This window comes from Bos indicus x Bos taurus, chromosome 29 (assembly GCF_003369695.1).
Source record: "Bos indicus x Bos taurus breed Angus x Brahman F1 hybrid chromosome 29, Bos_hybrid_MaternalHap_v2.0, whole genome shotgun sequence".
NCBI classification, from domain to species: Eukaryota; Metazoa; Chordata; class Mammalia; order Artiodactyla; family Bovidae; genus Bos; species Bos indicus x Bos taurus.
In genome coordinates, this window is record NC_040104.1 from 24,121,141 (window position 1) to 24,193,229 (window position 72,089).

Below are 72,089 nucleotides of genomic sequence, written 5' to 3' on the forward strand. Positions count from 1 at the left end.
TCATCTTTTCTCTTTATCTAGAAATTAAATTTACATATGGTAAAATTCTACATACTAAGAATTTTCTCAGTGTCAATATAGGTGATGTTCTTTTCTGGTCTGCTTATGGGAAACCATGGTAATCTAGACTGGAGTATTCGAGTTCCAGATACCACTGTATCTCCAGATTTGCTATGTTGCCCCATCAGATAACAAATATACATATTATTTTTTAACACATATATGCTACATGCTTGAAAACCAAGAGTTTTGTTTCAAGGACTTGGGGTAGTTGACTTCATTTAATGGCTTAAAAAATCATGTCTTCATGAGTTATCTTAACTGTACTGGGGTTTGATACAGAAGTTACTCAATTTCATTCTTCTAAATTTTTTATAGAAATAATTTAGGATGTCATCAATTTTATTGCAGATCTTTGAAGAACTCTTCAAACATAAGTTCAATTGATTTTAACTTTTAAAAGTCATATGTAGCTAACTGGATAAAGTAATGGATAAAGATAGCATGAGATGTTTATAGCTTCCCATAAATATTTTTTAAAAAGGAAATAAGAAAATTATCAAAGTCTTTCTAGTGCCAGGAACTATCTTAGGTCCTGCAGATATGGCAGTGAAATACATGCACGAGGATAACCTTCATGAACATTACAGTACAATAAGCAGGCAAGTACACACCCAAAACAATAAATGACATAGTAGGAGCATACAGGTTTGAGCAATGGTACAAATCAAAATTGCTGGGAGAAATATCAATAACCTCAGATATGCGGATAATACCACCCTTATGGCAGAAAGGAAGAGGAACTAAAAAGCCTCTTGATGAAAGTGAAAAAGGAGAGTGAAAAAGTTGACGTAAAGCTCAACATTCAGAAAACTAAAATCATGGCATCTGGTCCCATCACTTCATGGGAAACAGATGGGGAAACAATGGAAACAGTGACCGACTTTATTTTTTTAGGAGGGGGGGGCCTCCAAAATCACTGCAGATGGTGATTGCAGCCATGAAATTAAAAGACGCTTATTCCTTGGAAAGAAAGTTATGAGCAACCTAGATAGCTATTCAAAAGCAGAGACATTACTTTGCCAACAAAGGTCCATCTAATCAAGGCTATGGTTTTTCCAGTGGTCATGTATGGATGTGAGAGTAGGACTGTGAAGAAAAGCTGAGCACTGAAGAATTGATGCTTTTGAACTGTGGTGTTGGAGAAGACTCTTGAGAGTCCCTTGGACTACAGGGAGATCCAACCAGTCCATTCTAAAGGAGATCAGTCCTGGGTGTTCTTTGGAAGAAATGACGCTAAAGCTGAAACTCCAATATTTTGGCCACCTCATGCGAAGAGTTGACTCATTGGAAAAGACTCTGATGCTGGGAGGAGCTGGGAGCAGGAGGAGAAGGGGACGACAGAGGATGAGATGGCTAGATGGCATCACCGACTCGATGGAGGTGAGTTTGTGTGAACTCCGGGAGTTGGTGATGGACAGGGAGGCCTGGCGTGCTGCAATTCATGGGGTCGCAAAAAGTCGGACACGACTGAGCAACTGAACTGAACTGAACTGAACAAAGCATGAAGGGGTCCTTAACTCAGATTTTAAGCTCTGATAAGGATTTTGAAGTAAGAGAACCAAACACCCAACAATGTAATAAGCAAAGACTATATCTAAAATAGCATGCTTATGTTATGTCTGGTCACAAAAACATTCTCTCAATCATTTTCATCACGACAACATTGACATCTTTATTCCTGAGGCTGGAGAACAGGGGATTCAGCATGGGCACAGCAATAGGATAAAACACAGAGGACACTTTCCCTTAGTCCATGGAGCTCACAGATGATGCATGCAGGTACATGAATGTTAGAGATTCATAGAAAATAGCAACAGCTGAGATGTGGGAGCTGCATGTGTTGAAAGCTTTGGACCTGCCCTCTGTGGACCAAATGTGGATGATGCTGGAAATGATGAAGATGTTGGAGCTGAGGATGGTCAGGATGGGGACAGAGATGTTAGGTGCACCAAAACATAAAACCAGGAATTCACTTAGATAGGTGCTAGAGCAGGAGAGCTTGAGGAGGGGCAGAAGATCACAGAAATAATGGTTCAGTGCAGTTCAGTTCCATTCAGTCATTGAGTCGTGTACAACTCTTTGTGACACCATGGATGGCAGAACTCCAGTCTTCCCTGTCCATGACAAACTCCTGGAGCTTACTCAAACTCATGTCCATCTAGTTGGTGATGCCATCCAGCCATCTCATCCTCTGTGGTCCCATTCTCATCTGCCTTCAATCTTTCCCACCTTCAGGGACTTTTGCAATGAGTTTGTTCTTCAGATCAGGTGACCAAAGTATTGGAGTTTCAGCTTCAGCATCAGTCCTTCCAGTGAATATTCAGGACTGGTTTGCTTTAGTATTGACTGACTGGATCACCTTGCAGTGCAAGGGACTCTCAAGTGTGTTCTCCAATACCATAGTTCAAAAGCATCAGTTCTTCAGCTCTCAGCTTTCTTTATAGTCCAACTCTCACATCCATAAATGACTACTAGAAAAATCATACCTTTGACTGCTGCTGCTAAGTCACTTCAGTCGTGTCCGACTCTGTGCGACCCCATAGACGGCAGCCCACAAGGCTCCCCCGTCCCTGGGATTCTCCAGGCAAGAACACTGGAGTGGGTTGCCATTTCCTTTTCCAATGTATGAAAGTGAAAAGTGAAAGTGAAGTCGCTCAGTCGGGTCCAACTCTTCACGACTCCATGGACTGCAGCCCACCAGGCTCCTCTGTCCATGGGATTTTCCAGGCAAGAGTACTGGAGTGGGGTGCCATTGCCTTCTCCGACTAGACAGACATTTGTTGGCAAAGTAATATCTCTGCTTTTTAATATGCTCTCTAGGCTGGTCATAGCTTTTCTTCCAAGGAGCAAGCTTCTTTTAATTTCACAGCTGCAGTCACCATCTCCAGTGATTTTGTAGACCGCCCCCCACCGCCAAAAAAAAAAAAAAAAGTCTCTCACTGTTTCCATTGTTTCCCCATCTATTTGCCATGAAGTGATGGGACCGGATGCCATGATCTTAGTTTTCTGAATGTTGAGCTTTAAGCCAATTTTTTCACTATCCTCTTTCACTTACATCAAGAGGCTCTTTAGCTCTTCTTCACTTTCTGCCATAAGCATGGTGTCATTTGCATATCTGCTGCTGCTAAGTCACTTTAGTCGTGTCCAACTCTGTGCGACCCCACAGATGGCAGCCCACCAGGCTCCCCCATCTCTGGGATTCTCCAGGCAGGAACACTGGAGTGGGTTGCCATTTCCTTCTCCAATGCATGAAAGTGAAAAGTGAAAGTGAAGTCGCTCAGTCATGTCCGACTCTTAACGACCCCATGGACTGCAGCCTAAGAAGCTCCTCCCACGGGATTTTCCAGGCAAGAGTACTGGAGTGGGTTGCCATTGCCTTCTCCTCTGCATATCTGAGATTACTGATATTTCTCCTAGCAGTCTTGACTCCAGCTTGTGCTTCCTCCAGCCCAGCGTTTCTCATGATGTACTCTGCATAGAAGTTAAATAAGCAGTTTTGCTGGAGCAGCCGTGAAGAGATATCCCACATGCAAGGTAAGAGAAACCCAAGGAAGATGGTAGGCACTGAGAGAAGGTATCAGGGGGCAGACAGACTGAAACCACAATCACAGACAACTAGCCAACCTGATCACATGGACCACAGCCTTATCTAAGTCAATAAAACTAAGCCACGCCATGTGGAGCTGCCCAAGATGGACAGGTCATGGTGGAGAGGTCTGACAGAATGTGGTCCACTAGAGAAGGGGATGGAAAACCACTTCAGTATTCTTGCCTTGAGAACCCCATGAATAGTATGAAAAGGCAAAAAAGACAGGACACTGAAAGATGAGCTCCCCAGGTCAGTAGGTGCCCAATACGGTACTGGAGATCAGTGGAGAAATAACTCCAGAAAGAATGAAGGGATGGAGCCAAAGCAAAAAACAACACCCAGTTGTGGATGGGACTGGTGATAGAAGCAAAGGAAAGAAGAAATGATTCTAAGATGAAACTGACACGAAGTGGTAATTGTTTGTAAATTATGGTTTTTTGGCTACTATAAGTAACTGTTCCATAAATAATACAGCATTACTAGTATAAAGATAAAAAATGTTTTGGGCCACTTTTATAAAAATTGTTGGTGTTGAGCATAGAAATTTGAATCTCTTTAGTAAGACTCTATTATAAGATTCTGCAGTAACTCTCCAACTGATTTTTTTTTTTCCCTTTGATCAGGACAGGTTTGAAATATTTCAATTATTTCATTATATCAAATGAAACAAAAGTGATACTAGGATTGGATAGAGAGAAGAAAGCAGCACAGTCTTATAAGGAACTGTATATTAAAGTGTAGAAGAAAATTACTGGTAAGGCCTTAGACTTACCCACATTTACTTGGGGCCAAGTATTTATATTTTGAGTAAAATCACAGGTCCTGGAGCCAGACATTCTAGATTCTTGTCATTTATTATGTTTGGGAACATGGACATTTACTGAAACTAAATAAGTGTCAGTTTATTCAGCTTTCAGAATAAAATAGCACCAGGGCTTGCCCTGAAAGAAAACTGTAAATGCTAAATGAAGTCATCTACTTTAAATTGCTGGGCTTTCTGCTTGATATTTTATACTATTTTAATCGTGTATGCTATTATTTTATGATGATCATCATAGTTGTGGTTGTTTGTATCAAACTGGAGCTTCTTTAATTATTAGGAATCTGTGAGTTTATTCTTGTTATTTCTCCATACATAGTCACTGTAAAACAGTTTCAATGGAAGTGTCCCAGAGAGAATTTGGGAAAGGTATTATATGAGAAAATGATTCTGAATTTCCAAAAATTTTAACAATAAAACTAAAACATTGCCTATCTCAGCAAACCAAAGGCATATTTCTGATATGACACTATGACATTGAGTCTATTCATCTACATTTTCCACTCTCTAGAATTTTCTTCAGAGCAAATTTGACATCCTTATTCCGCAGACTGTAGATCAGAGGGTTTAGCATGCTTACAATGCAGGTATAAAACACAGAGGACACTTTCCCTTGGTCCATAGAGCTCACAGATGAAGGCTTCAGGTACATGAATGCTGCAGATCCATAGAAAACAGCAACAGCTGAGATGTGGGAGCTGCATGTGCTGAAGGCTTTGGACCTGCCTTCAGTGGAGTGAATGTGAAGGATGGTAGAGAGAATGAAAATGTAGGAAGCAAGGATGGTTAAAACAGGAATCAGGACATTAAAAGCACTAAAGACTAGAGCCAATAATTCATTCATGGAGATGCTAGAACAGGATAGCTCCAAGAGTGGGAAGACATCACAAAAATAATGGTTAATCACATTGGCCTTGCAGAAATGGAGTCTCAACATAAAGCCTGTATGGATTGCAGATTCAATGATGCACAAAATATAAACTGTCACTGTGAGCTGGAAGCACCTATAACAAGACATGATGACATTGTAAAGCAAAGGGTTACAGATGGCAACATAGCGGTCATACGCCATTACAGCCAACATATAACATTCTGCAATAATAAAAACAATAAAGAAATAGAGCTGAGTCATACATTCAGGGTAAGAGATGACACTTTTCTCTGTCATAAAGTTCACCAGCATTTTAGGGGTAACAACAGTGGAATGACAGAAATCAATAAAGGACAAATTGGTGAGGAAATAGTACATGGGGGTGTGCAGGTGAGAACTGAGCCCTATCAGTGTGATCATGCCCAGGTTCCCCACCACTGTGACTGAGTAGATCCCTAGGAAGAAGACCAGAAGGGGAATCTGGAGCTCTGGTTTCTCTGTGAGCCCAGCGAGGATGAACTCAGCCACTGAGGAGTGATTTCCAGGGTCCATTTTCTTCTCAGCAGGTTCTAGGTTTAAAAATGAGAAAATGAGTGTACTTTTCTGTTAAGGTGTGTGAGAGACAGAGAGATTTTTGGACATATGTATGTGCATGTGTGTGCTGCAGAGAGTAATCCTGCTGAGATCATTGTTTATTGGTCATCAGAGGACATAGTGTGGGGATTTCTTTAGCATTTATTGCCATTCTAGGACGACTATGATTCTGGTTGAATTAGAATGCTATGCTAAGTCACTTCAGTCATGTCTGACTCTGTGCGACCCCATAGACAGCAGCCCACCAAGCTCCCCCGTCCCTGGGATTCCCCAGGCAAGAACACTGGAGTGGGTTGCCATTTCCTTCTCCAATGCATGAAAAGTGAAAAGTGAAAGTGAAGTAGCTCAGTCATGCCCAACTCTTAGCGACCCCATGTATTGCAGCCTAACAGGCTCCTCCATCCATGGGATTTTCCAGGCAAGAGTACTGGAGTGGGGTGCCATTGCCTTCTCCTGAATTAGAATAGAATTTATAAACTTCAAGAATTTTATAATTGAGATATTTCATAAAGTTTAAGAGAAACACTGATTTCTGGACTTTTAAAGTCAAACAAATTGAACATTTCTACTATTCATTTGAGCACTCTTCTTTACTCCAAATTTCTGGATTCCAACCTATTTCAAGTCAGCAGAATTTTACATCGAGGCCAAGATTTTAAGTTTTATAAGCATGAGCATGATATAGACACAACTTATCATCACTTCATATAGTCAAGTGGAACTGGATCTCATGATATGCTTGTGGGTAAGATGGAATTCCATGGGCTGGTCACTTTATGTCTAAGTCACTTCAGTCGTGTCTGACTCTGTGTGATCCCATAGATGGCAGCCCACCAGGCTCCCCTGTCCCTGGGATTCTCCAGGCAAGAACACTAGAGTGGTTTGCATTTTCCTTCTCCAATGCAGGTGTAAAAGAACATATCTGAACACAAAGGATATCTGTTGATTCAGGGATTCACCAATATGGTTGAGCATCACAGTCACATAGACAGAATACAATATTTATAAAAATAATGAGTGTAAAAATGTAAATATATTATAATTAAAACCACAAGTCCTGAATCATCATCATTAACATTCTTTACTTCAGGGATATATTAATCTCTGTAGAACAGCTCTGAAATGATTTTTGTTTCTGTCTATTCTTTCACTTTCATGCATTGGAGGAGGAAATGGCAACCCACTCCAGTGTTCTTGCCTGGAGAATTCCAGGGACGGCGGAGCCTGGTGGGCTGCCGTCTATGGGGTCGCACAGAATTGGACACGACTGAAGCGACTTAGCAGTAGCAGCTGTTCTTCAAAAGATTGCCTCTACAGCTTTAAATAATTCATAAATCTTGGTACTTCCAGAATTATCAACCATGAGCATTTTATCAAATTTCTATTTTATTATCTATGTTGTTACTTTAGTTAACTTGCTGGCATATTGAGTGCAGCAATTTCACAGCATCATCTTTCAGGATTTGAAATAGCTCAACTGGAACTCCATCACTTCCACTAGCTGTGTTTGTAGTGATGCTTCCTAAGGCCCACTTGACTTCGCATTCCAGGATGTCTGGCTCTAGGTGAGTGATCATACCATTGTGATTATCTGGGTCATGAAGATCTTTTTTGCATAGTTCTTCTGTGTATTGTTGCCACCTCTTGTTAATATCTTCTGCTTCTGTTAGGTCCATACAATTTCTGTCCTTTATTGTGCCCATCTTTGCATGAAATGTTCCCTTGGTATCTCTAATTTTCTTAAAGAGATCTCTAGTCTTTCTCATTCTATTGTTTTCCTCTATATCTTTGCATTGATCGCTGAGGAAGGCTTTCTTATCTCTCCTTGCTATTCTTTGGAACTCTACATTCAAATGGCTATATCTTTCCTTTTCTCCTTTGCCTTTCACTTCTCATCTATTCACAGCTATTTGTAAGGCCTTCTCAGACAGCCATTTTGCCTTTTTGCATTTCTTTTTCTGGGAGATGGTCTTGATCACTGCCTCCTGTACAATGTCATGAACCTCCATCCATAGTTCTCAGGCACACTAAAAAATTTAATCCTTTGAATCTATTTGTCACTTCCACTGTATAATCATAAAGGATTTGATTTAGATCATACTTGAATGGTCTAGGGTTTTCCCTACTTTCTTCAATTTAAGTCTGAATTTGTCAATAAGGAGTTCATGATTTGAGCCACTGGAGTCAGCTCCCAGTCTTGTTTTTGCTGACTGTATACAGCCTCTCCATCTTTGGCTCCATCAGTCTGATTTTGTTATTGACATCAATGTCAGTTTTTGTTCCAATCCCAAAGAAAGGCAATATCAAAGACTGCTCAAACTACAACACAATTGAACTCAACTCAGATGCTACCAAAGTAATGCTCAAAATTCTCCAGGCCAGGCTTCAACAGTACATGAATCGTGAACTTCCAGATGTTCAAGCTGGATTTAGAAAAGGCAAAGGAACCAGAGATTAAACTGCCAACATCCACTGGATTGTTGAAAAAGCAAGAGAGTTCAAGAAAAACATCTACTTCTGCTTTATTGACTATGTCAATGCCTTTGACTGTGTGGATCACAATAAACTGTGGAAAATTCTGAAAGAGATGGGAATAGCAGACCACCTGACCTGCCTCTTGAAAAAATTACATGCAGGTCAGGAAACAACAGTTAGAACTGGACATGGAACAACAGAATGGTTCTAAATTGGGAAAGGAGTATGTCAAGGCTGTATATTATCACCCTGCTTATTTAACTTATATGCAGAGTACATCATGAGAAAAATTGGGCTGGATGAAGCACAAGCTGGAATCAAGATTTCCAGAGAAATATTAATAACCTCTGATTCCCTGGTAGCTCAGATGGCAAAGCATCTGCCTGCAATGCAGGGGACCCTGGTTCGATCCCTGGGTAGGGAAGATCCCTTGGAGAAGGAAATGGCAACCCACTCCAGTATTCTTGCCTGGAAAATCCCATGGACTGAGGAGCCTGGTAGGCTACAGTCCATGCATTCACAAAGAGTTGGACACAATTGAGCTACTTCACTTTCACTTTCAGATATGCAGATGTCACCACCCTTATGGCAGAAAGCGAAGAAGAACTAAAGAGTTTCTTGATGAAAGTGAAAAAGGAAGTGAAAAAGTGACTTAAAACTCAACATTCAGAAAACCAAGATCAGGATATCTGGTCCATCATGTCATGGCAAATACATGGGGAAACAGGGGAAACAGTGACAGACTTTATTTCAGGGGGGGCTCCAAGATCACTGCAGATAGTGACTGCAGCCATGAAATTAAAAGACACTTGCTCCTTGGAAAAAAAGTTATGGCCAACCTAGACAGCATATTAAAAAGCAGAGACATGTCTTTGCTAACAAAGGTCCATCCATTCAAAGCTATGGTTTTTCCAGTAGTCATGTATGAATGTGAGACTTGGACTATAAAGAAAGCTGAGTGCTGAAGAATGCTTTTGAACTGTGGTGTTGGAGAAGACTCTTGAGAGTCCCTTGGACTGCAAGAAGATCCAACCAGTCCATCCTAAAGGAAATCAGTCCTGAATATTCATTGGAAAGACTGATGCTGAAGCTGAAACTCCAATACTTTGGCTACCTGATGCAAATAACTGTCTTATTGGAAAAGACCCTGATGCTGGGAAATATTGAAGGCAGGAAGACAAGGGGACAACAGAGGATGAAATGGCTGGATGGCATTACTGACTCAATGGACATGAGTGTGAGTAAACTCCAGGAGTTGGTGATGGACAGGGAGGCCTGGCATGCTGCAGTTCATGGGGTCACAAAGAGTTGGACATGACTGAGCACCTGAACTGAACTGAACTGAACTTTAGTTAAATCATTAACACTGCCTCCTTTTTAGTCTAATATTTGATGCTTATATTTTTAAAAAATGTTTTTCTTAGTTGATCTTTATCTTTAAAAATGTTCTTAAAAGTTTTTAGAATCTTGGAATATTTTAAAGATATTAATATCTATTAATCAAAATAATAAAAAACAAATAAACCAACAAAGCCTCCAATGTAATTCTGATGATTAGCCAGCTTGGGGTACTAGTGAGTGACACAAAGTTCATGTAACAGCATGTTTTAGGTGGAGAACTTGAGAAAATTTTTTCTCCTTTCTTTTCCTTTAATGTTTTTATTTGTTTTACTCCTTTCTTCCCTTTCCTTGTTTTCATCCTTCTTTCTCTACCTCCTTCCTTCATTCTTTCTTCAATAATTTAGCAAAAAGTGCTGAAACAGCACTTTACTACAAAATGAAGTTTAGTCAAGAGTATAAAAATTGAAAAAAACACAGTTACGAACCTGTGTGAAAAAGAAGAGTGAAAAAGTTGGCTTAAAGCTCAACATTCAGAAAACTAAGATCATGGCATCTGGTCCCATCACTTCATGGGAAATAGATGAGGAAACAGTGGAAACAGTATAAGACTTTATTTTGGGGGGCTCCAAGATCACTGCAGATGGTAATTGCAGCCATGAAATTAAAAGACACTTACTCCTTGGAAGGAAAGTTATGACCAACCTAGATAGCATATTCAAAAGCAGAAACATTACTTTGCCAACAAAGTTCCATCTAGTCAACGTTACTGTGTTTCCAGTGGTCATATATGGATGTGAGAATTGGACTGTGAAGAAAGCTGAGCGCTGAAGAATTGATGCTTTTGAACTGTGGTGTTGGAGAAGACTCTTGAGAGTCCCTTGGACTGCAAGAAGTTCCAACCAGTCCATTCTGAAGGAGATCAGCCCTGGGATTTCTTTGGAAGGAATGATGCTAAAGCTGAAACTCCAATACTTTGGCCACCTCATGCGAAGAGTTGACTCATTGGAAAAGACTCTGATGCTAGGAGGGATTAGGAACAGGAGGAGAAGGGAATGACAGAGGATGAGATGGCTGGATGGCATCACCGACTTGATGGACCTGAGTTTGGATGAACTCCGGGAGTTGGTGATAGACAGGGAGGCCTGGCATGCTGCAATTCATGGGGTTGTAAAGAATCGGACACGATTGAGCGACTGAACTGAACTGAACTGAACTGAATATTCTTTATAAAGAAGCATAATATGAAAATAAAATTGGAGTGAAGACTCAGAGGGGCATGCAAATTTGAGCAGGTCTCCTAATGGATTCAGAGCAAGGTAGCTAAATGTTTTGTAACTTTTGTTTCAAAATGTCTTCTGTTATTTATTAGTCCTGATCCAAGTTCCATTTATAAACCTAATGTAAGAATTAGGTGTATATCTCATCCTCTGTCATTCCCTTCTCCTCCTGACCCCAATCCCTCCCAGCATCAGGGTTTATTCCAATGAGTCAACTCTTCACATGAGTTGGCCAAAATACTGGAATTTCAGCTTTAGCATCATTCCTTCCAAAGAACACCCCAGGACTGATCTCATTTAGAATGGATTGGTTGGATCTCCTTGCAGTCCAAGGGACTCACAAGAGTCTTCTCCAACACCACAGTTCAAAAGCATCAATTCTTTGGTGCTCAGCTTTCTTCACAGTCCAACTCTCACATCCATACATGACCACTGGAAAAACCATAGCCTTGACTAGATGGACCTTTGTTGGCAATGTAATGTCTCTGCTTTTGAATATGCTATCTAGATGTATATAACAATGACATATATGTTGGATTTAAGTCATTTATCAGAATATAAGATGAAATCACTGAACATTAAAAATGACAAAGATACTTCTTACTGGCCTTTAGCTTATTTGACTTTTAATGGGGATAGGAAGGAGTACAATTAGAAAAGAGCAGTTGGGACTCCTCTCTTTCTCTCAAATTTTTCTTTTCTCAGTGAAGCTTGAGCTTTAATTTTGCCAATGCTCCCTGATTAGTGCACACTCTGTGATCAGCAAAACCTTCCAAGTTTGTACAACCTAGACCCTGATGGTGACGGCAACTGGAAAAATGAGTAGAAACACTGAAAACAGTTGAAACAAACAAATTGAAATTTAGCAAAGCAAAGAGTATTTATGTTTAAAATTTAGATTTTAAAAAACCTAATTCTTTGTATACTGGACATAGCTTTGGGTGCCATTCACTTGAAAAGAATAAGGGATCAATTCTTTTTTAACTCAATAAAACTCACAAAGTAAGTGACTGGTTAATAATGATATTAGTTTCAGATTGCACTTGAAGAAACACAATGTCTAGAGTATGATCAATAAAAAATCCAATAACATTATTTTCTAATACTAGTTCCATGGAACTACAAAGCCACAAATATGAGGAAGTGTGAATGAACCAATACTTCATCATATGTTAAACTGATCACCATAGTCACATGCAGCCTGATTCACTTAATCTGTCAATTCACACAAATATTACCATTTTCTATGTGTGCAATTAGGTTAAGAAGCACTGTGCTACACTTTAATTATTTCTGGAGTTTGGAGTTTAGTTGTGGATATTCTTTTTAAGGAGAGATATTGACAAGATAAAAAGCAAATAAAGACTGTGTAAAACTTGAAATATATTTGAGGGTGTTGGGATAATTAACAGATTTCATCATATTCTCAAGGGACTCTAAAGAGACAAATGTCATTTTATATATGGCATTTGAAAGATCTAAGAATACAAGGAAAATATTCTAAACCTTTGAGTTCTTTTTTTAATATAAATTTATTTATTTTAACTGGAGGCTAATTACTTTACAATATTGTATTGGTTTTGCCATACATCAACATGAATCTACCATGGGTGTACACATGTTCCCCATCCTGAGCCCCCCTCTCACCTCCCTCCCCATACCATCCCTCTGGGTCATCCCAGTGCAACATGTCTATTCTTAATCACTAAATACTCTCAAACAGACTCAGTTCACATCTGATTCCTTCCAGTTTCAGAAATTACATTCAAATTCAGAAAATGTTCATTTTCTGGAGTAAGTCAAATTCTCTCAACTTGTCTAGATTTTTACTTGCTCATGTTTTCACATGAAATAAGTCTCACCACCTCATTCATCTCTATTATCTGCTAAACAGTTTTTCTTTACTAATCTCATTTACAACTAATGTCATCATAGTAGTAGTAGTGATAGCTGCTCAGTCATGTCTGACTCTTTGCGACCCCATAAACTCTAGCCCACCAGCCTTCTCTGTCCATGGGGTTCTCCAGGCAAGAATACTGGAGTGGGTTGCCATTTTCTTCTCCAGGGCATCTTCCCAACCCAAGTATTAATCCCAGGTCTTCTGCATTGTACAGCAGATTCTTTACCACCTGAGCCACAAGAAAAGCAGAAATCCTTAGACTCCTTCTAATCGATTAGATTTTCTTACTATATGCTCAAGAATCTTTCATTTCTAAACAGCACATTTTCAGACTCCAGCTGCACTATAAGTCAAATGATGAACAAATCTGACTTAGTCTCCTCTATATCCAAGAAAATAGCCCACATCTGGCACATCATAGCAAGTTTAAAAACATGGGTTATGAATAAGTTGATAATTATATGAATGAAGAAGTTGTGGAATATTTGCCTGAATGCCAATGAGTATTACTTTCATAATTGAAGTCTCAAATATCAAGTACAAAATTAACACACTCACCTTTCTTTGTTCCTAGAAATCAATGCCAAATCTATTTCACAGTGTGTTCTCAGGGAAGTATAGCACTAGTGTTAGTGTGGGGAGTGATAGGTTCCCAGCATTCTGCTGTCTTTACTGCTGGGAGAGCAGGTCTGACAGCCTTGGTCTTAAGAGTCAATTTTGAAGCTGTTCTGCATCACACATCAGCATCTCCAGTTCTAAGTCTTCAGTGTTGTTTCTTCAGGGTAGCAAACATCCTGACCTTTCTCAGTTCTCCCCTGAGTTCTTGTGATCACCATACTATGAGGTTTGTACTGGATTTAGATATACCAGACAATAAATAACATGGAGTCAAATACTCCCCAAGGATTTTCATTTCTCAAGAGACTGGTTCTTGAGAAAAGAGGCAATTGCAGGTGACGGGTCCCCAGTTACCAACATTTTCTTTCAAAAGGTATTATTTGTCAATCCTGAACTTACCAATTAGTGATAAAGATTTGTTCACAGAATCTCCTGAAGATTTTGTTAAAATGCAGATCCTGATCCAGCCAGTCTAAGTTGGATCTGAAATTCTGCATTTCTTACAAGCTCCTACCAGTGCTGTGGATTCATGGTCCAGACTGCGAATAGCAGATTTAGAGTATCAGGACATATTCCGACAATTTATCTTACTGTTAATAAAGCCAGAAAGCTTTAATAATGAATTAATATCATTTTTCATGTAGTAAATATATTTAATTTTTATAGAAATAGGTGATATAGATAATTGATTTAAAAATGAAATCTATATATAATTGAGTTTTATAATTATGGGGCAAGAATTCAGAATATTGATGTAGTATTTGGGGTTTTTTAATAAAAAGTAATAATTTTTATTATTATAATAATTTCACTAATAATAATAATTAATATCACTAATAATTTTACTTGTTAAATTGTATATTTAATGAAATAATTTCTTATTAGGCAATTATATTTCATAAAATCTTTTTTTTTTATATACTTTTGCTTTTTTTCCAAAGCTGGAATAACTGGAAGCAATCTTAGATTTTAGCATGATGTAAGATAAATTGGAAACTTACATTAGGGAGCACTTATAAAATATGATTAAATATATTAGGTTCAATTATTTTTAAAAGATTTACAGTTGGGTGACACAGTGCTTCTCAATCATTTTTCCACATTGAAACTGTCAAAAAACTCAATCATTTACTCAAATGAAATAAGCTTCAATTATACTAGAGCTTGCCATGAGAGAATATGGTAAACAGTTACCCATTCAAAGATAGGGCATAGTGTTTATATTTCATAAATCATTCATTATTTGTTATTTTTATTGAAATATAATTTCTTTACAATGTTAGTTTTTCCTTTATAACAAATGATATTTGTTTTTCTGTTTCTGCTTTACTTCACTCTATAGGACAGATTCTAGGTCCTTCCACATCTCTACAAATAATAGCATAATAAAATATATTACTATAATTTTCTTCATCATCATCATTGCTGTAGTTTTGCTTTATTGTAGTTCATTAAAAATAAAACAAAGGCTCTGTTAATCCTCAAGAACATTTTATTTTATTCTTCCATTTCTCCATTCATAATCTTTGTAATATACCTTTGAAGAAGTGTCCAGGAAGAGAATGTTAGAGATGAGTTATATGGGGAAGTGTCACTGAAGCTATAAATATTTAAATAACAAACCTAACTCACGGCAAATTATTACTATGACATCATGATACAGATTCAATTCATGAATGTTTTCTACTGTCCAGAATTTTCCTCAGAGCAAACTTGACATCTTTATTCCGCAGACTATAGATCAAGGGATTCAGCATGGGCACAAGGATGGTATAAAACACAGAGGACACTTTCCCTTGGTCCATGGAGCTCACAGATGATGGCTGCAGGTACATGAATGCTGCAGATCCATAGAAAACAGCAACACCTAAGAGGTGGGAACTGCAGGTGCTGAAGGCTTTAGACCTGCCCTTGTTGGAGTGGATTTGGAGGATGTTGGAGAGGATAAAAATATAGGAGGCAAGGATAGTTAAGGCAGGAGTCAGGAGGTTAAATGCACTCAAGAATATGACCAATAATTCATTGATATAGATGCTGGAACAGGATAGCTCAAAGAGTGGGAAAAGATCACAGAAATAATGGTTAACCACATTGTTCTTGCAGAAAAAGAGTCTCAACATAAATCCTGTATGGACTGTGGATCCAGTGATGGCCAAAATATAAACTCCCACTGTGAGGCGGAAGCAGATGTGATAAGACATGGTGACATTGTAAAGCAAGGGGTTGCAGATGGCAACATAGCGGTCATATGCCATTGCAGCCAGCATGTGACACTCTGCAATAATAAAAACAATGAAGAAATACAACTGAGTCATGCATTCAGGATAGGAGATGATGTTCTGCTTTGTCACAAAGTTCACAAGCATTTTGGGGGTGACAACAGTGGAATGACAGAGATCGATATAGGATAAATTGGTAAGGAAATAGTACATTGGGGTGTGCAGGTGAGAACTGAGCCCTATCAGTGTGATCATGCCCAGGTTCCCCACCACCGTGACCACATAGATTCCTAGGAAGAGGAGAAAAAGGGGCAGCTGGAGTCCTGGATGCTCTGTGAGCCCAGCAAGGATGAACTCAGTCACTGAGGAGTGATTTCCTGCAGCCATTTCTCTCTGGGTAGTTTCTGAAGGGGAGAGAGTAAGGGACAGTTTTTGGACTCATGACTTTGCTATGCCCCCTATTAATGGCAAATTACATAGAAAATTAATCATTTGAATTTTCTCTTGCTTTCTGTGAATAATTTTAACTCTGGATAAGTTTACCTAAGTAATACTTTCTTAATTACATGTTTTTGCACCTTTATATTAAAGGTATTAAATTATCTAATTTAAAAGTATTTCAGGGCTCTGGCTGATTATCAGTTTAGGTTTTTGAGTGATTACTCTCTAGTTTGGACATTTCATTTATCTTTAAATGTTTTTTTTCTAAAGTGTGGTTTGCAGACTTGAAAACTTAGAAGACCTATTAAAAATGACAGAAGCTGATTGAGCATCAACCTAGGAAGAGCAAATCCCATATAAGTGCAAAATCTTTTATTCATCAACAACTGATTTCTGCCAGGGGTGAAAAGAGACACATCATTACTAGATTTTGGAATTACTTTTCTGAAAATCAAAAATTTGGGTTTCTACATAAAAATCATCAGATTTTTTAATATTGTTCTTGAATTAAAATAACACAGACAACATTTATTGTGCAGACGTAATACCGAATTGTCTCACCTTTAGCCTGCTTGTGGTCCAAATGCCTCTGTCTTTACTTGAGAGAAGAAATATAGTGCTTAAGCACTATATTTAAGTGCTTAAATTAAATAAGCACTTTAAAGTCCAAGTGTATGTGTTCTTCTACTGACCCATCATTTACAGTGATAAACCTGGAAAAGTAAAATAACTTCATTATTTAATTAGCAAGGTTTAACACTCTGAAAATGGTAATAATTGTTGTTATAATATGTTATCAATTGAAAATAAGAGATAATCATACACTTCAAAATACATAGAAAAATCAGTTATTATGTTTAAGCCATTTTTATCTTTCATTAACTAAGAGGGTATAAAAAGAGTCATAAAAATAGAGGATATAGAATAATAGATGCAGTTCCCTATTCTATTAAATAATAAACAGATTATTTTATCTGTTTATGGATCAAAGTATATTAAAATAATTTCTACTTGAATAAAAATTAAAAAGAAGAAACAAACTCTAAAATGTTCTACCTCACAGCTAAATAAAAATATAATTGAAATGAATCTTAATTCTAAGCAAAAAACTAAACTATTAAACTTCTGGGAAAAAACACTAAAGTATCATTTAAACTATAGTTTAAACACTAAACTATAATATTGTATAGTTAGTATGTATTAGAACACATGCTAACTGTACAATATTGATCAATTCTGTTATATCCAAATTAAAAATTGTTCTTCAAGTGTATTATTAGAATATTAAAAGCAAGCCACTGACTACAGACTGTTACTGAAAATATAAATTAATATTGAAAAGACAATAATATGAAGACAAGCAAATTAAAAAATAAGAAAACTATTTGAACAGATATTATCACAGAAGATAAAAGAATAATTAATAAGCATATGGAAAGATACTAAAATTACTATTCATCAGGGAAATGAAAACTAAACTAAAACATGAACAATAAAACACTGCTGCTGCTGCTGCTGCTGCTAAGTCGCTTCAGTCGTGTCCGACTCTATGAGACCCCATAGACAGCAGCCCACCAGGCTCCCCCGTCCCTGGGATTCTCCAGGCAAGAATGCTGGAGTGGGTTGTCATTTCCTTCTCCAATGCATGAAAGTGGAAAGTGAAAAGTGAAAGTGAAGTCGCTCAGTTGTGTCCGACTCTTAGTGACCCCATGGACTGCAGCCTACCAGGCTCCTCCGTCCTTGGGATTTTCCAGGCAAGAGTACTGGAGTGGGGTGCCATTGCCTTCTCCAGAAAAAACACCACACATCTACAAAGAAAAGAGAGAAGAAAGGAAACAGAAGTGAAAACTTACAACCCAAAGTTTTGAAACAATGTGAGGCAACCAGAGGTCTCAAATACAGATAGCTAAAAAAGGTATAAAATTGTCCAACGAATTTGGAAAACTGACAATTTTTATGAAGTCAAGATAACAAGCCAGAAAGAAAAACACCAATACAGTATACTAACGCATATATATGGAATTTAGAAAGATGGTAATGATAACCCTGTATGCGAGACAGCAAAAGAGACACAGATGTATAGAACAGTCTTTTGGACTCTGTGGGAGAGGGAGAGGGTGGGATTATTTGGGAGAATGGCATTGAAACATGTATACTATCATATATGAAATGAATCACCAGTCCAAGTTCGATGCATGATACTGGTTGCTTGGGGCTAGTGCACTGAGATGACCCAGAGGGATGGTACAGGGAGGGAGGTAGGAGGGGGGTTCAGGATGGGGAGCACATGTATACCTGTGGTGGATTCATGTTGATGTATGGAAAAACCAATACATAAATATTCTATACTCTAATCCTTTGGGGCTTCCCTGGTGGCTCAGAGGATAATGCATCTGCCTGCAATGCAAGAGACCCGCGTTCAATCCTTGGGTTGGGAAGATCCCCTGGAGAAGGAAATGGCAACCCACTCCAGTATTCTTGCCTGGAGAATCCCATGGACAGAGGAGCCTGATAGGCTACAGTTCATGGGGTCGCAAAGAGTCAGACACGACTGAGAGATTTCACTTTCTAATCCTTTATTAATTATATGCATTAAAACACATTTTCCTATGTTTAAAAAATATATATTGTAAAGTAATTAACCTCCAATTAAATAAATAAATTTATATTTTTTAAAAAAAGATAACATAGTTTAATAACTCTAATCTTTGGTGTTTTACTCAAGATAAAAATAGACATATCCCTACATAATGACTTGTACAAAAATGGGCATAGAGTATTTGTTATTAACAACCAAAAGCATGAAATAAGGCAAGTATTCAACAAACTAAAATGAATTGTGATACGTATGCACACAGAGTAGAATACTACTCACAAATAAAATGCAACAAATCACAGATACATGCAGATTAATCTTGAAAATACTATCTTGAGTAAAAAGAGCCAATATGCATAGAAGAGAAGATGCATATTTCCATTTATATAAAGTTCTAGAAAAGGAGTCTAATCTATAAAGAGATAAAAATAGACCAATAACTGACAGCATGGGACATGGGAGAATAACTGGCAAAGGCCATGATAAAAGATTTTAGGGTGATTAAAAACATTTCATGTCATTACTGAGATGTTGCTTTCAATGCACAGTGTATGCAACTATCAAAACTCCTGTAGGTGAAATTTATTCTTAGAATGGGTACATAATTCTTTAAGTAATCTTAATAAAGTTGTACCTTGCTATGAGTGTGAAAAAAATATTAATATACCAAAATACATTTTAAAATAAATTAATAATATTAATTTAAATAGAAAATCTAACAAAAATCGGAAAGGGTTAAGGAGGATCCCAACAAGATTTGTAAATGTGTATAAATGTGTAATTTATGCATAATTTTACTGCATGTAGCAATTAAATGACATGTATTCTTCTTAAGGGGACATAGAACTTTTTAAAAATTATATGTATGCACTTCACAAAATTATTTGTATGCAGGTTCGTTATTCAAGCTAGAATACCATTTCAAATGTTTTCACTGGTCTTCAATTTAAGAAGGGAACGACAGTAATTTTACAGATTTCCTTCTAAAATATAGAAAAGGAAACAACATTCAATAGTAATAATAACCTTGTAGAAAATGCAGAATAGATAATGAGTTCTAAAATCTATTTAAAGAACAGCCATAGCAAGCAACAAACTTAATAGTGGAACATGACATATGTCCTCTGGTACTGTGAGAGTGACAAAGATAATTCCTGTCACCATTCCTACTCATTATTTTACTGAACATACTAACAAATTCAATAAGGAATTAGAATAAATTAAGGATTGGAAAGGAAGAAATAAATCTCTTATGTATAAGTGATATGACTGAGTAGGTAGAAAAAAGTGATAGAGATAAGTCTTAGAAATTAATAAATTAAATACAAATTCTAGACATTAAGTTGAATGTTTGAAGGTAGATTTTTATAAGAAATAAAAAATAATAATAATAATAAAGAAAATATTTAATTTTAGAATTTAAAAATTTTTTATTATTATTATTTTTTACTTTACAATATTGTATTGGTTTTGCCATACATCAACATGCATCTACCATGGTGTACACGTGTTCCCCATCCTGAGCCCCCCTCCCACCTCCCTCCCCATACCACCCCTCTGGGTCATCCCAGTGCAGCAGCCCCAATCTTCCTGTATCCTGCATCAAACCTAGACTGGCGATTCGTTTCTTATATGATATTATACATGTTTTAATGCCATTCTCTCAAATCATCCCCCTCCTCCCACAGAGTCCAAAATACTGTTCTATACATCTGTGTCTCTTTTGCTGTCTCACATAGAGGGTTATCGTTACCATCTTTCTAAATTCCACATATATGTGTTAGTATACTGTATTGGTGTTTTTCTTTCTGGCTTACCTCACTCTGTAGAATAGGCTCCAGTTTCATCCACCTCATTAGAACTGATTCAAATGTATTCTTTTTAATGGCTGAGTAATACTCGATTGTGTATATGTACCACTGCTTTCTTATCCATTCATCTGCAGACGGACATCTAGGTTGCTTCCATGTCCTGGCTATTATAAACAGTGCTGCGATGAACATTGGGGTATAAGTGTCTCTTTTAATTCTGGTTTCCTCAGTGTGTATGCTCAGAAGTGGGATTGCTGGGTCGTATGGCAGTTTTGTTTCCAGTTTTTTAAGGAATCTCCACACTGTTCTCCATAGTGGCTGTACTATTTTGCATTCCCACCAACAGTGTAAGAGGGTTCCCTTTCCTCCACACTCTCTCCAGCATTTATTGCTTGTAGACTTTTGGATAGCAGCCATTCTGACTGGCGTGAAATGGTACCTCATTGTGGTTTTGATTTGCACTGAATTTAAATATTGGTGTATGTCTAAAATAAATTCACTTTCTCTGTGTACCATATGATGATGTGTATGTATGTGGATGTGTGTGTATGGCTAGATTCAAATTGCTAACATTAAATTTCCATAATCGTAAGAAAGATGGATCTCTAATTTTTCTTGTTTGTAATGTTCTTGCTGGAACTGTTTTTAAAACCTCTTGACCTCATAAGAGATTTAGAAAATGATTGTTCTCTTTCTATTCTTGGAATATAAAAAGTACCTTAAATGTTTGGATGTGTTCCCACTGACACCATCTAGACCTACGGTGTCCTTTGAAAAGTAAATGAAAGTCTCTCAGTTGTGTCCGACTCTTTGCAACCCCATGGACTATACAGTCCATGTCATTCTCTAGGCCAGAATACTGCTGTGGGTAGTCTTTTCCCTTCTCCAGGGGATCTTCCCAACCCAGGGATCAAACCCAGGTCTCCTGAATTGTGGACAGATTCTATACCAGCTGAGTCACAAGGGAAGTGCAAGAATACTGGAGTGGATAGCCTATCCCTTCTCTAGTGGATCTTCCCGACCCAGGAATCAAACCAGGGTCTCCTGCATTGCAAGTGGATTCTTTACAAACTGAGCTATCAGGGAAGCCCCTGGTGTCCTTTATGGTCAAGTTTTTAATAACAGATTGAAATTGTTGAACAATTATCAGTTTTTCAGATTTTCTTCTTTCCTTTTTGTTCTACTTAACTGAAATTGCAAGCCATTTACCATTTTGAAAATTGTCAGGTCATTTTTATTTTTATTTTTTATCTTCCATTGAACTAAAATGTCATGAATAGCTTATAACAGTGCTGAGGTCTTGGTCTTCATCATTGAGGGAGTCAGGCTGAGTCTGTGACATCCATAAACTCCTAGGTGGTCACCACTGGCCACTTTTTCTTGTCCACTTAATCTGCTACCTCATACAAATATGACCATATTCTGAGAGTGCCATAAGATTAGGAAACACTGTGCTACTTAAAGTACACTTAAAGTACAGCTATAGTTCTGGGTTTTGTTATAGATATTCTTTTTTAAGGAGGAACATTGACTAAATGGAAGGCAAATAAGAACTATTGAATTTGGAAAATATTTGAGGGCTTCCATGGTGGAAAAGACTCTGATGCTGGGAGGCAGGAGGAGAAGGGGACGACAGAGGATGAGATGGCTGGATGGCCATCTGATCTGATCTGATGGTGCTCAGACAGTAAACAAATTGCTTGCAAGGCAGGAGACCTGGGTTCTATCCCTGGGTGGAAAGATCCCCTGGAGAAGGAAATGGCAACCCACTCCAGCATTCTTGCCTGGGAATCCCATGGACAGAGGTGCCTGGTGGGCTACAATCCATGGGGTCACAAAAGAGTCAGACATGACTGAGCCACTATCAGGGGGTATTCTTTTTAAGGAGGAGCATTGACAAAATGGAAAGCAAATAAAATGTATTGAACTTGGAAAATATTTTAAGGTAATGGCATAATTAGCAGGTATCATCATATATCGCAAAAGAATCTAAAGAGAAGAAAATAGAACTTATGTACAATATTAGAAAGATCTAAAAATATACCCTTTGTGAAATAAAAGGAAAATATAACAATTTGAATTCTTAGAAATTAGTGAGGCACTTATTCTTAATGACTGAATACATTCAACCATACTTCAGAATTTGATCCACTTCCAGAGACAGTGGAGAAAAGATTTCCTCCACCACATTTAAGATAGTGTGAATATGTACCCTACTTCTTGCCAGACTCAGCTCACATTTTGTTCTGTTTATGTTTAGAAACCTTACTTCCCACTTAAATTTTCATTTTCTGAGATGGGTTACATTCTCTCAAACTATCTGTATTTTATTTGCTCTTGTTTTCACATGAAATAATAGCCTTACCAACCTCATTTCAGAGAAGGCAATGGCACCCCACTGCAGCACTCTTGCCTGGAAAATCCCATGGACCGAGGAGCCTGGTGGGCTGCAGTCCATGGGGTCGCTAAGAGTCGGACACAACTGAGCGACTTCACTTTCACTTTTCACTTTTCACTTTAATGCTTTGGAGAAGGAAATGGCGACCCACTCCAGTGTTCTTACCTGGAGAATCCCAGGGACGGGGGAGCCTGGTGGTCTGCCATCTATGGGGTCGCACAGAGTCAGACACGACTGAAGCGACTTAGCAGCAGCAGTAGCAGCAACCTCATTTATCTCTGTTTTCTGGTAAATATTTTTTTCTTTTTCAATTTCATTTATATTTGCTGTCATAATAGGAACCACCAATTCCTTTTAAATGATTGGACCTTCTTACTGCATGCTCAGAAAACTCATTTCTGAGCCACAGTTTTAAGATTTGAGCTGCACTGTAATCCAGTGCATGCATGCTGTCGCCTCAATTGTGTCCAACTCTTTGCGGCACTAGTGGGTTGTCATGCTTTCCTCCAGGGGATCTTCCCAACTCAGGGATAGAATCCATGCCTCTTTTGTCTCCTGCATTGGCAGGTGGATTCTTTACCACAAGTGCTACCTGTAAGCCAGTGGATGGGCCAAATCAAACTAAACTGTCCTCTGCATCCAAGTAAACAGCACACATCTGGCACATCACAGCAAGTTAAAAAATATTTTATGAAGAAATGAATATAATATGGATGAATGAAGATATCATGAGACATTGCCCTGAATTCCCAAGGTGATTGCTCCCAGACTTAATAGTCTTATAACACAAGTATGAAATCAAAACACTTACCTTTTTTACTCCTGGAAAACTAAACATAAGTTTTTTCTTTACTTTGGCATTCTGCTTTCAGAGGAAAATAGCATTAATGATTTGTTGGGAGTAATATGAACCCAGAATTCTTTTGTCCTTAGTGCTGGGAGAGCAGGCACAGTCCTGGTGTCAGAGCCATTTTTGAAGCTGGTCTCCATTGCAGGTCAGCATCTCCAATTCTAAGTCTTCAGTGTGTGTTTCTACAGCTTCAGTGAAGCAAACATCCTCAGGACAGCCCCCTGAGAAGTTATGACTGTTGTGCTGTGGAGGTTTGTCCTGGTTTTAGATGCTCAAGGCAATAAATAAAATAGAGTCAAATACCCTCCAGGGATTTCCATTTCTCAGGGAACAAGCTCTTGAGAAAAGAAGCAATTGCAGTTGGCATTTCCCAAACTGTTAAAATTTTTCTTTCAAGAGGGAATCTTTGTTAATTCTGAACAATTCATGATAAAGATTAGTTCACAGGGTCTCCTGAGGACTTTTTTTTTTTTTTTAAGTGCAGATCCTGATCCAGCAAGTCTGAAGGGGATTTGAGATTCTATTTCTTATAAGCTCCTAGTCAATGCTTTCCCTTCAGTGTCAGCAGTGTGAATAGCAGGTTTTAGAGGATCAGGACATACCCTGACAAGTCATCTTATTGTTAAGAAGGCTAAAAATGTTAAAAAATTAAATATTTCTTCATTGCAAAAATATATATATATTTAATTTCTCTTATGTAGAGGTAACATGGGGCTTCCCAGGTGGCACTAATGATAAAGAAATTGTCTGCCAATGCAGGAGATGTAACAGACATGGGTTAAATCCCTGGGTTGGTAAGATCCCGTGAAGGAGGGCATTGCAACCCACTTAGATATTCTTGCCTGGAGGATCCCATGGACAGAGGAGCTTGGTGGGCTACAGTCTATGGGGTTGCAAAGTCAGAAGCAACTTAGCAGGCACACATAAGTAATGTAAATAATTGATGCAAAAGTCAAATCTATATAAAACTGGAATTTGGGGTAGTGGGGTAAGAGTTCAGAATATTAATCAAATATGTGATTTTTTTTTCAGGTAGTCATTTAAAATAATTCTACTTGTTAAACTGTATATTTAATGAAATATTTTCTTTTTAGGGACCTATGTTTCAAGTCCCTTCTTTTTTCTTGTATACTTTTATTTTTTTCCCTAAAACTGGAATAATTGGAAATAATCTTAGATTGCAACATGAGTCAAGAAAGTTAAACTGGAAACACACATCAGGAAGTTCTTATGAAATGTGGTTAAATGTATTTGCTTGGTCTTTTTCGAAGGACTTTACAGTTGACCTTTATAGTGTTTTTCAAATATGGCTGTATATTTTAAATCATCAAGGGATATTTTTAAACCTCAATAACAAGGGGACGATAGAGGATGAGAATGGTTGGATGGCATCACTGACTCAATGGACATGAGTTTGAGTAAACTCCAGGAGTTGGTGATAGACAGGAAGGCCTAGCGTGCTTCAGTCCATGGGGTTGCAAAGAGTCAGACACGACTGAGCGACTGAACTTAACTGAACTGAGCCAAGTTGTACCCCATATCAATTAATTCAAAACCTTAGATGCAAAACCTTAAGCTTTGTCTGGGAATAGATATATTTTTACAAACAATTAAAATTTAGTGTGCACAGGAATAGCCTAGTGATCTTGTTTAAATGTAGATTCTGATTTAGCCACTCTCATATATCACTTGAGATTATGCAGTTTTTACTAGCTTGCAGTTTTTACCTTGCCAGAACATGGAACACTCTGAGAAACAAGATTGTATATGATCTCTTATTTTTAATCCCTCCCACTATAATTCTTTCAGATTCAAGCAGGGGCTCCATGTACATACATCAGAAAGTTTCTTTTAAGTTTGGAATCGCAGTGGCCACAGGATTCTGGGATGATATTAAGGGTTCTAGGTTTCTGGGGTGATATCTTATAGGAATGGAGTCTGTGATTGACAATTACTCCATTATGCTGAATAAAAGAAGAGAGAAAGAGAGCTGGGGCTTGGGTAAGGACAAAAATAGAAAGAATATAAACTGGCCTTTATAAATTATTATATGATCATAAAAATTATTTAAAGACTCATAGACGTTATTGTTTCAATTATCTCAGTGTATATGTATTGACAGGAGAAAAATATATATATATAATATTCATTTATTTATCATGTATATATAAATATATAAGTACACAAAGATAAAGACAAAGAGTCATAGAGTTTGAGTTTTATGCTGACTTATGTGACCCATTTCTGCCATGGCTTCTATTCTAGAGTTAGTGAGCTTCATCATAAGAGTTCCACTGTTATCCATTCTTTTATTTATTGTTGTAAGCTAGGCACTTGCATTTATCCTCATGGTTTCTTGAACCTTCAACACGCTTCACTCTGTCATGTCTAAATAGTCAGTTTTTCAAAAATCTCCACTATCACAGTCATGCACTATCTTTCTTAGAATAAAAAAAAAAGTGGCTGCTGACTTGTTTCCTTGAATTCAGCCTTGTCTTTCCATCCGTCCTCTACACAACCTAAGAGTGATTTTATTGACATTCAAAACTGTCACTTCCCTATTTAAAAAAACATTTAGTAACTCCCTTCACACACACACACACACACACACAAAAGGGTGACGTTTTACAATGATCCACATATGATTCATGAACGGTCTGCTATTTACTTTTCAAGCCTGGTAGAATTATCGTATCATGTGAAATATGACCTGTTTTTTGTGGATCTGCATAGGGTTTTCTTCTCTAGTGAGACCATTTCCTGTCACTCAGTCAATGTTTTATTTAAGAGCCTAAGCCCCAGTAGCTCAAGGAGCTATCCTCCAGGACCCTTAGTATTTGTCCTCTGTTAATCCACTTGTGCTTGTTGGGAAAAGCACTGGGCTAGGAATCATGCCTACGACAGGAGCTGTGACTGTAGCCATCTCCCCTCTTTTATATGACTGGCTTCCCAGGTGGCTCTAGGGGTAAAGAATCCCCCTGCCCATGCAGGAGATAGAGATGAGGGTTTGGGAAGATCCCCCAGAAGTAAAAATGGCACCTAACCCCACTATTCTCACCCGGAAAATTCCATGGACAGAGGAGCCTGGTGGGCTACAGTCCATGGGGCTGCACAAGGTCAGATATGACTAAGCAAATAAGCCCATATGACTGATGAAAATTAAGTCAAATGGTAAATATGAGTGTTCTTTTAAAATGATTATCTGATATTGAATGAATATTTAATAAAATACAGGGAGGTAGTTATATTTATGGGCTTCCCTGGTGGCTCAGCAGTAAAGAATCCACCTGCCAATTCAGGAGACATGCATCTTCCAGTACATTGGGAAGATCCTCTGGAAAGATCCTCTGGAGAAGGAAATAGTAACCCACTCCAGTACTCCCGCCTGGGAAATCCCATGGACAGAGAAGGCTGGCAGGCTACAGTCCATGGGATTACAAAGAGTTGAACAGAGCTTAGTGAGTAAAAACCAACAGTTATATTATATATTTTGTCCAATATTAGGATTTTATAAGTAAACACTGCAACTTGTTATATTAGGTGAATAGGCAGCACACGATCTAAAGGACATTGATATGGCAACAATTAATAGGATGCTTTAAACTAGGAAAAGACAGAAGATAACTATTTAGAATAACAAAAGAATTTATAATTATAAAGACCCACAATCAAAAAGCAATAATATGAGGGAAAAGAAGAAATGGGGTTTTTTTTCTTTTTTAATTAATTTTATTTTATTTTTAAACTTTACATAATTGTATTAGTTTTGCCAAATATCAAAATGAATCCACCACAGGTATACATGTGTTCCCCATCCTGAACCCTCCTCCCTCCTCCCTCCCCATACCATCCCTCTGGGTCGTCCCAGTGCACTAGCCCCAAGCATCCAGTATCGTGCATTGAACCTGGACTGGCATCTCGTTTCATACATGATATTTTACATGTTTCAATGCCATTCTCCCAAATCTTCCCACCCTCTCCCTCTCCCACAAAGTCCATAAGACTGTTCTATACGTCAGTGTCTCTTTTGCTGTCTCGTATACAGGGTTATCGTTACCATCTTTCTAAATTCCATATATATGCGTTAGTATACTGTATTGGTGTTTTTCCTTCTGGCTTACTTCACTCTGTATAATAGGCTCCAGTTTCATCCACCTCATTAGTACTGATTCAAATGTATTCTTTTTAATGGCTGAGTAATACTCCATTGTGTATATGTACCACTGCTTTCTTATCCATTCATCTGCTGATGGACATCTAGGTTGCTTCCATGTCCTGGCTATTATAAACAGTGCTGTGATGAACATTGGGGTACACGTGTCTCTTTCCCTTCTGGTTTCCTCAGTGTGTATGCCCAGCAGTGGGATTGCTGGATCATAAGGCAGTTCTATTTCCAGTTTTTTAAGGAATCTCCACACTGTTCTCCATAGTGGCTGTACTAGTTTGCATTCCCACCAACAGTGTAAGAGGGTTCCCTTTTCTCCACACCCTCTCCAGCATTTATTATTTGTAGACTTTTGGATTGCAGCCATTCTGACTGGTGTGAAATGGTACCTTATAGTGGTTTTGATTTGCATTTCTCTGATACACAGCAGGATCCTCTATGACCCACCTCCCAGAATATTGGAAATAAAAGCAAAAATAAACAAATGGGACCTAATTAAACTTAAAAGCTTCTGCACATCAAAGGAAACTATTAGCAAGGTGAGAAGAAATGTTTTAAAGAGAACACAGCATGAAATGGCAACTCTATGAATTATGGGACAAAAGAGCATTAACATACATCAAGACTATATATTGTCACCCTGCTTATTTAACTTACATGTGGAGTACATCATGTGAAATGCTGGGCTGGATGAAGCACAAGCTGGAATCAAGATTACTGGGAGAAATACCAATCACTTCATGTATGCAGATGACTCCACCCTTATGGCAGAAAGCAAAGAACTAAAGAGTCTCTTGATGAGGAGAGTGAAAAAGCTGGCTTAAATCTCAAAGTTCAAAAAACTTAAGATCATGGCATCTGGTCCCATCTCTCCTTTCATGGCAAATAGATGGGGAAACAGTGGAAACAGTAGGAAACTATTTTCTTGGGATCCAGAGTCACTGCAGATGGTGACTACAGCCATGAAATTAAAAGACACTTGCTCCTTGGAAGAAAAGTTATGACCAACTTAGACAGCATATTAAAAAGCAGAGACATTACTTTGTCAGCAAAGGTCCATCCAGTCAAAGCTTTGGTTTTTCCAGTAGTCATGTATGGATGTGAAAGCTGGACTATAAAGAAAGGTGAGCACTGAAGAATTGATGCTTTTGAACTGTGGTGTTGGAGAAGACTCTTGACAGTCCCTTGGACTGCAAGGAGATCAAACCAGTCAATTCTAAAGGGAATCAGTCCTGAATATTCATTGGAAGGACAGATACTGAAGCTGAAACTCCAATACTTTGGCCACCTGATGCAAACTACTGACTCCTTGGAAAAGACCCTGATGGTGGGAAATATTGAAGGAAGGAGGAAAAGGGGATGACAGAGGATGAGGTGGTTTGATGGCATCACCAACTCAATGGACATGAGTTTGAGAGGCTTCCAGAAGATGGTGATAGACAGAGAAGCCTAATGTGCTGCAGTCCATGGGATTGCAAAGAGTTGGACACGATTGAGTGACTGAAGTGAACATGAAATGGCAACTCTATAAGTTATGGGACAAAAGAGCATTAACAACATGAAAGTGATATAACTCAGCAGGATATTTGGCTTTCATGAACAGTTGCTTTATAAATAGCTATAGTGTTATTAATATAAAGGTAAGACAATGTTTGGCTGCTTTTATAAATATGTTCATATCAGTTATAATTTGAATCTCTTTAATGACTCTCTACTGTGAAATGCTGCAATAAATCTCCATATTTGCATTTTTTGCTTTGGCCAGTACAGTTTGAAAGATTTTTATTATTTTCATTATCTCAAAGGAAATAAAACTGAAAGTAGCATAGAAGACATCTAGAGGAAAGAAACACTGTCTTTTAGGAAAGTGATGATGCTTGATATATAAAAGGGAATTCTCAGGGAGGCATTGGACTTACTCACAATCTTCTTGTGCAAAAGTACCACTTATTATGTCTGCTCTATCATTTATTATGTTGGGGACTGTGGCATATGAACAAATGAAATAACCTTCCATTTCTTCTCTGTCCTGAAGGAATGTAGTAAATACAGCTATAAATTTAAAATACTGGGCATAGTGCTTTATGCACCATACAATAATATGGTGATTTTCACCATAATCATCATAAGCATTGTTGTTCTTCCTAGATATACTATCATTAAAAATAAAACTAAGCTCCATTAATATTCAATAACTTTTTAAATTTTATTATTGTATTTCTCCTTAAATAATCATTGTAATGTATGTTCAAAGAAGTAGCCAGAAGGAGAATTTTGGAGGTGAATTATATAGAGACGTATCAATAAATTTCCAAAAACTTGAAAAGTAAATATAACACACTGCTTATCTAAGCAAACCAAAGGACTTCTATAACATCATGCTATTGATTCTATTTATATACATTTTCCTCTTTCCAGAACTTTCTTCAGAACAAGTTTGACATCCTTATTCTGCAGACTGTAAATCAGAGGACTTGGCAGGGGAACAAGGCAGGTATAAAACACAGAGGACACTTTTCCTTGATCCATGGAGCTCACAAATGATGGCTGCAGGTACATGAATGCCGCAGATCCAAAGAAAACAGCAACAGCTGAGATGTGAGAGCTGCAGGTGCTGAAGCTTTGGACCTGCCCTCAGTGGGCTGGATTTGGACGATGCTGGAGAGGATGAAGATGTAGGATGTAAGGATGGTTAAGGCAGGAGTCAGGATGTTAAATTCACTCAAGACTAGAACCAATAATTCATTGATATAGATTCTGGGACAAGATAGCTCCAAGAGTGGAAAGAGATCACAGAAGTAATGTTCTTGCTCTGATGGGCAGGGCCATGCTCAGACTTTACTTTCATTACCAGTCACATCCACAGCTGGGTATTGTTTTTGCTTTGGCTCCATCCCTTCATTCTTTCTGGAGTTATTTCTCCACTGATCTCCAGTAGCATATTGGGCACCTACTGACCTGGGGAGTTCATCATTCAGTGTTCTATCTTTTTGCCTTTTCATACTGTTCATGGGGTTCTCAAGGCAAGAATACTGAAGTGGTTAAGTACACACTTAATAGTATATATACTTATTATGAGTTTATTTTTTAATTCATTTTTCTTTTCTATTAGACTGTAAACTCAATACAGTATTTGGCACAGTTCCTGACTTACAACAAATACCAATAAACACGTGCTTTTAATAAAAATATTGAAAGAAATTTAGAGATAGGTTAGAGACTAAACACAAGTCAATGAAATGCTTACACTGCCTGAGTTGAAGTGAGTAAACAAGGAAGTCTTTGCCATCATTTTATTAGAAGGAACAAGTAGATGAATCAGGAAATCTCTGTTCATGAGGGAGTGTGAATATTAGAGTGATGACAGGTAGAGATAGATAAATAACTATGAGCATCTCTAAATGCTGTGAGAGGGAGCCAAATTAAAGGACTCTAAATTTTAATAGTTAAGAGTTGGGATTCAGACACAGCACAGATGCTTTCCAAGATGTCAATACCTTGTATTTTTCTTCCCTATTTTTCTAAGAGAAAAAATTATTCTCATGATTCTGCTGGATAGTTCTGAGTCCTCACCTTGCATGACTCCTTGTTGTTGAGGGTCAGGATCTAATAGTCTCTATTGTGAATCATTGGTCCTGACCTCTGAACATGTCAGCAGCCTTCTGTAAAAGTTGGTTGATATGAATGATGATTTTATACTCTCTGGTACTGATATTAAAAGTCTGATGGGGAACAAATAATGATAATGATCTCCCACTAGAATCTTGTCTCACAAGTATCAACTCTTCAGAAATAATCAGAATTTCTCTTTTCCCCATTGACTCACTACTGTTTAATAGATACGATGCCTCGCTTTTATCAGATTATGTATTGTAAACAAGGATGTGATAGGTTTTGTTTGAGCTCCAGGGACTTCTCTGTCAAGCTAATTTACAGTTCAAAACTTTAGGAAATTTTAAAGACATACACTAAAGGAATTTTCTAAAGTAATTGCCCACGAGGAATAAGTAGAAAATCAGAAGGGAAAACCTTTATGTGTCAGATTTGAAACTTTTTATTCTCATTTATCTCTGCTAATTCTATTTAGACTATTCATAAGACTAGACACATATTAAGAGCAATATTCAAAAAAAATTTTTTTTTTTTTACTTTACAATGTGTGGTCTGCATCAACGGGATATTGACACCCCATGAAAAGTTTTTAAAAAGACTCACCAGAAAACTGATGACTTAATTTTCCTCTACTACTAAAAGGGAAATGGTGAGGGAAAATATAGAGATATATGTTTTATATATACTTCTTAATATGCTGTCTAGGTTAATCATAGCTTTTCTTTCAAGGCACAAGTATCTATTAATTTTGTGGCCACAGTCACCATTCGCATGGATTTTGGAGCCCAAGAAAATAAAATTTGTCACTGTTTCCACTTGTTCCCCATCTATTTGCCATGAAGTGATGGCACCAGTAGCCAAGATCTTAGTTTTTTAGATGTTGAGTTTAGAAAGAATTTTACCACTCAATGCTATTTAAACTGGAATAAAAGAATTACAAAATCACAGTTATAGACCTCATGAAATTTGAAACTTCATACTAAGGAGGTATAATACTTAACATAATGAAACATAATATGAAAATATAACTGGAGAAAACTCAGAGAAACATACTTTGGCCACCTGAGGCAAAGAGTCAACTCATCGGAAAAGACCCTGATGCTGGGAGAGATTGAAGTAAGGAAAAGGGGTTGACAGAGGACAAGATGTTCAATGGTTGGATGGCATTGCCAATTCAATGGACATGAGTTTGAGCAAACTCCAGGAGATGGAGAACGACAGAGAAGCCTGGCATGCTGCAGTCTTCGGGATCATAAAGAGTCCTTGGACACGACTGAGTAACTGAACAACAATAGAGAGACATACAAATTTGAATGGGTCTCCTAATGGATTGAGAACTAGGGAACATTAGCTGCAACATCTTGGAATTTTTATTAACTTCAAATTATCTTGTCTATTACTTATTAGTTCTGACCTAATCACCAAATAATTCACCTCTTAGAGTCCTAATAATATATATTTGTTGGAAAACAATTTACTAACACCTATTACAAAGGGATCAATTAAGGATAGAGTTTTTTCTATTAAATATATTCTAGATAATTATGATTGGGATTTCTTGGCAGTCCAAATGACTGATATGCCATTATGATATTGGCTCTTTTCATATATGTTTTGCACAGTCTAGAATTTTTTTCAGTGCAAATTTGACATCCATATTTCATAGGGGGTGGATCATGGGGTTTAGCATGGGCAAAATAATGATATAAAACACAGAGGACACTTTCCCTTGGTCTGTAGAGCTGACTGATGATGGCTTCAGGTACATGAATGCAGTAGATCCATAGAAAATAGCAACAGCTGAGATGTGATAGCTGCAGGTGCTGAAGGCTTTGGACCTGCCCTCCTTGGAGTGGATTTGGAGGATGCTGGAGATGATGAAGATGTAGGAAGCAAAATAACTAAGGCAGGAATCAAAATGTTAAATGCACTTAAGAATATAACCAATAATTCATTAACATAGATGCTGGAACAGGATAGCACCAAAGGTGGGAAGAGATCATAGAAATAATGGTTAACCACATTGTTCTTGCAGAAAAGGAGTCCCAACATAAATCCTGTATGGATTGTGGATCCAGTGATGCCCAAAATATAAACTCCCACTGTGAGGCAGAAGCAGATTTAATAAGACATGGTGATGTTGTAAAGCAAGGGGTTGCAGATGGCAGCATAGCGGTCATATGCCATTGCAGCCAACATGTGACTTTCTGCAATAGCAAAAATGATGAAGAAATAAAATTGAGTCATGCATTCAGGATAGGAGATAATATTCCTCTCTGTCACAAAGCTCACCAGCATTTTGGGCGTAATGACAGTGGACTGACAGAGATCAATAAAGGACAAGTTGGTGAGGAAATAGTACCTGGGGGTGTGCAGGTGAGAACTGAGCACAGTCAGTGTGATCATGCCCAGGTTTCCCACCACCGTGACCACATAGATTCCTAGGAAGAGGAGGAAAAGGGGCAGCTGGAGTTGTGGCTGTTCTGTGAGCCCAGCGAGGATAAACTCAGTCACTGAGGAGTGATTTCCAGGGCCCATTATCTTCTCAATCAGTCCTATGTTGAAAGAGAAAATGAGTAGATTTTATGCCCATGTGTGCATGTGTGTGAGTGTCTGTGGGCACGTGTGCTCCTGTGAGTGGGTACTGGGGAGAGCAATTCTCGGAGGGTCATTGTTTGATCCCTCATAAAAAGAGACTCATGATGCAGGGATCTCCTGAGTCTCTCCCGCTCCTCTGAGACAAACAATGATCCTAGTTTAATCAGAGGAAAAATATACAAACTTCATGAAATTTATAATTAAGATACTTCATAACATTTTAAGAGAAAACACCAACCCATAGATTTTTAAAATCAGAGTTAACAGTACTATTGAGACCTCTGAGGACTTTTTCTTTCTTCCCATGTTCTTTATGTATGTCTTAATAATATTCATGTAAAATGGCATTGTATTTTTTTCATCTTTTAGGATTTTTTTTTTAATTTTATTTTTTAACTTTACAATATTGTATTGGTTTATTTCACTGGGAATATATGAGTAGTGTGTGCTTTCTCTAATAAATTAACAGATGATTCATAAATCTATGAAAAGTAATTGTATTATTCTCAACTATTTTCCTTATTAGAATCATAACACAGAATATCTAAAGGAATGGGAAACTATATCATTTCACCTGAGATCTATGGCTTTAATGTCCCAACTTCCTTCTCCCAGGACTTTGATTCCAGAAGGCAGAAACTTAACTTCATGGCAGACTTCATACTTACACCTCAGTGGCATTTCCAAACTCAGGAACCTTCCTCTTTTATTCTAATTTTGACAATCTTGTGGTTCAGAACATAATGACCTCAATATAGGTCATGTACTCCACCACTGTGACCAGGGGAATCAATGTATAAAATTTATTCCATGCAATTTGCACTTCATGGTTAATGGAAAGGGTGAGAAACTATTTATATTCCCCCAAAATATAAGATGCCTTTTTGAAGACAAATATTCGGTCTCATTTATTCTGGTCTTTTTTTATCAATACAATCATATATTTTGCAGATGTTCACTATGAAATTCAAAGATGATAGAGATGTGGATTAGTAGAGTACACAAAAATACAATTAGAAATTTTAATTTTAATTCGGCATTTGTTAACTGTGGGAGGTGTTCTTTGTTTAAAAATCAACTCACTCTTAGTTTACACTTGTACAGATAATGAGCAGATTCTATAAAATGAAAATTCATAATCTTACTTAAAACTCAAGCAATGGTTGGATTAATGTGTTCAGTTCAAGGTGAAATGCTTTATGTGACAGAAAAAAAATTGGAAATTTTCAGAAAAATGATCAAATATTTTCCATATTAGAATGCTGAAATAACTGAGGATGCTTTTCCAGCAAAATACTTATGTGACACCTGATAGTTATCTTATAGTTCAACATATTGCTTTATTTAAGAGTTATTGGGTTTATTTTATGTATCATCAGAAGAGTGAAGAAAAATTACTGCTTGAAACTGTTGGAGAAATATTTGGTTTCACAGCAAAACAAACACTCCAACCATCAAAATACCCAGATCTTACAATAAAAATGTTGATTTCATACTGAATAACTAGTTACTTAGCAGGCATTTTTAATAACAATAAACACTTGATGCTTGTATTAAATAATCTTTAACATCTCAGTTTCACTGTTTCAAGATTTTAGAATTTTTATAAGAATCTGCTTGCAATGCAGGAGACACAGGAGACTCGGGTTTGATCCCTGTGTTGGGAAGATCCCCTGAAGTAGGAAATGGCAAAACACTCCAGTATTCTTGCCTGGAGAATCCCGTGGACAGAAGAGTCCGGTGGGCTATAGTCTATGAGGTCACAAAGAGTTGGACATAACTTAGCGACTGAACACACACATGTAAGCCCTGATGCTGTTAGAATTAGTGCATTGAAACCTCCCTGAATCCCATACTTGCCACATGACCTTCAGATGATCAGGTCTGCTCTCCAACACTGAAAAATAAAAAAATCTGTTTCATGTGAAAATTAAGTAAAATGATTCTTATGAAGAGCTTAGCCCAGTCCCTAGCTTTTGGTAAGAAAATGTCAATGTTATTTTACTGTTAATCTATTCAGCTTCTCTCTATAATATGCTTTATTTGGCCAACATTTTTATTCTTTAATCATGGCAAGAGTTTTAAGTTTTCTTTTCCTTAGCATATCTTCTTGTTGCTCCTTTCTACATTAACACATATGGTAATACAGAGATTTGAAATATTTTGCTGAATATTAAATTTTTAAATTATGAATATTTTCCATGGTCTCCAAATAAAGTCAAGCCAAATTCTTTGTCATTCCAAGATTCATAACATCTGACAAGAAAAGTTTTCTTTATAATGTCCCAACAGGTTTCACATGATTTAATTATTTCACAAAACAGCATAATAGGCTCACAGTTTTGAATCAACAAAGTCCTTTAGCTCTTCTCACTCTACTCCCTTTATCTTATAAAATGTAATTGACTTTAAAGACCCTTTAGTTAAGGACTTTAACAGTGGAAGCCCCAGTTAATAAGATTTTCTATGTGCCCATTAATATAATTATTATGTTATAGTTAGTACATAAATAAATTTGTATCAATTATTATGGGTTATGTACCGATTTTACTTCTGCACTAGAGTGTTCACTCAATACAGTGTTTGGCATGGTGCATTACATACAGCAAGTACCAATAAACAAGAGTTTTTAATAAAATCATTTGAAAGATGTTTCAGTTCAGTTCAGTTCAGTCACGCAGTCGTGTCCGACTTTGCGACCCCATGAATTGCAGCACACCAGGCCTCCCTGTCCATCACCAACCCCCAGAGTTCACCCAAACTCATGTCCACTGAGTCGGTGATGCCATCCAGCCATCTCATCCTCTGTCATCCCCTTCTCCTTCTGCCCCCAATCCCTCTCAGCATCAGAGTCTTTTCCAATGAGTCAACTCTTCACATAAGGTGGCCAAAGTATTGCAGTTTCAGCTTTAGCATCATTCCTTCCAAAGAAATCCCAGGGCTGATCTCCTTTAGAATGGACTGGTTGCATCTTCTTTCAGTCCAAGGGACTCTCAAGAGTCTTCTCCAACACCACAGTTCAAAAGCATCAATTCTTCGGTGCTCAGCTTTCTTCACAGTCCAACTCTCACATCCATACATGACTACTGGAAAAAGCATAGCCTTGACTAGACAGACTTTTGTTTGCAAAGTAATGTCTCTGCTTTTGAATATGCTATCTAGGTTGGTTATAACTTTCCTTCCAAGGAGTAAGCATCTTTTAAGTTCATGGCTGCAGTCACCATCTGCAGTGATTTTGGAGCCCAGAAAAATAAAGTCTGTCACTGTTTCCACTGTTTCCCCATCTATTTGCCATAAAGTGATGGGACCAGATGCCATGATCTTTGTTTTCTGAATGTTGAGCTTTAAGCCAACTTTTTCACTCTCCTCTTTCACTTTCATCAAGAGGCTTTTGAGTTCCTCTTCACTTTCTGCCATAAGGGTGGTGTCATCTGCATATCTGAGGTGATTGATATTTCTCCCGGCAATCTTGATTCCAGCTTGTGCTTCTTCCAGCCCAGTGTTTCTCATGATGTACTCTGCGTATAAGTTAAATAAGCATGGTGACAATATACAGCCTTGACGTACTCCTTTTCCTATTTTGAACCAGTCTGTTGTTCCATGTCCAGTTCTAACTGTTGCTTCCTGACCTGCATATAAGTTTCTCAAGAGGTAAGTTAGTGGTACATTAATACAGACTCCATATAAGTGAACAAAATTCTCACACTACCTTCATCAAAGTGAGTAAATAAGTAAGTGTTGGTCATAATTTTATTCATCCAGGGACAGCTGAAAGAGGGTGTTCTAACAAAACAAGAGAAGACTCTACACATGGACATCACCAGATGGTCAACACCGAAATCAGATTGATTATATTCTTTGCAGCCAAAGATGGAGAAGCTCTATACAGTCAGCAAAAACAAGACTGGGAGCTGACTATGCCTCAGATCATGAATTCCTTATTGCCAAATTCAGACTTCAGTTGAAGAAAGTAAGGAAAAACACTAGACCATTCAGGTATGACTTAAATCAAATCCCTTACAATTGTACAGTGAAAGTGAGAAATAGATTTAAAGGACTAGATCTGATAAACAGAGTGCTTGATGAACTATGGACAGAGGTTCATGACATTGTACCGGAGACAGGCAGCAAGACCTTCCCCAAGAAAAAGAAATGCACAAAAGCAAAATGGCTGTCTGAGGAGGCCTTACAAATAGTTGTGAAAAGAAGAGAAGTGAAAAGTAAAGGAGAAAATAAAAGATATACCCATTTGAATGCAGAGCTCCAAAGAATAGCAAGGAGATATAAGAAAGTCTTCCAGTGATCAATGCAAAGAAATAGAGGAAAACAATAGAATAGGAAAGATTAGAGATCTCTTCAAGAAAATTAGAGACCTAGGGAATGTTTCATGCAAAGATGGGCTCAATAAAGGACAGAAATGGTATGGATCTAACAGAACCAGAAGATTTTAAGAAGAGGTGGCAAGAATACACAGAAGAACTGTACAAAAAAAATCTTCATGACCCAGATAATCATGATGCTATCACTCACCTAGAGCCAGATATCCTGGAATGGGAAGTCAAGTGGGTGTTAGGAAGCATAACAAAAGCAAAGCTAGTGGAGATGACGGAATTCCAGTTGAGCTATTTCAAATCCAAAAAGATGATACTATGAAAGTGCTGTTCTCATGTGTTTGTTAGCCATCTGTATGTCTTCTTTGGAGAAATGTCTATTTAGTTCTTTGGCCCATTTTTTGATTGGGTCATTTAGTTTTCTGGAATTGAGCTGTAGGAGTTGCTTGTATATTTTTGAGATTAGTTGTTTGTCAGTTGCTTCATTTGCTATTATTTTCTCCCATTCTGAAGGCTGTCTTTTCACCTTGCTTATAGTTTCCTTTGTTGTGCAGAAGATTTTAAGTTTAATTGGGTCCCATTTGTTTATTTTTGCTTTTATTTCCAATATTCTGGGAGGTGGGTCATAGAGGATCCTACTGTGATGTATGTCGGAGAGTGTTTTGCCTATGTTCTCCTCTAGGAGTTTTATAGTTTCTGGTCTAAGTGCTGTTCTCAATATGCCAGCAAATTTGGAAAACTCAACAGTGGCCACAGGACTGGAAAAGGTCACTTTTCATTCCAGTCCCAAAAATAGGCAATGCCAAAGAATGTTCAAACTACTGCATAAATGCACTCTTCTCACATACTTGCAAAGTAATGCTTAAAATTCTCCAAGCCAGGCTTCAACAGTACATGAACTGTGAATTTCCAGATGTTCAGGCTGGTTTTAGAAAAATCAGAGGAACCAGAGATCAAATTGCCAACATTCATTGGATCATCAAAAAAGCAAGAGAGTTCCAGGAAAACATCTATTTCTGCTTTATTGACTATGCCAAACCCTTTGACTGTGTGGATCACAATAAATTATGAAAAATCTTAAAGAGATGGGAATACCAGACCACCTGAACTGCCTTTTGAGAAATCTATATGCAGGTCAGGAAGCAACAGTTAGAACTGGACATGGAAAAACAGACTGGTCCCTAATAGGGAAAGGAGTATGTCAAAGCTATATTGTCACCCTGTTTATATAACTTACATGCAGAGTAAATCACGAGAAATGCTGGGCTAGAAGAAGCACAAGCTGGAATCAAGATTGCTGGGAGAAATACCAATCATCTCAGATATGCAGATGACATCACTCTTATGGCAGAAAGCGAAGAAGAACTAAAAAGCCTCTTGATGAAAGTGAAAGAGGAGAGTGAAAAAGTTGGCTTAAAGCTCAACATTCAGAAAACTAAGATCATGGCATCTGGTCCCATCATTTCATGGCAAATAGAGATGGAGAAACAGTGGAAACAGGACAGACTTTATTTGGGGGGAGCTCCAAAATCACTGCAGAGCTGACTGCAGCCATGAAGTTAAAAGACACTTACTCCTTGGAAGGAAAGTTATGAGCCTGCTAGACAGCATATTAAAAAGCAGAGACATTACTTTGCCAACAGAGGTCCGTCTAGTCAAGGCTATGGTTTTTGCAGCAGTCATGTATGGATGTGAGAGTTGGACTATAAACAAAGCTGAGTGCCAAAGAATATCTGATGCTTTTGTACTGTGGTGTTGGAGAAGACTCTTGAGAGTCCCTTGAACTGCAAGGAGATCCAACCAGTCCATCCTAAAGATCAGTCCTGGGTGTTCATTGGAAGGACTGATGTTGAAGCTGAAACTCCAATATTTTGGCCAACTGATGTGAAGAACTGACTCATTTGATAAGACCCTGATGCTGGGAAAGATTGAAGGTGGGAGGAGATGAAGGTGGGAGATGACAGAGGATGAGATGGTTGGATGGCATCACCGACTCAATGGACATGAGTTTGAGTAAACTCTGGGAGCTGGTGATGGACAGGGAGGCTTGGCGTGCTGCGGTCCTGGGGCCACAAAGTGTTGGACACAACCGAGTGACTAAACTGTTTCTGAATATTGACTAATCAAATTTTAAAAGGTTTTAATTTATTGTTGGGTATAAGATTTTAATCTGATTTTCAAGGTATTTTTTCAAATTGCTATGAAAAAGGGTAAAACCTAGAGTAGAATATTCCATAAACACATAGGAAAATGTTGCTCATCAATAACTATCAGAACTTAGAACAATAAATATGGTATAGTGTAACACAAAACAACTGTTGTCAACATTCTGATAACTTTGATAGAATACTCACAAACATTCTCTAATGATAAGCAGTATCATAAAATACATCATTATTACAGTTGTGTGAGGAACCAGAAATGTTCTTGATAATAGTGTGGAGTGGTCAGAAATGCATGGAGAATTAAAAACTTGCATTTGTTCTTGAAAGGTGTTTATAACTGAAATATGTGTAAAACTGGAAAAGGAGTATGGAGTCAAGAAGCTATATCAAGACAGGAAAGCAGCAAGAATGAAGTGATAGGAATAAACCACATTGTCGAGATATTACAGAAACTATCCCACCCAGCAGGACAAACAGCCTTCTGGCAGATCCTAATAGTTATGAAATATTAATGTATTTTGCATATTATACACATAATATATATACATATAATTTTAATCACAGTTCATATTATTATTCTTTTAGATACAAAGCCAAATTCAAATGTTAACTCTAGAGAGAACAACACACAGCTGTCTAGGACTAAATACAAATACTCAAAAGAGTGGAAGAGATTAAGTTATTCCTAATTTACCCTCTCTTCCTCAATAATAAATGCCCCAGTTCTTAGTTAGGCAGGTGGCTACATAGATATGGTATTTCTTAGCCCCTCTTGCAGCCACCTTGGACCATATGACTGGGTCACACTGAAGGGAAATAAGAGGAGGTGAGGTCTGTCACTTCCAGGTGGTTGTCTTCAAGTTAGGGGACATTCTCTCCTTCCCTTTCTTTAGTTCTGATGGCTGAGAGGTAGAAATGAAGGATGAATCTGGAACTACTCTCTGAGACCAAACGGTGGATGGAAGCTAGATGTTGTAGCAGAGCAGCAGTTGGTAAGCAGCTTATGTCCCCAGTGAGCCACTGAACCTGTCCTGTGTCACTTTCAGGATTATGTACCATGGTTTGTATGTACTTCTGTGTGTGTAATGCACAGAAACAACTAACTGTGACTAAAGCAGAAGATATAAAGTAATTTTCCAAAATCCACTCCTGTGACATCCTTGAAATGCTAATTGTACATAAGGAACTGTATAATTTTTAGAAATTAATATGTGCTTGTATGAGAACTAATGAAAGACACACTCTGTATGAGAGCTTTATCCAAGGTTATCATACTGCCTAGTGTTAGAATATATTTATTGTATCATGTTATTTTCCATTATTAAAACAGTGTGCCCTCTGTACTGGTATCTAAAAAATCCTATTTATTTGTTAATTTTTGTCTCATTTGTAGTAGTTCTTTTTCAAAGTCCTTTACCTCTCATTTTTGTGGTAAAGTTTCATCTCCACTTTGGAATCTGTCTGCTATCTATTCCAATATTTTAATCCATATCTACTATCAGTTCTCATATCACTAGAGTAAATACAGACATGTTTTATCTTTCTTTAATCTTTTTGATAGTTTTAATACACAAATGGAGCTTCCCAGGTAGTGGTAATGCTAGGGAATCTGCCTGCCAAGGCAGGAGATATACGAGACGCAGTTTCGATTCCTGAGTCAGAAAGATCCCCTGGAGGAGGAAATGGAAACCCACTCCAGTATTCTTGCCTGCAGAATCCCGTGGACAGACGAGCCAGATAGGCTACAGTCCATGGGGTCACAGAGAGTCAGACATGACTGAGCACTGAGCAGCAAAAATACACAAATGAATGCTCAGAAACAAACAAAAATTCTCAGAAATATTCATTCCTATCTTTCAGCCATCCATATGAAAAAATTTATTCAATATTGTTTGTTTAATCCATAGAGTAATAAAATAATTATTACACACATAAGCCTTATAAAGCATATCCTAGCAATAAAAATGCAGATTGGTTTAGAATTATAATATTCATATCATTTACACATAAACATAGACATATATACATACACATATGTACACATATGGATAGATATATATGTATACAGAGAGTTTTCATGGATTAAAAAGTGGAGTAGGAACTTTCAGAATGATTAGTACTGCTGCTGCTGCTGCTGCTGCTGCTGCTAAGTCGCTTCAGTCGTGTCCGACTCTGTGAGACCCCATAGATGGCAGCCCACCAGGCTCCCCCGTCCCTGGGATCCTCCAGGCAAGAACACTGGAGTGGGTTGCCATTTCCTTCTCCAATTCATGAAAGTGAAAAGTGAAAGTGAAGCCGCTCAGTCGTGTCCGACTCTTAGCGACCCCTTGGACTGCAGCCCACCAGGCTCCTCTATCCATGGAATTTTCCAGGCAAGAGTACTGGAGTGTGGTGCCATTGCTTACATAATAAGTCAAAAAGAAATTTTCCTCTAATTCTCAAAGAGAGGCATAACCTTGCCTCACACATTATGAATTTAGGTTTTATAAGATAAGATAAAGGGTGATATATCACAGAAGTGTTACTATTGCATGTTTGAAGGCAAGATGACTTCAAAGAAAACACTGCTTTAGCATTTTTAGATGAGACAGATGATGTTTAAAATACAGTTTGAAAAGAAAAAAAGTGTTAGTCATTCAGTCATGTCTGACTCTTTGTCACCCGATGGACTGTACCCCACTTTGCTCCTCTGTCCATGGACTTTTCCAGGCAAGAATACTGGAGTGGGTTGCCATTTCCTCCTCTAGGGGACCTTCCAGACCCAGGGATTGAACCTGCATCTCTCATTGGCAGGCAGACTCTTTACCATCTAAGACACTAGGGATTTTTACCAGGTATAACAGCTCATACTGAGTCAAAGGGTAAAGATGGAATTTATTGCTTAAATATCTCCTTTTCTTGCTCAAAATAATTCAGTTTCTTTTCCATGATAGATACTTTGGGGATGAGACAGGTACTTACCATTAATCAGAAAATTTTTTTCAATTATAAACTTCTATGTGAGTGAATGGTTCATATGTTGTAATAATAAAAGAATGTCACTTCTAAATCTTAAGATTCTATAATATGAATGGCACAAAAGGATATGTTTTTTAGAGAGAAGAGAAAATGAGTACAGGATTGTCCGGGAAATGGAAGTCGAATTATCTCAGAACTGTGGAGTAAGGAATGCTGCATAAAGATAGAAGTCAAAATAAACATGATTTTTCAGTGCTGTTTATTATTGTCAATCTCTCCACTATAGTGTGGAGCATATGTGTGTCCTATGACATAGGAATTATGTCTTATCACTCATCATATGCCCTTGTAACTCCTAATACATTTCTGTGCACAAATTAAGAATTAAAGATCGAATTTTATAGATTCAAAATGGCTAAACATTGTTTATTATAGAGATTTGTCTTACTAGTAAACAACAACAGGTACACAACATATTGAGAAAAACAAAGGATACTGATTAGATGGATTTATTCCTCGAATTAAGAAAAATAAAATTTGAATTTCCCTGGCAGTCCTGCGGTTAGGACTCAGCATTTTCAATGTGTGGACCCAAGTTTACTTCTTGGTTGGGGGAACTAAGATATTGCAAGTCATGCAGGGTGGCCAAAAAGACAAAAATTTAAAATTTAAAAAAAAAATTAAAGATGAATAAGTCTTGGCTAAAAAAGTTCCATATTCCATGTTTATAGTAATACACATGAAGGCCTTTGAATACTGTATTAATGTTTAGAGGTAATACAGAGTTTTATGGACATGTGGACTCTGGCACATCCTCAAACAGCACTGCTTTCCATATGATAACACTATGACTCCAGTCCTCTCCCTGCCACTTTCATCCCCCAAAATCAGGAATTAATAGTAGAAACCATCTAATTACTTGTGGACACACATTCCCATGTCTGGACTGTTTCCTTACCAAACTTTCTCAGGAAATTATAAATTTTTGCCAAGGCAAAACACTCATTTTCACAGGAAACTTCTTTTTTCAAGGATTTTATTGAAGGCAATTTTGACATCTTTATTCCTCAGGCTGTAGATCAGGGGATTCAGCATGGGCACAATAATGGTGTAAAACACAGAGGACACTTTCCCCTGGTCCATGTTGCTGACTGATGATGGCTTCAGGTACATGAATGCTGCAGATCCATAGAAGATAGCAACAGCTGAGATATGGGAGCTGCATGGGCTAAAGGCTTTGGACCTGCCCTCCTTGGTGTGGATTTGGAGGATGTTGAAGATGTAGGAGCTGAGGATGGTCAGGATTGGGGTGAGGATATTAAATGCACTGAAACACAAAACTACCACCTCATTGATGTAAATACTGGAGCAGGAGAGCTCCAGTAGAGGAAAAAGATCACAGAGGTAATGGTTGATCACATCAGCCTTGCAGAAAAGCACTCTTAGCATGCAGCCTGTGTGAGCTGTGGCACCAGTCAAGCCCATGATATAAACTGTGACTACCATGCAAGAACAGAGCTGATAAGACATGGCGACATGTAAAGCAAGGGGTTACAGATGGCAACATAGCGATCATATGCCAGTACAGCCAACATATGAATTTCTGATATAACAAAACAAGGAAGAAGAAGAGTTGAGTCATATATGCTGGGTAGGAGATAGCATTCCTCTCTGTCACAAAGCTCACCAGCATTTGGGGGTAATGACAGTGGACTGACAGAGGTCAATGAAGGACAAGCTGCTGAGGAAATAGTACCTGGGGGTGTGCAGGCGAGAACTGAGCCCAGTCAGTGTGATCGTGACCAGGTTCCCCACCACCGTGACCACATAGATTCCTAGGAAGAGGAGGAAAAGGGGCAGCTGGAGTCCTGGATGCTCTGTTAGCCCAGCAAGGATGAACTCAGTCACTGCGGAGTGATTTCCTGCTGCCATTTTCCTCTGGGGATTTATGGAAGAAACGAAAAATTGTAGTGGGTATTTATTGTCTTATAACACAGTGATGTGTAATATAAAAACCAAGACTTTTCAAGCAGATAGCTCCAGTTGTCTGTCTGTTCCTAATCTACATTTAGTATGTTCCAGTTCTCTGTCTGTTCCTAATCTACAGTAACATAGGACATGTAAATATTAACAAATATAAGATGGAATGTTCCTTTGTTTGTTCTATGCTATCAAACCAAAGCACTCTCCCAGTGGGCCTCAGTATTGCCCAGTCCCTAGACAGCCAAAGAAATTTTCTGTTAACTTTATTATAAGAACTTTCCATGATTTGTTTTCATTCCTCTCAACTCTTCTACAGAGCAAATACTAGTATGCCTATTTTACATGCTGGATAACTAATATAGTGGTTGGATATGTTCCCACAGTTAGGCATATAAAAAGTACGTGATCAAGGATACAAAATAAGGCCTTTCTGTCTCACTTTCCATCTCTTCTTTTAGCTACTCATATCTGCCCTTGTATCTCTATCTCTTTGTCATATCAGAGCAACCATTCACAGTAATTAATGTAAGTGGAAAAATTAATATAAAGTACTGACAGTAGTGTATCAATAACTGACCCTTTGCAGTGAATACCTTCATTATGGTCACCTTTTCAAAAATACAGATAGAGTAGCTCTAGAAAGCAGCTGGATGGCTAACAATAAGTCTATCATTCAACATGAACTCCACATCCAGGAAAGATGAGTTTCTTAATGAGGAGAACTCAGAACTGTGAAATATTAAAGCCTAAATTCATTCACCCTAAAATCTCTTATGGAATATTCACCATGTGCCAAGTACTTTGTATGGCCTGTTATGATCCTGGGCTTAGGTTCTGGAAAATCAGGGCTGTAGGCTGTCAATCTTGCATGATCCTTAGGCTATAACAACAGTATTGGTGTGGTTTTGATGACTTTGTACTCCCCTTCAAACTCACCTTCAAACCAAAGCACTCCCCCATAGGGACAAGAGACCAAAGCAGAAAGAATATTTGTATGTTTCCATCTCTGGGATATGGGTTTGGAAGAAAGCTGATGATCCCATGCCCAGCAGAGTGCAGTGACTTCAAAAGAAAGAGACCCAAGAGATATCATCAGAGATTATTGGTGTACCAAAAATGATGACTATTTATTCAGGGCATACCATGTGCTGTCCAAGGTCTTTTATAAATGGTGTCCCAGCAACCTTATGAGTGTATTATTCCCATCTATGAAGAAGCTATTAACAAATTCAGAGACAATTGATTTGTTAGCCTTGATTGTGGTTTTTCAATATGTAAATTTTCAATATAATGATCTCCTAATAGTACAGATTAAAAACATTGACAAAGCCATAAGAAATAAAAGTGGTAATTAAGAGTTTGACCCCATACTGATATCTTCTGGAAATACTATCTCAAAATCAAAGCATGCATAAAACATATGCTAGAATCAAAAAGCATAAAAGCTGAAAAAAAAACTATAATCATGATATTACCATTTATTTTCTGCCACCCTCTTGTTATTCACATTTTTAATTCACAGGCATAAATTTCAGTCCTGATTATGAAGATTGTTATTTCAGAGTAAGGTCCTCTTAGTCTTTAGCTAGCAGGACACTGCAAACTGTGATTTTTTTAAAGCTATTTTTCTATAATTTAGTGATAACAGCAGGTAAAACTGTTTACATTTTTTTTCTAATTTTATTTTATTTTTAAACTTTACATAATTGTATTAGTTTTGCCAAATATCAAAATGAATCTGCCACAGGTATACATGTGTTCCCCATCCTGAACCCTCCTCCCTCCTCCCTCCCCATACCATCCCTCTGGGTCGTCCCAGTGCACTAGCCCCAAGCATCCAGTATCGTGCATCGAACCTGGACTGGCAACTCGTTTCTTACATGATATTTTACATGTTTCAATGCCATTCTCCCAAATCTTCCCACCCTCTCCCTCTCCCACGGAGTCCATAAGACTGTTCTATACATCAGTGTCTCTTTTGCTGTCTCGTACACCGGGTTATTGTTACCATCTTTCTAAATTCCATATATATGCATTAGTATACTGTATTTATGTTTTTCCTTCTGGCTTACTTCACTCTGTATAATAGGCTCCAGTTTCATCCACCTCATTAGAACTGATTCAAATGTATTCTTTTTAATGGCTGAGTAATACCCCATTGTGTATATGTACCACTGCTTTCTTATCCATTCATCTGCTGATGGACATCTAGGTTGCTTCCACGTCCTGGCTATTATAAACAGTGCTGCGATGAACATTGGGGTACACGTGTCTCTTTCCCTTCTGGTTTCCTCAGTGTGTATGCCCAGCAGTGGGATTGCTGGATCATAAGGCAGTTCTATTTCCAGTTTTTTAAGGAATCTCCACACTGTTCTCCATAGTGGCTGTACTAGTTTGCATTCCCACCAACACTGTAAGAGGGTTCCCTTTTCTCCACACCCTCTCCAGCATTTATTATTTGTAGACTTTTGGATAGCAGCCATTCTGACTGGTGTGAAATGGTACCTCATAGTGGTTTTGATTTGCATTTCTCTGGTAATGAGTGATGTTGAGCATCTTTTCATGTGTTTGTTAGCCATCTGTATGTCTTCTTTGGAGAAATGTCTATTTAGATCTTTGGCCCATTTTTTGATTGGGTCGTTTATTTTTCTGGAGTTGAGCTGTAGGAGTTGCTTGTATATTTTTGAGATTAGTTGTTTGTTGGTTGTTTACATTTTTAAATACAAATTTATATTTTAAAAAAGTGGAACTTGCACTTCGAGATATTATTTTGAGAATTATTCCATGGTACTGTATACCTAGTCCTATACTGAAAAAATATTCTACTAATAACTCTGATAATACCGTAAAAGAAATCATTATGAAATTTATAGATGATGTTAACATAGAGAAGAATAACAGACACTTTTATGATGATAACGATTCTAGAAGATACTATTAGCCTGTGGATCTGATAGCCTTTGATATTAGAAAGAATTTAATAGTCTGTAAATACAATTTGCTGTGGACATTTAGGATATAGAGATAAATAAGATAGAATCCCTACTCTTCAGAGTTTTACAGTCTAGAGAGAGTGGAGAGGGCAGGCCAGACAATGTGATAAATATTGAACAGATCCTCTAGAACATGGTGACTATAGTGCTAACCCAGGGTAGGGGTCAATGAAAGCTTCCAAACAAAAACAAAAAACTGAATCTGGAAGGATATAAGTAGGAATAAGCCAAGTCTTCAAAAACATTCAAAATTGGGAAGCACTGGCCTAACGACTCTGTGTTCAAAATATCTGTATCAAGAGAAAATGCTTCAAACTGCCAACGAATTCATTAAAAAGAACATAACATCCCAATTTAAGGGAGTGATAATCACACAAGAAAAAAGAAATACGTCTGATGAATTGTGCTTATTTCTGGGGGCTATACTTTACGATGGTGAATTTCAAATTGTAATTATCCAAGACAACAATATTTGGATCAAAATAATCTACTCCAAGTAACTATACAACTAATAACATGAATTGGAATTAGATTTATTGTATGTTGCCTCAAAGGACAGAGCTGCAGCCCATAAGATACCTGTTTCAATAACAAGGCTGTCTAACGATTAAGTGGGTCTGAATATCATATAGGTTGGATTATAAAAAAGACAGTTGTCTGCCTTCAGAGGCATTAAGAAATGAGCAACCGTTTTTAGATATTAACCATTTTCAAGAAATCTCTGTAATGGTGTGAAGAGGTTAGACTCCTTTAATATTCTCAGATTAAAAAATTCTGGAACAGATGGAGTTCAGATACTCACCCTTTTCTTGGAAACCTTAGCCTGGGATGTATGTCTGCTTTAGAACAAGTACTCTCTAAGGGAAATCTCAATGATGAAGGTAGGAGCTGTTCAAGATAGAAGTTCCTATGCTCTCTTTTACTCGGTGTTCAAATTCAAATCTTGATTCCTGAGTTGTTCGTAGGGATACTATGAATCAAGAGTCATGACTCCTTATTGTAGCTTCCTCATAATTCTACCAGAGACACTTGACAAAGTGACATCCTTTTATGTAAGGTTTCAATATATAAGAGGTATTAATAATATCAAAAACATGTTGGAAGCTATTGGAAACTCCCTCAAGATTTTCTTTCTTCAGGGATGAGCTATTGAAGTATAGGAGCATTAAAATCTGCTTTTTTCATTCGTTGTTGATAATATCATTAGCTCCCTTGTGTATAATATTCTCAGTGTTGAGACAGTAAACAGTCATTAGTTTAACGGCTAGAAAGTAAAGACTGCAGACATTGCTTTAGAGAGTCTTTGAAAACAACTTCCTATATGAAAATAATCTCTGAAATATTTGAAGCCATGAATTCAATATTTTTCTGTTTACTTGAGGTTTGAGGAAATACGTAATTGTATCTATTATTAGTAGTAAATGCCTCATTAGCACAGTAGTAGGTAATGTGTCAGCCATTAGTTGTAGGTGCTCTATGTAGTTTTCAAACACTTTATTTTTATGTACATAAGTCCACTATGCAAAGAAGCAAAATGGCTGTCTGAGAAGTCCTTACAAATAGCTGTGAAAAGAAGAGAAGTGAAGTAAAGGAGAAAAGGAAAGATATACCCATTTGAATGCAGAGTTCCAAAGAAGAACAAGGACAGATAAGAAAGCCTTCTTAGTAAACAGTGCAAAGAAATAGAGGAAAAACTATAGAATGGGAAAGACTAGGGATCTCTTCAAGAAAATTAGAGTTACCAAGGGAATATTTCATGCAAAGATGGGCTCGATAAAGGACAGAAATGGTATAGACTTAACAGAAGCAGGAAATATCAAGAAGAGGTGGCAAGAATACACAGAAGAACTATACAAAAAAGAACTTCATGACCCAGATAATCACGATGGTGTGATCATTCACCTAGAGCCAGATATCCTGGAATATGAAGTCAAGTGGGCCTTAGGAAGCATCACTACGAACAAAGCTAGTAGAGGTGATGGAATTTCAGTTGAGCTATTTCAAATCCTAAAAGATGATGCTGTGAAAATGCTACACTCAATATGCCAGTAAATTTGGAAAACTTAACAGTGGCCACAGGACTGGAAAAGGTCAGTTTTCATTTCAATCCCAAAGAAAGGCAATGACAAAGAATGCTCAAACTACTGCACAATTTCACTCATCTCACACGCTTGTAAAGTAATGCTCAAAATTCTCCAAGCCAGGCTTCAACAGTACATGAACCATGAACTTCCAGATGTACAAACTAGTTTTAGAAAAAGCAGAGGAACCAGAAATCAAATTGCCAACATCCATTGGATGATTGTAAAAGCAAGAGAGTTCCAGAAACATATCTATTTCTGCTTTATTGACTATGTCAAAAGCCTTTGACTGTGTGGATCACAATCAACTGTGGAAAATTCTGAAAAAGATGGGAATACCAGATCACATGACCTGCCTCTTGAGAAATCTGTATGCAGGGCAGGAAGTAACAGTTAGAACTGGACATGGAACAACAGACTGGTTCCAAATTGGGAAAGGAGTACATCAAAGCTGTTATTTTTATTGTCATTGTGCTTATTTAACTAATATGCAGAGTACATCATGAGAAACTCTGAGCTGGATGAAGCACAAGCTAGAATCAAGATTGGCAAGAGAAATAACAATAACCTCAGATACGCAGATGACACCACTCTTATGGCAGAAAGTGAAGAACTAAAGAACGTCTTGATGAAAGTGAAAGAGGAGAGTGAAAAAGTTGCCTTAAAGCTCAACATTCAGAAAACTAAGATCATGGCATCTGATCCCATCACTTCATGGCAAATAAATGGGGAAACAGCGGGAACAGTGACAGAGTTTATTTGGGGCGGGCTCCAAAATCACTGCAGATGGTGACTGTAGCCATGAAATTAAAAGACGCTTACTCCTTGGAAGGAAATTTATGACCAACCTAGACAGCATATTAAAAAGCAGAGACATTACTTTGCCAACAGAGGTCCATCTAGTCAAGGCTATGGTTTTTCCCGTAGTCATGAAGGAATGTGAAATTTGAACTATAAAGAAAGCTGAGTGCCAAAGAATTGATACTTTTGAACTGTGGTGTTGGAGAAGATTCTTGAGAGTCCCTTGGACAGCAAGGAGATCCAACCAGTCCATCCTAAAGGAAATCAGTCCTGAATATTCATTAGAAGGACTGATATTGAAGCTGAAACTCCAATACTTAGACCCTGACGCTGGGAAAGATTGAAGGCAGGAGGAGAAGGGGACGACATAGGTGAGATGGTTGGATGGCATCACTGACTCAATGGACATGAGTTTAAGTACACTCCAGGAGTTGGTGGTGGACAGGGAAGCCTGACATGCTGCAGTCCATGGGGTTGCAAAGACTTGGAAATGACTAAGAGACTGATCTGAACTGAACTGAAGTCCACTATTTATAGCCAGAATTTACTAAGCACTTACTGTGCATTACATTTAATATTAATCTTGTTACATTTGCTAACTCATTAAATTCTCATTATAGCTCAGTGTGGAAGATAATATTAGGTTGAAAAGTGAAGTGTTAGTTGTTCAGTCATTTTCAATTCTTTGAGACCCCATGGACTATAGCCTGACAGACTCTGTCCATGGAATCTCCAGGCAAGAATTCTGGAGTGGATAGCCATACCCTTCTCCAGGGGATCTTTCTGACCCAGGGATTGAAGCCAGGTCTCCTGCAGTGTAGACAGATTCTTTACCATTTGAGCCACCAGGGAAACCCTGAATATTAGGTTGAATCAGGTAGAAATTTGATATAATAAAACCTAATAAAAATGTAATACTTAAAAAATTAAGAAGCTGAGACACAGAAATATTAATTAATTTTCCAATGCTTATCAGGATAGTAAGTCATAGTTCAGTTCATTCATAAAATAATTGTATTTGATATATTACATTTATTTTAAAATAGTCAATAATTTATTCATTCAGCAGACACGCAACACACCATAGTAAGTGTTAGGACAAAAACTCAGAGATACAAACTGCATGTTTTTAAATATGTCTACAATAGATGGGGAAACAGTGAAATCAGTGTCAGACGTTATTTTTTGGGGCTCCAAAATCACTGCAGATGGTGACTGCAGCCATGAAATTAAAAGACGCTTACTCCTTGGAAGGAAAGTTATGACCAACCTAGATAGTATATTCAAAAGCAGAGACATTACTTTGCCAACAAAGGCCCGTCTAGTCAAGGCTATGGTTTATCCAGTGGTCATGTATGGATGTGAGAGTTGGACTGTGAAGAAAGCTGAGTGCCGAAGAATTGATGGTTCTGAACTGTGGTGTTGGAGAAGACGCTTGAGAGTCCCTTGGACTGCAAGGAGATCCAACCAGTCCATTCTGAAGGAGATCGGCCCTGGGATTTCTTTGGAAGGAATGATGCTAAAGCTGAAACTCCAATACTTTGGCCACCTCATGCAAAGAGTTGACTCATTGGAAAAGACTCTGATGCTGGGAGGGATTGGGGGCAGGAGGAGAAGGGGACGACAGAGGATGAGATGGCTGGATGGAATCACTGACTCGATGGACATGTAAACTCCGGGAGTTGGTGATGGACAGGGAGGCCTGGTGTGCTGCGATTCATGGGGTCGCAAAGAGTTGGACACGACTAAGCGACTGAACTGAACTGAACTGAACTGAACAATAGGCTTCAGCAATATGTGAACCATGAACTTCGTGATGTTCAAGCTGGTTTTAGAAAAGGCAGAGGAACCAGAGATCAAATTGCCAACATCCGCTGGATCATGGAAAAAGCAAGAGAGTTCCAGAAAAACATCTATTTCTGCTTTATTGACTATGCCAAAGCCTTTGACTGTGTGGATCATAATAAACTGTGGAAAATTCTCAAAGAGATGGGAATACCAGACCACCTGATCTGCCTCTTGAGAAATTTGTATGCAGGTCAGGAAGCAACAGTTAGAACTGGACATGGAACAACAGACTAGTTCCAAATAGGAAAAGGAGTACGTCAAGGCTGTATATTGTCACCCTGTTTATTTAACTTATATGCAGAGTACATCATGAGAAATGCTGGACTGGAAGAAACACAAGCTGGAATCAAGATTGCCGGGAGAAATATCAATCACCTCAGATATGCAGATGACACCACCCTTATGGCAGAAAGTGTAGAGGAACTAAAACGCCTCTTGATGAAAGTGAAAGTGGAGAGTAAAAAAGTTGGCTTAAAGCTCAACATTCAGAAAACGAAGATCATGGCATCTGGTCCCACCACTTCATGGCAAATAGATGGGGAAACAGTGGAAACAGTGTCAGACTTTATTTTTCTGGGCTCCAAAATCACTACAGATGGTGACTGCAGCCATGAAATTAAAAGATGCTTACTCCTTGGAAGGAAAGTTATGACCAACCTAGATAGCATATTCAAAAGCAGAGACATTACTTTGCCAACAAAGGTCCGTCTAGTCAAGGCTATGGTTTTTCCTGTGGTCATGTATGGATGTGAGAGTTGGACTATAAACAAAGCTGAGAGCTGAAGAATTGATGGTTTTGAATGGTAGTGTTGGAGAAGACTCTTGAGAGTCCCTTTGACTGCAAGGAGATCCAACCAGTCTACCCTGAGGGAAATCAGTCCTGAGTGTTCATTGGAAGGACTGATGTTGAAGCTGAAACTCCAATACTTTGGCCACCGGATGTGAAGAGCTGACTCATTTGAAAAGACCCTAATTCTGGGAAAGATTGAAGGCAAGAGGAGAAGGAGATGACAGAGGATGAGATTGTTGGATGGCATCACTGGCTCAGTGGACATGAGTTTGAGTAAACTCTGGGAGTTGGTGATGGACAGGAAAGCCTGGCATGCTGCAATCCATGGCATCACAATAGTGGAACCCAACTGAGTGACTGAACTGAACTTAATTTTAATATAACCATGTGAAAATTTTGAAATACACTGTTTCATGTCAACATCTATAGAATTTGATCATGTGGGTGCAATTCTTCTTCCCTTAGTTGTTGAATTCCTTCTGTGAACCCAGCACATATTAATTATACACAGAAATCAGAAATATAGCCACAGTGTCCAAGGAGCTTAGAGGACACAATATAATGTAACATGTGTAACATTAGGGTATATATAATCTAAAGTTAGAGAACAAAGGAAATAAGTCATCTTGTGGGAATCAGGTCAGACTTTTTGCAGAGGAACGTTAGCAGATGAAATAGAAATGAATTGCATTTCAAAGACTTGGAACAACATCTCCAAAGACATTAAATTTTGATAGCATTTTCTTTTGGAGAAGTGGCAAATAGCTTGGTAATTTTGGACTGAAGAGGAAAATAGAGGCTGGATATTTAGATGCAGCCAGGCAATGCAAATTATTATACATATATTAAAAAGTTTGTTTGTCAGGGTAGTTTGTAATTTCCTTGGTTATGTCTCACCACAGCAAAAATTTGAACTGACGGATGGACCAGTGTTACAGCTCAGTTTTATTTGGCAAGGAAAGGAAAATACATCCTAGAGGCATGAGGGCAGGCCGACCCAAAAGATACGAAGAGAAGAGAGGCCCCAGGCTCAAATTTGTCTTCTCTTTTTATATGTTTTTTTCTCCTCCTCCTGAGCCTGCCCTAAAGGCAATGGCACCCAACTCCAGTACTCTTGCCTGGAAAATCCTATGGATGGATGAGCCTGGTGGGTTGCCATCTATGGGGTCGCACAGAGTCAGACACAACTGAAGCAACTTAGCAGCAACAGCAGCCAGAAGGGCTGTTTGTTTTACCTGAGGTTCTAACTCCAGTCTTCAGACCTACCTTTGTTCTGTTTTCGTGGACTTTTTCCTTTCTTTGTCTTTTAGCCACCACCATTATGGACTCTTTTTTCCTATTCTAACTACCTAACATTCTCCCCTCAAGAGATGGGAGGCCCAATTCTTTGGGAATAGGGGTGTTGAGGTCTCTCTGGCTACTTCCTGCTGAACTGGGATGGCGAGGGGAATTGGGCCTCCTCCTCTTGCTAATCTCAAGCCTCAGAGTCCTTATAGTGGTGTCCATCTAAGGGTGAGTGATATTTTCCTTGGTTGGGTGTAGTTTTATATATCCTTGTTGAACTGGCACTGCATGTTGTAGCTTGTTGACCTGGGCAGAGACAAAATGGGTTAGACAAACAGCCCTTCTGGCTACTGCTGCTGCTGCTGCTAAGTCACTTCAGTCATGTCCGACTCTGTGCCACCCCATAGACGGCAGCCCACCAGGCTCCCCCATCCCTGGGATTCTCCAGGCAAGAACACTGGAGTGGGTTGCCATTTCCTTCTCCAATGCATGAAAGTGAAAAGTGAAAGTGAAGTCCCTCAGTCGTGTCCGACTCTTCACGACCCCATGGACTGCAATACATAGAGCAATCATAAGCAGCATCAATATGGTGATAACAGGGATTAGTAGGGACAACAGCCAACCCCAAATCCCCCTCACCAGGAAAAGGATCCCCCAAAGAGAGATTGTAGCCACCCTGAAAACTCTCCAGCTTGTTCTTTGAGATCCAGTAGAATCTGAATGTTTTTCTCGAGGACTGTGAGACTTTCTTTAACTTGGCTGGAGGTATTTACCCAGAAACAACAAGTCTCATTCAAGATGGCTCAAGTCCCTCATTGTTCAGGGATCAGGAGATCTATCTTCTGTCTATTTTGGAGTACAACCCCTAGCCAGCTTTGTTTGCTTTTTAGAGCTATCCTGAGAAATTGTATCCTCAGAAACTTAATTTTGGGGGTGTTCATTAGAATGCCACTCATTTGTAGTCCTGAATATGTATCTGAGATCTCCCAGGGCTCACAGGTGTATTGAGAGTCCTCTTCTGTTTTCTTCTACAACTTGACCCATGAGTAGTGAATCCAGGAGTCATGTCCTGGTACCTTGAGTGCTGTGGAGGTAAAAAGTATACAGCCCTTCCATGTGGGCTGGAGTTGAGCCTTTAGGGACCCATCTTTCCAGACTTTAATTAGGAATTGAGTCCCTGGAGCATATAATGGTGGCTCTTTAGAATCTTCTGGGTCCTGGTTGATACCCACAGTGTATATGCTGTTTGAATTGCCCAATGGGCATGGTATAACACCAGAGGGTCTGGGCCTCTGGATCTAGGAAGAGGTCATTGACATAAACAAAGGACTAAGACCAACCTGTTCCTTAGGGGCAATATGGGTACGGAGGACAGCTATTACTAAAGCTTTCTTCCATCACATGGAGGTCTCCTGGATTATCTTTTTTATCTCTGATTTTAAGAAGTGGTTGGCTTTTTCTACTTTTCCTGAAGACTGAGGCCTCCGGGTGCAGTGGAGATAATAAGTAGTGCCCAATGCTTTAAAGACCCCTTGAGTGACCTTAGAAGTAATGATGTCCCATTGTCACTTTGTAATGACTTGGGCAGACCAAATCTCCAAATGATTTCATGGAGCAGTTTTTTTTACCAACTCCTTCCTTTTCAGTCTGGGTGGGAAAACCTTCAATCCATCCTGTGAATGTATCTGTCATGACTAATAGGTATTTTTACCCTTGAGAAACTGGCATCTGGGTGAAGTCCATCTGCCAGTCCTCTCCTGGGTAGGTCCCATGTCATTGGATGGGCTGAGGCAGCTAGGGTCTTTGAGCTTCTTGGGGGTTGTTTAATTGGCAAGTGGGACAAGAGGAGATCACTTGCCTTATAGTTGTTTGGAGGCCTGTTCCTCTGAGGGACCTTTTTAGTAATCTTTGGAGGGCCTTCTCCCTTAAATGAGTGGTGACATGTAAGGAGTTCACCAACTTCCATCGGAGGTTCCCAGGCAGAAAAAGGAGTCCCTCCTTTTGGCACCACCCCATATGATCTTCTTGAAAGCCCTTACTCTTAGCTTTAAGAGTCTCACCTTCAGTATATGAAGGAGTTTTGGCAAATTAGTCTGTGGAACTAAGGTGGCAACCCCTATTAGGTCATTGTTCTGTAATGCTGCTCTCTTAGCTTCCTGATCGGCTGCTTGGTTCCCTCATGCCACTTCCGTGCTCCCTTTCTGGTGTCCTTTACAGTGGGAGACTGAAACCTCAGTGGGCAGATGGACTGCATCCAAGAGCCTAAGGATTTGATCACCATATTTGATTGGGGACCCTCGGGTGGTCAAGTGGCCCCTTTCTTTCCAAATAGCAGCATGTGCATGTAGCACCAGAAAGGCATACTTGGAGTTAGTGTAAATGGCTACTCTTTTTCCTTTTCCCAGCTCTAAAGCTTGAGTCAGGGCTATGGGCTCAGTTAATTGAGCTGAAGTACCTGGTGGCAAAGGTTTAGCCTCTATGGTCTCAAAATATGAGACTACTACATATCCAGCTCTTCTTTTTCCATCCATGACAAAGCCATCAGTGTACCAGATTTCCTCAGGACTGGTCAGAGGATCTTCCAACAATCTCTCTCAGGGTTTTGTCCAGTGGTCCAAGGTTTTTAAACAAGAGTGAAAGGGGAGAGAGTCCTCAGGGCTAGGCAAGAGCATAGCTGGGTTAAGAACCTCACAAGGGGATATAATGAGGCCTGGACTTTTCATCAGCACTACTTGATATCTGAGGATTCTTTGATCAGACACTCATAAATAACCTTTCCCATTCAGGAGTTGTTTCACTTGGTGGCTGGTAAAAATAGTTAGTTTGCCCCAAAAAGAGAGTTTTAAAGCATCTTCTATTAGGACCGCAATAGCTGCAAGATTTCGAAGGCAGGGAAAGATCTTTTCCCGATAACGGAGTAGGACCCTCAGGGACCATCAGAAACTGGTGGGCAAATATTTGCCCATCCCAGTAGCAAAGTGCTCAGGTGAATCTTTTTGTAACTGTTTTTCCTGTAACACCCAAAACGGTAAAGGTTTGGGAGGAGAAAGCTCTGGAGTAGGAGGTCAGGACAGAGTACATAGCCCCTGGGTTAACCAAGAAATTCTCAGACCTACCTGCCATATCCAGTTGTACCCATGGCTCCAGCCCAGTGATGGTTATCTGTGACAGGTTGGCTGGCTGGAGCAGGCTGCTTCAGTCCTGTTGAACCATCCTGAGGGAAGGCTTGGTGCTTGACCTTGAGGCTCTTGGGTCCCCAGGGCAGAGTGCCTCCCAATGTCCCAGTTGATGGCATTTGTAGCAAGCCATTTTAGGAGAATTGGCTTGGTTTGGACACTCTTTGGCCCAATGTCCCACCTATCTACAGATTAGTCATTTGCCTCATGCCTTGTCCTTTAAGGACTCAGGGTTTGCCATAGGGATTCCCAGGAGGGCGGCCAGCATCTAGGCATGACTTGTCTTTTCTTTTCTCCCTTTCCTGGGCCTTGGCCTCCCTCTCCTGTTCTCTGTTATAAAAGGTATAACTGAGCTGTTGTCTGGGCCATCTCATCTAAAGAGGCAGCAGGATCCTGGTGCTGTAACTGTTGTAACTTTATCCTGATGTCTGATGTACACTGGGACAGGAATTTGTCCTTTAAAATCATCTGTCCCTCATAAGAGTCTAAGTCCAGATTGGTAAACTTTTGGAGGGTCTCTTTTAACCTTTCCAGAAAGGCAATGGGGCTCTTATTGGGCTCTGAGTTACTGCTGAGACTCAGGTGTAGCTGATTACTTTTTGCTGGGCTGCTTTTAGTCTTGCCTTTACACAGATCAGAAAATGATCCCTTTCGCAGATGTGCTCAGGGTCATTATAATTTCAATTAGGATCAGAGGAGGGGACCGCAGTTTCCCCCACTGCATATTTATTGCTTGACATGTGAAATCCAGTAGCATCCCTTTGGGTTTCCTTTAAGACCCTAGCGTGCTCAGGGTCAGATAAAGTTCGACTAAATATGACCATGATGTCCTTCCATGTCAAGTCAAAGGCCAAGGTAATGTGTTGGAATGTACCTATATATTTGCCTGGGTCATCTGTATAGCTTCCTAGGTCTTGTTTGATCTGTCTTAGTTCTAAAAGGGAGAAGGGCTTATGGACCCAGTTGGTCCAAATTCTCCTCCAGTTTCAACTAAGGGACATACTTGAGTTGGCTTTTGTGGAAGAGGTGCTCCTGGATATGGGGGCACGTTAGGATACAAGGAAGGAGTACCAGGCAACTCAGGAGCCATGGGAGGTGAGCCTTCACAGGGGGCTTCCTTCTCTATGTTGTCTGTGCCTAACACCATTTGCCTAGTAGGCTCACTTTAAGGGCATATGACAATCCCATACTTAAAACAGAGTTCCTTCATATCTCTTGGTCAGAAGAAGATTTGGACATAGGTGAGCTCTGTCCATTTCCCTTGTCTTTTGCAGAATAAGTCTAGCTGCAGGATGGTACTGCAACTTAAACTCCCATCCTCAGGCTAGCGTTCCTTGTCCCCCAGAGGATACCATGGCCATGTAGTACACAAAAGGATTTTAAGTAACTTCTCCTTAGAGTTAGAGGATTGAACAGCTTCTGGTTATCAAGGATGCATCTCAAGGGTATCTGTTGGGAAGTGGATTGATTATTTCCCATCTGGAAGACAGTCATGACAGGAAGGGAAAAAAAAGAAAAAAACTAATAGGCCTCCTTCTATTTCCATGGGTGGACTTCCTTAGGGGTGAGTCTTTTTGAAGCTTATCCTACCCAGTACTGTTGTAATCTGAGAGCCAAGTGTCCCAGGGTCATGGTGTAGATTCCCAGGCAAGCTGAGGCATGACAGCCTTCTGAAGATTGAATCCCCAGGCAGGTCGAGGCAGGTTGGCTTCCTGGGATCCCTGGACTGGCAGATCCCCTAGCAGGTTGAGGCGTAACAAGCTTCCAAGGACCAGATCCACAGGCAGGTCAAGGCAGATTGACCTCCTGGGACTCCCAGACTGAAGATGGGCGTTTGATAAATGCTGGGTAGGATGAAGGGGTTGTAATCTTAACTCATTGTTTTGTCTACCACAGATGGGAATAGATGTGAAGTGAACTGAAAGTCACTCAGTCTTGTCTGACTCTTTGTGACCCCATGGACTATACAGTCCATGGAATTCTCCAGCCACAAGGGAAGTTTACATCATAGATATCATGATGTAAAGCAATCCTAGCTTATGCCCTGAGACTGGGAACCTGGTGAAAGAGCCATAAGCCTTATCCTCTTATTGCTCTGAGAGAATGTAAGTCACTGATTTCCTCCTCTAGTCCTCCATAAGAGCAGTTTAGGGTGTTTCCAGTGGTAAACATTTCATTGTCATAGACCCACTTTAGGTAATAGCAGAAGTAATGACAAAGGAGTGGGTTATCTGGTCCTGTTAGGAACATTAAGAGTATTTTAATAATAAGTGGGGTAGAGCAGTGTTGCCTATAAGGGGCCAGGGTCCTGGTTGTAGGAGTTAGTAAGTGGCTTAAGAACAAATTGACAAGAGGCAACAAACTAGATGTTCCACAATAGTGGAGTGGAAATTTGATCCAGAGGTATGCTTGTAAATTTAAGAGAAGAGTGGTATGGGTTTGGGCCCAAGCAGACTGCAAGGCTAACTCCCAAAGTGTCAAACATTATCCCTGGAAGCCCAACTCCCCTTGAAGGGAGGCCAACAGATGGACTTCTAGCAGGCACTGTGTGCCTGTCACCCACCCTAGTGTGTTCACTGAGATAGGCTGTTGTTACACATATAGTAGGAGACATAGAAGATGAAGGACTTAATATCTAGAGGGATTGGATATTATATAGTATTTCCCTCCCAAGGGCCAGCTAATTTCTGGTTGTCACTCCAGAAGAATGTAGAGGCAACATTGTGGGCCCAGATGGGAAAAGAGCATGAAACAGGAGGGAAGGGGGCAGGCCCAACTTTTGAAAGAATGACATAGCCCAAGGGAATAACATAAATTGAATAAAATCAAATGGGTCCAAGATGACAAGTCAAATCCAACTAAACTTTGATCCTCAGTCTGCAAGCTAAATGACACAACCCAGAGGTACCAGGACAGTTTTAGTGAAGTCGCTCAGTCATGTCCGACTCTTTGCGACCCCATGGACTGTAGCCTACCAGGCTCTGAGGTGCCTCTCAGTCCATGGAATTTTCCAGGGAAGAGGACAGTTTTAAGTCACTGTCAAAAGACAGAGGAGTGGGTTCCCAAATTGTTGGAATGATCCTCCTGCTCATTAGCATATGAAATCAGCCAGCAAGGAAAAACTAACCACACCACATTCCATGGATGCCACACTCCCCTCTGTAATGGCCCTCTGTGATGGCCCACACTCTTGGAGTGTGCTTATCTCTAAATCCAAACAAATCCAAACAAACTTATCTATCGCTGTGTCTCTCAATGACTTTTTTTGCAATGAGACATCAAAAGCCTGACCTTCATTAGGTCCTAAAACCAGGCATTATGGGTTTTGGCTGGGCTCAAGTCCCAGTCAGACATGACTGAGAGACTAAGCATAGCACAGAGTGCCTGCCGTGTGGGTTTGAGTCTTAATCTTAGGTAAACAGTTTCAAGAACAACTTTCAAAAATGGAAAGATGATGACCTGCCCAATACTTTGTAAGCAGTGGCATAGATGGAGAAAGGAGCTAAAAGACAGGAGGAAAAACATGCCAAGGAATCTCCATCATAACCTGCTGAAAAATCTGCTAAATACCTGACTTGTGCTCACAGTTTTCATTGGCCTGGTCCTTGACACAAAGGATATTAAGGACTAAAGAACCCCCACCTGCTTGGGCAACACCTACTAAGGCACAGCAGATAGTAGAGCCTTCAGAACACCCTGGGACACCCACGGCTGCTTGCCCGTTCACAGGGGGTTTGAGGAAACAAGAAACAAGAGATTGTAAAGGAATTAAGATTTAAGATTTTGTTAGCCATATGTCCTTCCAGTCATAGGAGTAAGGACTTCCTACCCCAACCAGAGGTCTTCTGGAATCTGAGACTGAGCTGCCTGAGCTTTCTGTGAAGTTTGTTTTTGCTGTCCTGGTTTCCAGCACACTGGGCTTCTTGTCACCTCCTATGTGCTGGGTTTTCTTCACGTTCAGCTTCTACCACGGGAGCTTTTGCTCAGTTGGGCTTCTGCTGTACTTGGCCTCTGCCTCATGGGGGCCGAGCCAAGGTTGTTCCCAAGTTAAATTCGAGCCAGGTTAAATCCAAGTCATGGCACCATAGATGTCGAGGAAGTTTGTAATTTCCTCGGTTCTGCCTCACCACAGCAAAAATTTGAAGCGACGGATGGACGAGTGTTACAGCTCAGTTTTATTTGGCAAGCAAACAAAAATACATCCTTGAAGCAGGAGGGCAGGCCGACCCAAAAGACACAAAGAGAAGAGAGACCCGGGCTCAAATTTGGTTTCTCTTTTCATGTGTTTTTTTCTCCTCTCCCTGACTCTGCCCTATGTAAATTGGGCTAGCCAGGAAGGCTGTTTTTGTTTGTTTGTTTGTATCTGAGATTCTAACTCTAGTCCTTGGACCTTCCTTTGTTCTATTTTCACGGGCCTTTTCTTTTCTTTGTCTTTTAGCCACCGCCATCATGGACTCCTTTTACCTATTCTAACAACCTAACAGTTTTATTCTAAAGTACATGGATAGACACAAAAAAATTTAAAGCACAAAAGTAATGTCATCAGATGGATTTCTACATTGTTAAATACAAAATGGAGACTGGACTTGAGAATTTTCTGAATAGCCAAAACTATTTAACCCAAATAAGTAAGTAAAACTAATTCTAGCTTATTTCATGAACTTAAGTGAGACTTAATTTAGGCTATTTCTTGTAAATGCTTCTGATAATCATGAAAGAAGGCTTCTAGGTGGCATGGTAGTAAAGAATCCGCCTGCCAGTACAAGAGATGCAAAAGACTCAGGTTGGATCCCTGGGTTGGGAAGATCCCCTGGAGTAGGAAATGGCAACCCACTCTAATTTCTTGCCTGGAAAATTCTATGTGCAGAGGAGCCTGGTGGACTATGGGGTAGCAAAGAGTCCATGGGGTAGCAAAGAGTCAGACATAACTGAGGGACACACACAATCATGAAAGCAGCTTAAGTCATCTTCCTAAAAATGGTATGAGTGTTAACGCAAGTTTGTGTGCATAATTAGGCCAAGTAAACTGAAACACAGGAGTTTGGAGCAGAGAAGTGCTTATTGCAAGGTCATGCAAGGAGACGGGTGATTCATGACCTTAAAAACCCCTAGCTCCCCAAAAGAGTTCAGCAAATCACTTTTAAAAGGCAGAAGGGGGAAACAGGGCACAGGGTATGTGATCAGCTCCTGCACAGTTCTCTGGCTGAAGGTCAGGAAACAGCGTGGTGTCACAAAGTTTAATTTAAATCAGTCTTTAGGCTCCAGGAAGCCTGGGGCTGTGCGCTCTTGGTTATTAAGTAGTTAATATCTTCTGTTTGGGATGGAGTAGGTGTTCACATATGCAAAACGACTCAGGAAATCTGCATCAAATACTGCTACCTAGGTACTTCAGAAAGGAGCTAAGGCAGAGGGTCTGGGGGAAGGGCTGTTCCAGGAACGCCCCACAGGATCCTGCTCAAAAACTTGAGATGGTCCCTTGTGACTAGTCCCCTGACATTTGGCTTCCCAGGTGCCCCAGCAGTAAAGAACCCACCTGCCAGTGTAAGACTCAAATTCAATCCCTGGGTCAGGAAGATCACCTGTAGGAGGAAATGGCAACCCACTCCAGTAGTCTTGCCTGGGAAATCCCATGAACAGAAAAGCCTGGTGGGCTACAGTCCATGGGGTCACAAAGAGTCTCACATGACTGACATACATGTAGCACTAACACTGCCATTTGGAAACCGCATGGTAATAACTGATCATTGTGGAGATTACACAGCTTCCTCATTTCCACTTTGCCAAAAATCCTATAAATTCATGATCATATCAGTCTTTGCATTTGAAAGTTCCTACTTTGTAAACTGTTCTCATATACACAATAAACTCTCAGAAGTACAGTTCATTGATTGGTGAGTTTAATTTTGCTATTTCTGGATTTTTGACAACATAGACAGTAAAACTGATTTTCAAAAAATACCTATTTTATCAAGCAGTCATTATTTAAAGAAAACATTTTACCACAAGTAATAATCACAAGTATTCATTGTAATTTTAAAAAGTCATATCAGAAGAAATGTCTACAATTCAATTGGATTTAATTATTTTTACCACTTCTACTGAAAAAATAGGTGCAACCTAAAAGTTGAGAGTTACATTTTTATTCAGCAGGAATTTTCAGGACGTCAAGTCTGGGAGACAGCATCTTATGTAATCCTCAGAGAACTGTTCCAAAGAGGAGAGGGTGAGGAGCCATGTTATATAGAAGTTTTGTGATTAAGAGAAAGTAGTCTGAATGTCCAAAGATAATTGCAAATTAAAGAAAAAACAGATATCTCAAGATAAGGAATTTAGCATGTTTTTATGTATGGGAAAATGTAAGAGTTTGGGCTCACTGATATCATTCCTTTCACACACACCTCAACTGTCTGAGGCCAAGATCCTGCATTCTCATATCCTGAGTTTCCTCAGGGCTCATCGTAGGTAGGGGCTACAGTCTGATGGCTGCGAGATGGCAGGTATTCTTCCTGAGTTGCCTCAGGGCTCACCAGCTCACCTTTGGTGGTGCCTGCACTCTCCAATAACAGTGACATCCTTTGTTTACTGATATGGCAGCAAATATCCCATTTCTTAACACCATTTTTTAATATTTCAGTTGTTTCCTGTGTTTTCAAATATTATAAATATTTTATAGACAGTATCTTTGTACATAACATTTATTCAGAATTTTTATCTCTTCAAAATTATCGGCTCACGTATAAAACAAATTTTCTCCTCTATCCGAGTCCCTCCAAACACAAACGTATTGTTGATTTCTAAAGCCAGGGAGAACCCTTAATTCTGTGCTAGGTTTAGAGATGCACTTCATCCACCAGAGGCCGACAGAGCACAGTTTGCAGAATACAAACAGCTGGCCTTGTCCACCTTGGATCAATTGATGTCTAGATTTAACTGACTTAGACTGTATCATAGATCCAAATACTGCAAGGATTCCTGTTCATCTGTAAACCTAATATATATTGGAAAAGATAAGGCAACTATCTTGTGCAAGGACAAATAATGGGAAACACATCAGAATATCAGGGATAATTTAAAGAGCTCAAAGAGAGCCTACAAGCCTTATTATTTTCAATCACAAGCTCCAAAGTCAAAGAGGACAAAGTGAGTTCCTAATTCTTTCATCCTTCTGGGTTTGCAGTAGATGCCACACCCACTGATTTACCCTCAGTTTGGTAAAATAGGTCACAAGTGGGATCCTTGTGACTTTGCACACCATCTTTTTGCAATTTGCATTACACTGGTGTGTCAGTTTTCATTCCAATCCCAAAGAAAGGCAATGCCAAAGAATGCTCAAACTACCACACAACTGCACGCATCTCACATGCTAGTAAAGTAATGCTCAAAATTCTACAAGCCAGGCTTCAGCAATACGTGAATGTAAACTTCCAGATGTTCAAGCTGGTTTTAGGAAAGGCAGAGGAACCAGAGATCAAATTGCCAAGATCTGCTGGATCATCGAAAAAGCAAGAGAGTTCCGGAAAAACATCTATTTCTGCTTTATTGACTATGCCAAAGCCTTTGACTGTGTGGGTCACAATAAACTGTGGAAAATTCTGAAAGAGATGGGAATACCAGACCACCTGACCTGCCTCTTGAGAAATCTGTATGCAGGTCAGGAAGCAACACTTGGGACTGGGCATGGAACAACAAACTGGTTCCAAATAGGAAAAGGAGTACGTCAAGGCTGTATATTGTCACCCTGCTTATTTAACTTATATGCAGAGTACATCATGAGAAATGCTGGGCTGGATGAAGCACAAGCTGGAATCAAGATTGCCGGGAGAAATATCAATCACCTCAGATATGCAGATGACACCACCCTTATGACAGAAAGTGAAGAGGAACTCAAAAGCCTCTTGATGAAAGTGAAAGTGGAGAGCGAAAAAGTTGGCTTAAAGCTCAACATTCAGAAAACGAAGATCATGGCATCTGGTCCCATCACTTCATGGGAAATAGATGGGGAAACAGTGGAAACAGTGTCAGACTTTATTTTGGGGGGCCCCAAAATCACTGCAGATGGTGACTGCAGCCATGAAATTAAAAGACTCTTACTCCTTGGAAGGAAAGTTATGACCAACCTAGATAGCATATTGAAAAGCAGAGACACTACTTTGCCAACAAAGGTCCGTCTAGTCAAGGCTATGGTTTTTCCAGTGGTCATGTATGGATGTGAGAGTTGGACTATAAACAAAGCTGAGAGCTGAAGAATTTATGCTTTTGAACTGTGGTGTTGGAGAAAACTCTTGACAGTCCCTTGGACTGCAAGGAGATCCAACCAGTCCATTCTGAGGGAGATCAGCCCTGGGATTTCTTTGGAAGGAATGATGCTAAAGCTGAAACTCCAGTACTTTGGCCACCTCATGCAAAGAGTTGACTCATTGGAAAAGACTCTGATGCTGGGAGGGATTGGGAGCAGGAGGAGAAAGGGACGACAGAGGATGAGATGGCTGGATGGCATTACTGACTCGATGGACGTGAGTCTGAGTGAACTTCAGGAGTTGGTGATGGACAGGGAGGCCTGGCATGCTGTGATTCATGGGGTTGCAAAGAGTCGGACACGACTGAGCAACTAAACTGAACTGAACTGGTGTGGTGTGTGTGTTCAGTCTCCCAGTCGGATGACTCTTTGTGACTCCACGGAATGCAGCCCACCAGGCTCCTCTGTCCACAGAATTTTTCAGGCAAGAATACTGGAATGGGTTACCATTTCCTCCTCCAGGGAATCTTCCAGCCCCAGGGACTGAATCAGAGTCTCCTGTGTCGCCTGCTTGTCTTTGCATTTTGCATTCCATTGATAAAGCAGGCTATTTAAATACAGCTTGGAGTCACACAGACTAAAGAAGCCTGCACTTTGCTCACAGTACAGTAACTCAAGACTCAAAATAGGGAGAGACTGGATTCTGTTACTGACAGCTGTTCAAAGGGAAGCTCCGAGTTCTCCAGCTCTTTGGGTTGCTAAGAAGCAGAAAATATGAAAACATTGTTATGACCAGGGCATGCAAATTAGTATAAATGTGTCTCAGATCCATTACAAATGTAAAATGTACTATTAATATATCCTTTATATTTGTTACTTCTGTTTTTACCTAAGTACACAATCATAAATTGAGGAAATTTTATAAAGGATTATCATTCTCTAAGAGCTTCCCTGTGGGTCAGCTGCTAAAGAATCTGCCTGCAATGTGGGAGACCTGGGTTCGATCCCTGGGTTGGGAAGATCCCATAGAGAAGGGACCAGCTATCCACTCCTCTATTCTGGCCTGGAGAATTCCATGGACTGTATAGTCCATGGGGTCACAAAGGGCCGAACATGACTAAGCAACCTTCACTTCACTTCACTTCATTCTCTAAAGTGAAGCATTCAGTTTAGCTGTATTGAATACAAACATTCCAGTGGCGGTTGTTGGCTCCACAATTGTCATAACCACTGTGGGTCAGTTATTAATAAAAGCCTTTAGCTTTCAAGGTATTCTAAATACAACTCCTTATCAAAGTCTATGGTTTCCCTGGTGGCTCATTGCTAAAGAATCCACCTACAATGCAGAAGACTTGAGTTCAATCCCTAGGTCAGGAAGATCCTCTTGGAGAAGGAAACAGCTATCCACTCCAGTATCCTTGCCTGGAGAATCTCATGGACAGAGGAGCCTGACAGGCTACAGTCCATGGGATTGCAAAGAGTCAGACATGAATGAGAGACTGTCTTTCTCTAAACTGAGGCATTCAGTTTGGCTGTATTGAGTACAAACCTTCCAGTGGTGGCTATTGGTTCCACAACTGTCATAACCACTATGGGTCAGTTATTAATAAATGCCTTTAGTTTTCATGGTATCCTAGGTATAACTGCTTATCAAAGTCTTTGAGTGTACTGCAAACACTTCCTGCTGAAACTTAGTTATTCTGCTATAAATTCCATTTGGGTCTTATTGTTTCATATAAATTTATTGATCCCAGTAGGGCTTGATACCAATGTATCAGGTATTTGCTTAGTATAAAAAGCTTTTGTCATCTTATTTCCCTCCACTCATACTTTTTCCTCAGCTTGGTAGTAGTTGTTAAGAATGTTAGCTGAACCTCTGTAAGGGAAAGGGATGTTTCTCTCCATTGGGTTCTGTAGGATTGAATCATTAGCCATCCTGGTAACCTACCTAGAGTAAAGGCTGAAAGCTAATCAAGGACAAAGAACAAGATAAAGCACTCTGTGCATTGGGAAAACAGGCCCTCAGATAGTTGGATATATTTCAGGAGAAATGAACCCAGATTCTTGTATCTTCCCTGAGATATCCATTCTTTGTGATTAGCAGTAACCGTCTACTGAGATGGCTGCTGGATTGCTCTTACTCTTTCACCACTATCACATATATACTGGCTTCTCCCCTTACCTCTTCAGAGTAGTTGTTCAGAGCTCCATAAAAGACTGTAATAAATGCTGGAAAGGGTGTGGTGAAAAGGGAACCCTCTTACACTGTTGGTGGGAATGCAAACTAGTACAGCCACTATGGAGAATAATGTGGAGATTCCTTAAAACACTGGAAATAGAACTGCCATATGAGCCAGCAATCCCACTGCTGGGCATACACACTGAGGAAATCAGAACTGAAAGAGACATATGTATCACAATGTTCATCGCAGCACCGTTTACAATAGCCAGTACACAGAAGCAACCTAGAAGTCCATCAGCAGAAGAATGGATAAGAAAGCTGTGGTACATATACACAATGGAGTATTACTCAGCTTTTAAAAAGAATGCATTTGAGTCAGTTCTAATGAGGCGGATGAAACCAGAGACTATTATACACAGCAATGTAAGTCAGAAAGAAAAGCAGCAATACAGTACATTAATGCAAATATATGGAATTTAGAAAGATGATTATGACGATCCTATATGCAAGACAGTAAATGAGACATGCATATGAAGAACAGACTTTTGGACTCTGTGGGAGAAGGTGAGGGTGGGATGACTTGAGAGAATAGTATTGAAACATGTATATTACCATGTGTGAAATAGATGACCAAAGTTCAATGCATGAAACAGCACACTCAAAGCCAGTGCACTGGGACAACCCAGAGGGATGGAGTGAAGAGGGATGTGGGAGGGGGGGTTGGGATTGGGGGGGGACACGTACACGGTGGCAGATTCATGTCAATGTGTGGCAAAAACTACCCACAATATTGTAAAGTAATTAGCCTCCAACTATAATAAATAAATTAATTTTTTTAAAAAAGACTGTAATCCAGGCTATGGTCCCCCCCAAAATCCCCAAATAAAATTCAATTTCACAGCTCTCCAGATGTGTGGCTTTTGTTTTAAGTCTACACATCCAAACAAAAGGGTTCAGAGTAGAGAAATGTAACATCAAAGTCTTTGGAGAGGCTGGGGTGAGGCTGTGCTTGGATATTGTCTTGAAATATGAGTATGATTTATTTGGACATATAAATAAAACTCATATGCCAGGCTGAGGGACCAAGATCAAGACCCAGGGTCAACAAAGACAGGGCATGAATGAGGAATGCACCAAAATTCAGGCTCCATGGTCTGGTGTTGTGTACAAAACATGGCTTACATGGCAACAGGATCTTTTCAGTGAGGACTGAACTGGGAAATCTAGGCTATTTTGTTACCTTACTTCAGGGAATTACAAACTAGTTTAGGTTAGCTTGTGCAAAAGCCATATGTGTGTGTGTGTGCTTAGTCGCTCAGTCGTGTCTGACTCTACCACCCACAAGAGGCTTCACTTTCCATGGGATTTTTCAAGAATACTGGAGCAGGTTGCCATTTCCTACTCCAGGGGATATTGGCAACCCAGGGATGTAATCATTATTTGTTGAATTTTTTTTCTTCATAATTACTGAGACTGGAAGTCTGGCTCTGTAAGTATGCTTGTTCTGTGGTACCAAGGGACTTCTGCTTAAGACAAATACACAGTTGCACTTCTAGGGCAGTTGAGAACTGAGTGCTTACCCCAAAGTCTTCCTCGGACCTGTCCCAGTGAGCATCTAGGGTCTTTGTCATCCTGTGTGCTTCTAGTTTGGCATTCCTGTCTTCTCAGTGAGGCTAACAGGTTCTCAGGAGTTCGTCATACCACCCATCCCTCAGAGTCATCTCTGCCCTAGCTGAGCAGGGGAGAACCAAGGACATCTTCTGTATCAGCAGTGAAGGTCAGAGACACACCAGGTGTATGAGATTCCTATTCCTGCTGTGACAAATTACCACACATGTAGTGGCTTAAAACAATGCAATTTATCATCTACAGTTCTAGAGATCAGAAATCCACAGTGAGTGTCACTGCTTCCCTGGTGGTTCACTGGTAAAAAATCTGCCTGCCAAGCAGATCCAGGTTCATCCCCCTGTTGGGGATGTCGGGAACATCCCCTGAAGAAGGAAATGGCAACCCACTCCAGTATTCTTGCTTGGGAAATCCCATGGACACAGAAGCCCAGTGGGCTACAGTCTATGGGGATTACAAAAGAATCAGACATGACTTAGCAATAAAACAACTCAACCCCACTAAAATCAAAGAGTTGGCAGGGCTGAGTTCCTTCTCAGCTGTCATTTCTCTGATTCTCTTCTGCCTTTCTCTTCCACTTAGAAAAATCTTTGTAATTATATTGTGCTTACCCAGATCATCTAGGATAATTTCACTTCAAAATCAGCTGATTAGCAACCTTAATTCATCTGCATTCTTAATTCCTTTTTGTCAGTAACCTAACACTTTCATAGGTTTTGAAGATTTGAATGTGGGCATCTCTGGGGAGCATTAGTCTATCTACAACACCAATTGACAGATTTTTTCACTGCTGAGTTATCAAATTCCACCATTAATCAATTTTTACTGGATAGGAATGCTAAACAAAGATTATTGGAAGTGTTCAATAAATCCACCCAAGCAGGGTTTCTGGAATACAGAATTAAATCTATGTAACTCGACATCCACCCAGAGTGGATCACTGAAAATGTCACCTTAGCTGCGCATTCACAAATTGTGGGATCTGAAAGTTAGCAAATTTATTTGGCAGCTCAAAAATATTAGACAAGTCTTTAAAATTAATCTATTTTTGCTTTAAAAATTGATAGCTGAGTTGTTGCCAGAGGTGTAGTAGGGGAAGGAGAGCAGAGAGTCTGAGAGCACGAGCCTGACTCTCACACTCGTTTTGAATCACACAAGCATTTCTGTTTTACTGGTGTGTGAAAACCTATAACGTGTTGCCATGACAATCTGCATGCGTTGCCATAACAACAACAACAACAAAAAAAAAGATTATATCTTTTAATGACCAAATGAGGAGAAAACAACACAGTGTGGAGCCCCATTTTTTAAGCTTTGTTGTCTGGACAAGGATCCATCAAAATTGGACCTGAGATTCATGATGCAATAGAATAAATAAGAGTTACCTTTATAAAGTC

The 72,089-nt window shown here is 39.2% G+C and overlaps 2 protein-coding genes and 2 pseudogenes across 2 annotated transcripts; all 4 read right to left on the reverse strand.

Annotated features, from left to right (window-relative positions):
• Nucleotides 1–4,959: 4,959 nt before the first annotated feature.
• Nucleotides 4,960–5,931, reverse strand: LOC113886039. The gene has a single exon (XM_027531977.1). It carries the CDS (start codon nucleotides 5,893–5,895, stop codon nucleotides 4,960–4,962), a length of 936 nt encoding a protein of 311 aa, XP_027387778.1. The 5' UTR covers nucleotides 5,896–5,931.
• A 9,287-nt stretch (nucleotides 5,932–15,218) lies between these two features.
• On the reverse strand, nucleotides 15,219–16,178 carry LOC113886040 (putative olfactory receptor 8G2). Its single transcript, XM_027531978.1, has one exon. The coding sequence runs from the start codon at nucleotides 16,152–16,154 to the stop codon at nucleotides 15,219–15,221; it is 936 nt and encodes a 311-aa protein (XP_027387779.1). The 5' UTR covers nucleotides 16,155–16,178.
• Nucleotides 16,179–30,422: 14,244 nt separating this feature from the next.
• Nucleotides 30,423–34,178, reverse strand: LOC113886397 (annotated as a pseudogene).
• Nucleotides 34,179–44,700: 10,522 nt separating this feature from the next.
• Nucleotides 44,701–45,624, reverse strand: LOC113886578 (annotated as a pseudogene).
• Nucleotides 45,625–72,089: the final 26,465 nt, after the last annotated feature.

What these genes read in the sequence shown, in the direction of transcription:
- LOC113886040 (XM_027531978.1), bottom strand. Translation starts at nt 16,154, where the DNA reads ATGGCTGCAGGAAATCACTCCTCAGTGACTGAGTTCATCCTTGCTGGG.
- LOC113886039 (XM_027531977.1), bottom strand. Translation starts at nt 5,895, where the DNA reads ATGGACCCTGGAAATCACTCCTCAGTGGCTGAGTTCATCCTCGCTGGG.